Raw genomic sequence first — 72089 nt, 5'->3', positions numbered from 1 at the left:
TTACTCAAATCTTCTTGTAATAAAGGCCAACATACTATTTGCTTTCCTAATTGCTTTCTGTACCTGCATGTTAACTTTCAGCGATTTAAAAAATACGCTGCTTTACTATTTTTCCTGCCAAAGTGGATAACTTCACACTTCTCCACATTATATTCCATTTGCCATGTTTTTGCCCACTCACTTAGCCTGTCTATATTCCCTTGAAGTCTCCTTGCATCCTCCTCATAACTTACATTCCCACCTAGCTTTATATCATCAGCAAACTTGGATATATTACATTTGGTCCCCTCATCCAAATCATTGATATAGTTTGTAAATAGCTGAGGCCCAAGCACTGATCCTTGTGGTACCCCACTATTTACAGCCTGCCAACCTGAATATGACACGTTTATTCCTACTCTCTGTTTTCTGTCCGTTAACCAATCCTTAATCCATGCTAGTATATAACACTAATTTTGTTTAATAACCTCTTTTGTGGCACATTATCGAATACCTTCTGAAAATCCAAATACTCCACATCCATTGGTTCCCCTTTATCTATCTTGTTAGTTACAACCTCAAAAAACTCTAACAGATTTGTTAAACACGACTTCCCTTTCATAAATCCGTGTTGCCTCTGCCCAATCCTATTATTACTTTCTAAGGGGGTGAAATTGGCAGCCTTTGTGCCTCCCGTTAGCGCCCCGGGGCGCTAACAGGGTGCAAATGGCTTTGTGACCGGGCGCAATGTTGACATCGACTCCCGCCATATTCAGTTTTGTGGTGGCGCAACAGCATTGTGCCCCAATCTTCTTCGCCCGGACATTGTGACATCATCACTGTGCGCATCACCCCAGTAGCGCCCCGGACCCGAAATTGACTTCCGCCCTCTGCAGCAGCGGCGGTCGAAAACACCAACAGGCGTGCATCGGGCGGCTGGCTGCTTTGTGGGCGATGATTAAATGCAAGGTGGCAGAAGTAAGTTTAAAAAAAAGTACCTTTCTTCTTGCAGTTTTTTGCGCGGGTTCCTGCCTGCAACTGATCAGCCCAGCACTCTGCTTGAGAGCCGGGCTGATCACGTGGGATTGCAGCTGCCTTGGTGGTCGAGGTAGGTACTTTTAAAATTGCAGATCCTGCATCGATAACCCTTCCCTTTAAGGGAGGGAAGGAGCCATTGAATGCGGCAGTGCTGCACACCCAGTGTGCAGCGCTGCTGAAGTCTCTGCCCCACTCTCCGATGTTAGGGGTCTAAGAAGGAAGTCGACCATTTGATTTAGCGCTCCATTTCTCTCTTGGGGTGCTAAAACTTAATTTTGCGGTCGCCGGTGCTAATTAGCGCCGGGTGCTAAAGTTAACAGCCAGGCGATGTTAGCGCCCCAAAATGGTCGATACTGAATTTTCCCCCTAAGTGCCCTGTTACCACATCCTCAATAATAGATTCTAGCATTTTCCCTACTACTGATGTCAGGCTAACTGGTCTGTAGTTCCCGGTTTTCTCTCTCCCTCCTTTTTTAAATAGTCAGGTTACTTATGCTACCTTCCAATCCGTGGGAACAGTTCCAGAATCTATGGAATTTTGGAAGATGACAACCAATGCATCCACTATCTCTGAAGCCACCTCTTTTAAAACCCTAGGGTGGAGGCCATCAGATCATGGGGATTTATTGGCTTTCAGTCCCATTAATTTGTCCAGTACTATTTCCTTACTAATATTAATTTCTTTCAGTTCCTCATTGTCACTAGACCCTTGATTCTCCACTATTTCCGGAATGTTTTTTGCATCTTCTTCCATAAAGAAAGACACAAAGGGGGGAATTTTTTGGGGTGGGGGGGTCAGTGGGCGTGTTTGGTGGTGGGTTGGGTGGGAAAAAATATTTTTTGACAGCGGGTCGGGACCCTGCCTAAATCCGCCACCACGCGACTTTCCCAAATGTCGGGTTTGTCAGGGCTGAATAGACCCGACACGCAGCGGCGGGGGAGGCAATTCAGGTCATTATGATCTTGTTAACAGCCCATTAAAAAGCATTTTGAGCTCCCCTTACTATTTTAAGAGGTCGCCCATGTGGTCCTCACTGCTCGGGGATCACGTCAGGTAAGGAGGTCGGGAGTTGTATGACCAGGGGATCATCTCTTTACTTGTCAGCTGCAAATGTGCTATAAAAGCTCCCATCTCACACCTGTTCACTTTCCAAGCTCAGAAGCTGTTGCTTACTGCATTTGGAAGACAGATTGAGCTTTATGGAGGTTGCAAATGTTTGGAGCAAACTCTCTATCCAGTGTCACCTCATTGGGACAACCTCTCTCACCAGGACACAGGGCATCAGCACCCGACTACATTGTTGCCCAGGAGGCCAGGAATGGCCTTACCATGGCCAGATTTACTTTACTTGACGCTGAACACCCTGGCTGCCACGTGATGCACCAGGTTGGGACCACCCCACACCAACAACATAAAGCAGCCCTACAATGCCCAAGCCATTCCTTTCACACTCATCACCATTGTGGGGGGGTACCGTTATGTCTCACCTTTCACTGCAACTCACTAAGCCACTTTCAAAGGTGCATACAGATCTGTCCAAGAACGCAAATTGTTGAAAATAAAGGTTTCAATGTTTGACACCACAGTAACAGAAACTTTACATGAACATTGTATAAAACACCCAAGTGCCCACCCTTGTGTGTTGTTAGTTGGTATGATTGGACTAGGATGAGGGTGAGTGTGATGGGTAGCTAGTGAGATGGGGAAGTGATAATGTAAATAATGAGGGATGGGTGGATGTGCAAGGTAAGTTGGTGTGAATAAGGATATGCAGGAGTAGGGTAGGAAAGACAGAGTTATGGGGATGTGATGAGCAGCACAGCAGGATGAGGTTGAGTGTGGCTTTGCAGTAATGTTTTGTGATCTACGGAGAACATTGAAAGATTTGCGCCACTGCAGCCTGGTCCTCCTGACAACATCCTTGCTTGTGTCCTCCTGTGCAACGTGCATCCAGGCTGCGTTGGTCTCCTGGGGAGGTCTTTTCACCGATTGGAAGGGAAGAGAACCTCCCTGCATGCTGCAACTCCCTCCATAAGCATATGGAGGGAGTCATGGGAGAGCCTGGGTGCAGCCGTGCACCTCTGTGCAGTGCTTGTCAGTGTTTGCAGCACCTCAATGCTGTAGAACACTGACAGCACAACAGTCAAAATCAATTTACGCATGGTCCCTTTAAGGAAACCGGATGATGATGCGTCATCAAATGACATCATCATGCCCGCTTTCTTCAAATGGCCGGCAAATACGCTGGGAGGGCTTAACAAGCTCAATCAACGTAAAATCATTCTACACAGTGGGTTGGAGCCTGCAGCAGGGTCGGAACCCGCCACCAACGTCGCCCGTCAGGGACCCACCGAGATAGGGAAAGCCATGGCCAAAGTATTTGTTTAATTTCTCTGCCACTTCCTTATTCTCCATTATAATTCCTCCTGTCTCAGCCTGTAAGGGACCCATGTTTACTTTCACTAATCTCTTCCTTTTTAAATACCTATAGAAGCTTTTACAGTCTGTTTTTATGTCTCTTGCTAATTTATCTCTTATTCTATATTCTGTTTCTATATCAATTTCTTGGTCTTCCTTTGCTGAATTCTAAAATCCTCCCAATCTGCAGGCTTACTACTCTTTTTGGCAACATTAGAGGCCTCTTCCTTTAATTTAATACTATCTTTAATTTCTCTTGTTAGCCACGGGTGAACCATTTTCCCGTGGTGTTTTTATGCCTTAAGGGAATGTATATTCGTTGCGAATTATGAATGATTTCTTTAAATGTTTGCCATTGCTTTTCTACTGTCATATCTTTTAATCTGGTTTCCCAACCTATCTTAGGCAACTCGCCTCTCATACCTACATAGTTTGCTTTGTTCAGATTTAGGATCCTAGTTTCGTACTTATCTAAATCACTCTCAAACTCAAAATATAATTCTATCATATTGTGATCACTGCTCCCCAGATTGATCCTTGGGATGAGAATGTTGTTCTATGAGAAGAAATTGAGTAGATGGGCCTATACTCTCTGGAGTTTAGAAGAATGAAAGGTAATCTCATTGAAACATATGGCCCAGAAATTCGGCTCTCCCCGGGTGAGTACGCACGGGGTACTCACCCGTAGGCTGAATGGAATTGCCGGTTTCCTGCATGCACTGCGCATGCGTGGGAAACCGGCACTTCCGATCCTCTGAACGAAGGGGTTCAGAGGTCGAACGCGCGCGCAGGAGAGGCTGCGCGTGCGCTTTGAACTTAGTTTTTTTTTACAGATTTTCCCGGGAGGGTAAGCCTGCAGGATTTACACATTTAAAAAGTAGGCGTAAGGCCTGCTTTTTGCAAGGTAAGTGTTCAATTAATTAAAATTAAAACATTTTTTCCACAGGTTTATTATTTTTAAATACTTTAAAGCAAGGTAAGTTTATTTGTAGCCCCGTTATAATATAAAATTATTTTTTTCAAAAATTTAAATTATTGTTTAAAATAGTTATTTAATGTAATTTATAGTTTATTTAAAAAGTGTGATTTAAAAAAAAATGTATTTGAAGGTTTACTGCTATTTTGGGCCTGTAATATTTATAAGTTTTGACAGGTCTACCTGTCAATCTTATGAATGGGCTTTTCCCTCCTCCGATTGGCTGCCCATGGCTCACGTGATCCCAGGGGACGCATCGCACTAACTACGCCCCTGGGACACGCAAGCACAGCGCGCCGGCAGCTGGGCCAGGCCCCGGAGCGGAATTCCACGGGGCCCTAGAGCTCAACTGCCGGCATGCTAGGTAAGTGCAGGTCGGGGGCTTACACCCGCGGGAAGCCCCCAACCCGAATTTCTGGGCCAATAGCCTTCAAGTAAATGCAGCAGATATCTCTTACACTTCAAAAAAAAGTACTTAATTGGCTTTAAAGTGCTTTGGGATGTCCTGAGGTCATGAACATAAGAACATAAGAACATAAGAAATAGGAGCAGGAGTAGGCCAATCGGCCCCTCGAGTCTGCTCCGCCATTCAATAAGATCATGGCTGATCTGATCCTAACCGCCAATCTACTATCACAGAACCATCTCCTGAATCTAACAGAATTAGACACACGAAATAAGAGCAGGATCAGGCTACACGGCCCCTGGGCCCGCTCCGCTACCCACAGGGCCATGACCGATCCGAACCTAGACTCATGTCCAAATTCCTGCCCGCTCCCCATAACCCTTTATTCCCTTTACTTCTAGGAAACTGTCTATTTCTGTTTTAAATTTATGTAATGATGTAGCTTCTACAGCTTTTTGGGGCAGCATATTCCATGGACCTACCACCCTCTGAGTGAAGTAGTTCCTCCTCATCTCAGTTTTGAAAGAGCAGCCCCTTATTCTAAGAAAAGCACTATAAAAATGAAAGTATTTCTTTCTTTCCATCATTCCACATATGTTTATGACCCTTGCCCATATCACTATCCCCTATACTTTCCTGCCCTGTGCTTCCCATATTATCGACTCCCATCTCTTGCTGTGGTTCTGCTTTCTCCTGAGTACTGAAACATACTCTGTATTAAATACTATTCAGTCTCGTGGTTTTACTTCTATCATCCTGTACCCAGTGCTCATCCAGCTGCCTGCTCCTGCATGGTTTCCAGCATATCTATTGTCACTTGTGCAGAAGTCATTGGTGGCCCGGATTTCACATCACGAGAGCCAACCACCTAATTACTGCTTACAAAACCCTTACCGAAACCCCACAGCATCTCCACCGCTGTCTGAGCGAAGACCATTGGGTGTCTATTCAGCCTATGAATCCCTGGATCAATGTTGTCAGCCCCACATGCTGGAACTCTCTCCCTAGGCCTGCCCCCTTTCTCTCCTCCTTCAAAAGCTCCTTTCTGATCTTGCCTTTGGTTATTGCCCCGACTCTTTCTCCCTCTATCTCGATATCTGGTTATTTTCACCTCTCATAAGAACATAAGAATTATGAGCAGAAGTAGGCCATATGGCCTCTCGAACCTGCACCGCCATTCAATAAGATCATGGCTGATCTTCAACCTCAACTCCACTTTCCTGCCCCATATCCCTTAATTCCTCTGGAGTTCAAAAATCTATCTATCTCAGCTTTGAATATATTCAATCACTGAGTATCCACAGCAGTTTGGGGCAGAGAATTCCAAAGATTAACAACCCCTCTGAGTGAAGAATTCCTCCTCTTCTCAGTCTTAAAAGGCCAGCTCCTTATCCTGAGACTACGCCCACTAGTTCTAGACTCTCTAGCCACTGGGAAACAATCTCTCAGCATCAACCCTGTCAATTCCGCTCAGAATCTTATGGGGAGATAGTGATATGGGCAAGGGTCATAAGCATATGTGGAATGATGGAAAGAAAGAAATACTTTCATTTTTATAGTGCTTTTCATGACCTCAGGACATCCCAAAGCACTTTTAAGCCAATTAAGTACTTTTTTTGAAGTGTAAGAGATATCTGCTGTATTTATTTAAAGGCTACCAGACATTTGAAGCACTGCTTCAGGATTCCAACTCTATATTCAATGATCATCCTGGTAGTTGCATGTGCCTTATTATACTGCACTCTGCTCTTTGCCCGTAATTGGTGCAAAGACATCTCGAACCATGGCCGAATGAGATTCTGAAAATCTTGAAGTCTTCCTGTGCCTTGCTTTAAAAGGATGGCGTTGTGTGTGATTCTGTGTTGGTGATCATATGTCAGCTGCACATTGATGGAGTAAAACCCCTTGTAATTCATGTGGGGCATTGCATTGTATGCCAGGGGCCTGAATGGCAGCATGCATGCAATGTGCTGCCCTAACCGGCTGATCCTATTGGTCCATTGGAACAAAAATTCAAACAGAATAGAGCATCTGTTAACTCCATGAGAGATCTGTGCTCAGCAAACTGCTTGACACTGCATACATTATCACCAATTGCTAGAATAACCCCAGGGCAAATAAATTCAGGGTCTGATGACTTTCACAGCCATTAGCAATGTCAAACTGATAAAAGTTTGGGGCCTAGAAATTGAGTAGCCTTAGCGCCGCATTTGAGGCGCTAGAGGGCCTAGCGCCGGAGTTATGGCCAGTTGGGAAATTGAGTGGGGCCCTTCCGTCGGCGTTAAGCCGGTAGCGCTGCGCCGGCACCGATGACGTCATCGGTGTGCGCAGCGTCCCGGTTGCCATGACGACGGGCCCCAGCGCCGAAATTCAGTTGCGGCCGCCTCGCCCGTGGCAGCCGCAACTAAGACTCTGGCAACCGAGTCTTCCCCGAGTTTGCGCCGGCGCATTAAGGTCGCGCGGCGGCCGGCCGCTTTCCCGTCGGCTGCCTGCCCGCACCTCCCTCCCCGGACTCCTCCACCCCCCCCCCCCCCCGCGGAACAGATGCATCTGGCCTGCAAGCCCGGCACTTGTCCGAGGTGCCGGGCTCATTTTTTCAATATTTGAACGGACAGCGGGCGGGTGCAGGCAGCTCCTCCTTAACTGAAGGAGGAGGCCTGCACTTCCCCAGCCTACCGCACCGCATCGGGTGCCGCAGCGCCGGATTAGCGCCGCAATTCGGCACTCAGCGCCCATTGGGAGGCGCTCACGCCCGCCAGTAGCGCCGGCAGCCGTCTGGGCGCGGCGCTACTGAATTTTTGGCGCGCGCAAGGGAATTAGCGCCGGCGTTAAATTTCCGGCGCTAAAGCCCTGGCGCGGCGTCAACTCAATTTCTAGGCCTGGGTCTCTAAATCTTCATTGAACATGTGACTGAGGTTTATTTAATCAGAAACAGTTTCACTTTGATGAACACTGTTCAAGAAAGGGGAGAGGAATAAATCAGGAAACAACAGGCCAGTCAGCCTAACATCGGTGGTGGGGAAGTTATTGGAAACCATTATCAGGGACAAAATAAACTTTCATTTGGAAAGGCATGGATTTATTAAAGGCAAATCGTGTCTGAACAACTTGATTAAATTCTTTGATGAGGTAACAGAGAAGGTTGAGTACAGTAGGTGTTGTATACATGGACTTTCGGAAGGCATTCGACAAAGTGCCACACAGGAGGCTTATTAAGAAGATGGAAGCCCATGAAATTAAGGGGAAAGTGGCAGTATAGATACAAAATTGGCTCAGTGACAGGAAGCAAAGGGTGGTGGTGGATGGATGTTTTTCAGACTGGGAGGTGGTTTAAAGCGGTGTTCCCCAAGGGTCAGACTTGGGTGTAGGGAGCAGCATTATAAAGTTTGCAGATGATACAAAACTTGGCAAAGTAGTATATAGTAATGAGGATAGTTATAGGCTTCAGGATGATATAGGCAGGATGGTGAAATGGGCAGAAGCATGGCAGATGGAGTTCAATGTGGAGAAGAGTGAAGTGATGCACTTTGGGAGGACTAATATGGAAAGACAGTCTACTATAAATGGCACAATTTTGAAAAGTGTAGATGAGCAGTGTAGACCTTGGTGTCCATATACACAAATCCTTAAAGGTGGCAGGGCAAGTTGATAAGGTGGTTAAAAAAGCAAATGGGTTACTTGGATTTATAAATAGAGGAATAGAATAATTGGCCCAGAAATTCGGCTCTCCCCGGGTGAGTACGCACAGGGTACTCATCCGTAGGCCGAATGGAATTGCCGGTTTCCTGCATGCACTGCACATGCGCGGGAAACCGGCACTTCCGATCCTCTGAACAAAGAGGTTCAGAGGTCGAACGCGCGCGCAGGGGAGGCTGCGCGTGCGTTTTGAACTTAGGTTTTTTTTTTACAGGTTTTCACGCGAGGTTAAGCCTGCAGGATTTACACATTTAAAAAGCAGGCGTAAGGCCTGCTTTTTGCAAGGTAAGTGGTCAATTAATTAAAATTAAAACATTTTTTCCACAGGTTTATTATTTTTAAATACTTTAAAGCAAGGTAAGTTTATTTTTAGCCCTGTTAGAAAATTTAAAAAATTTAAATTATTGTTTAAAATAGTTATTTAATGTAATTTATAGTTTATTTAAACAGTGTGATTTAAAAAAAAATTATTTGAAGGTTTACTGCTATTTTGGGCCTGTAGTATTTATAAGTTTTGACAGGTCTACCTGTCAATCTTATGAATGGGCTTTTCCCTCCTCCGATTGGCTGCCCATGGCTCACGTGATCCCACGGGACACATCGCACTAACTACGCCCCTGGGACACGCAAGCACAGCGCGCCGGCAGCTGGGCCAGGCCCCGGAGTGGAATTCCACGGGGACCTACAGCTCAACTGCCGGCGTGCAAGGTAAGTGCAGGTCGGGGGCTTACACCCGCGGGAAGCCCCCGACCTGAATTTCTGGGCCATTAGCAGAGATCATGCTAGAAATGTATAAATCACTTGTTAGGCCTCAGCAGGAATATTGCGGACAATTCTGGGCACCACACTTCAGGAAAGATGGAAAGGCCTTAGAAAGGGTACAGAGGAGGTTTACCAGGATGTTACCAGGGATGAGGGACATCAATTATGAGGAGAGGTTGGAAAAGTTAGGATTGTTCTCCTTGGAACAGAGAAGGTTAAGAGGTGAGCTTATAGAGGTTTTCAAGTTGATGAGAGGTTTTGGTAGAGTAAATAGGGAAAAATGATCCCCTTTGTTAATAACTAGAGGTAATAGATTCAAAATCATTGACAAAAGATCTAGAGGGGAGATGAGGAGAAATGTTTTCACTCAGAGAGTTGTAGGGATCTGGAATGCTCTACCTGAAAAGGTGGTGGAAGCTGATACCATAAATAATTTTAAAGGGGAATTGGACAGGTACTTGAGGATGAGGAACATGTGGGGTTATGGACAAAAAGCAGGGATGTGAGACTAAGCACGACTGCTCTTTCAAAGAGCCAGCACAGGCACGATGGGCCAAATGGTCTCCTTCTGTGCTGTAATAAGTCTATGATTCTATGAACATACATGTATTATGTGAGGCTAATAACAGCTAATCCCCTCTGACCTCCCACTCTCTGACCCTGAACGATCAGTCCTCAGCAAAGGCCTGAGCTTCATCCCCTTACGCCCCCACCTCAATTAATTTCGAGCTCGGCACAATGTTGAGCTCTTTTTCCGCCGCCTTCATCTCCGTGCCCACTTCTCTGGCCAGGAGTCTTCCCCCCGCACAACTGACCCTTTCTCCCGCTTGCAGAATTCCCATTCTACCTGGACCCCGCCCCCTGGCCTCTTACCCTCTCTAGATCTTTTCATCGCTAACTGCTGCCGTGACATCGGCCGTCTCCATTTCTCTGCTCCCCTCACTCACTCCAACCTACCTCCCTCTGAACTTGCAGCACTCCATTCTCTTAGATCCAACCCTGACATTGTCATTAAACCCGCTGACAAGGGTGGTGCTGTTGTTGTTTGGCGCACTGACCTCTACCTAGCGGAAGCTGAACGCCAACTCTCCAACACCTCCTCCTACCTCCCCCTGGACCATGACCCCACTACCGAACATCAAACCACCATTTCCAAGACTGTCACTGACCTCATCTCCTCTGGAGATCTTCCCCCCGCTGCCACCAACCTCATAGTTCCCCAACCCCGCACAGCCCGCTTCTACCTCCTTCCCAAGATCCACAAACAGGACTGCCCTGGTAGACCCATCGTTTCAGCCTGTTCTTGCCCCACGGAACTTATCACTTCCTATCTTGACTCCATCTTTCCTCCCCTTGTCCAGTCTCTTCCTACCTACATCCGCGACTCTTCGGACGCCCTCCGCCACTTTAACAGTTTCCAGTTTCCTGGCCCCAACCGCTTCCTTTTCACCATGGATGTACAATCCCTCTACACCTCCATCCCCCACCTGGATGGCCTGAGGGTGCTCCGCTTCTTCCTTGAAGAGAGGCCCGACCAGTCCCCATCCACCACTACCCTCCTCCGCCTGGCTGAACTTGTTCTCACATTGAACAACTTCTCCTTTAACTCCACTCATTTCCTCCAAATCAAAGGTGTTGCCATGGGTACCCGCATGGGTCCTAGCTATGCCTGCCTTTTCGTGGGCTATGTGGAACAATCTTTGTTCCAGTCCTACTCGGGTCCCCTCCCTCACCTCTTTTCCCGATACATTGATGACTGTATCGATGCCGTTTCCTGCTCTCGTCCCGAACTTGACAATTTCATTCACTTCGCCTCCAATTTCCACCCTTCCCTCACCTTCACATGGTCCATCTCTGACTCTTCCCTTCCCTTCCTCGACTTCTCCGTCTCCATCTCTGGGGATAGGTTATCGACCAATATTCACTACAAGCCCACTGACTCCCACAGCTACCTGGACTACACTTCCTCCCACCCCGCTTCCTGTAAGGACTCTATTCCATTCTTCCAGTTTCTCCGTCTCCGCTGTATCTGCTCCGACGATGCCACCTTCCACACCAGTGCTTCAGACATGTCTTCCTTTTTCCGCAACTGAGGATTCCCCTCTACCATGATTGACACTGCCCTCGACCGTGTCAGTTCTATCTCCCGCACTTCTGCCCTCACCCCTGCCCCTCCCTCCCGGAACCACGATAGGGTTCCCCTTGTCCTCACCTTTCATCCCACCAGCCTCCACATTCAATGGATCATCCTCCGGCATTTCCGCTACCTCCAAAGTGATCCCACCACCAAACGTATCTTCCCCTCCCCTCCCCTTTCAGCATTCCGCAGGGACCGCTCCCTCCGAGACACCCTAGTCCACTCCTCTATCACCCCAAACAGCCCTTCCCCTTCGCCTGGCACCTTCCCATGCAAGCGGAGGAGATGTAACACCTGCCCCTATACCTCCCCCCTTCCCACTGTCCAGGGCCCCAAACACCCCTTCCAGGTGAAACAGCGATTTACTTGTACTTCTCGCAATCTAGTATACTGTATTCGCTGCTCACGATGCGGTCTCCTCTACATTGGGGAGACCAAACACAGATTGGGTGACCGCTTTGTGGAACACCTCCGTTCAGTCCGTAAGGGTGATCCCGAGCTTCCGGTCGCCTGTCATTTTAATTCAACGCTCCATTCCCACTCGGACCTCACCGTCCTTGGCCTCTTGTATTGTTCCACGGAAGCTCAACGTAAACTCGAGGAACAGCACCTCATCTTCCGATTAGGCACTCTGCAGCCTTCCGGACTCAATATCGAGTTCAACAATTTCAGATCATAACCTCGGCCCCTATTTCATTTTTTCTTGTAATTTTTCCACTCCTTTCCCCCCCCCCCCCTTTCCTTTTGTTTCGCTCTCACACCTGGCAGCTATCCCTTGCCCTGCCAGTACACTTTACACCCAATCTCAGCCTATTACCATCTCGTCTAGCTTCTAACACCTTTCATTGTCTCTTTTTTACTTCTTTTGTTTCTTTTATTAAGTTTTGTCCGATCGCAGCCCTGCCTCCAATCCATCTTTTCTTTCCAGTTTTGAAGAAGGGTTCGACCCGAAACATCAACTCAAATTTCTGTCCACGGATGTTGCCTGACCTGCTGAGTTTTTCCAGCACTTTCTGTTGTTATTATAGCGTTATAGAGTTGGTCATCGCGTTTCAGTACCGCTGGCAGCGGGGTCCTTTATGTCGTTTAGAAGTCACATTCCGCTGAGCAAGGTAAGGACAGAGTGTTCAGCTAAGTGGGGCCTCCCACGGCAATGACATCACGATCTCCAGGCAAAGGAGATCGTGGCGCAAAATCTTACCATCACCGCAAACCTCTCACTGAAGTTCGCGGGAGTCATTCATCTCGCCGTGCCTGGGCGGTAAGTCGTTAGCGTCCTGTTATTGCTCACCGGGGGTGCTAATGGGAGATGCTAACCCACCGAATTACTCACGCTTTTTCTTTTCCTCAAAACAATCTACTGTTGTCTTTCTTTTGTTGAGCTTGCATTTATATAGCGCCTTTCATGACCTCAGGACGTCCCAAACCACTTTACAGACAATGAAGTACCTTTGAAGTGTAGTCACTGTTGTAATGTGGCTGCTGATTTGCACACAGCAAGCTCCCACAAACAGCAACGTGATGGTGACCAGATAATCTATTTTAGTGATGTTGGTTGAGGGATATTGTCCAGAACATGGGGAGAATTCTCCTGCTCTTCTTCAAATAGTGCCATGTCCACCTGAGAGGGCAGACGGGGCATCAGTTTAACATCTCATCCGAAAGTCGGCACCTCTGACAGTAAAGCACTCCCTCAGTACTGCACTGGACTGTCAACCTAGATTTTGTGCTCAAGTTTTTGGAGTGGGGTTTGAACCCATGACATTCTGACTCAGAGGTGAGAGTGTCACCACTGAGCCATGGCTGACACCAGTTAATATCCCTGAAGAAAAAATGCTTACATATATTTAATGAAGTTCAGTACAGTTTGTCACACAGTACGAACAAAGGAAACATTGGTACATGGGGTTTGTCAGCATATTGTGCACAAGCTGAGAACAGCGCACCATTTGGGGGGGTCAGGATAATTTGCTGACAGTCCTTGGGGTGTGGCTGGGTGAAGAGTACCAAGGGTTTTACAAATATGATGTTGGGCCTTGTAAGGTTGGGATGTTATCCTTTGCATAGTATTAGGAGTCATGATACTGGTCCTCAGGCTGCACCTGGGAGAAGCACTAGAATAGGACAAAGAAAGGCATGTGAAGAAGGAGGCCAATGGTACCAGTTGTGTTGTTTGTAATAAAAGAGAAAGTGCACTTATTTTGTGCAAGTTATTCATGGATTGTGTCAGGAATAACAAGGTTTAATAGAGGCAAAAAGGTCTAAAGTAATGTGAGGTTCCAAGATGTGTTTTGCATTGAGTGATTTAGACTTGACCTGAAGGCGGGGGTAATGGAGTAATGACAGCAGTGATGAAGAGAGACACTTAAACAGAGGAGAATGATTCATTCCTTATTTGAGTTCTGATGCCTCTCACAGCCATTACTGAGCAAGTCTTCAAATGCCAGTTCACCTGATAATCCCTTCTATGCTTCTCTGCCTGCAAAGCAACTGGAGCCACCACCATATGAATCTCCACATCTAAGCCAGCAAGCTACCCATATACAGAATACATGTTTGGCAAGATATTGCAGTGTCCCTCCTGATCATGGCAGCAATAGTGAGCCCCTGTAGTTCTCTCAGATACAACTCTTGTTGAGCCATGTGCATTGTTGCAGCACTCTTCAGCAGTTCTCGCAACTCGCAGAGGGAGCATGGTCTAGGGTAGCAGAGAATACAAGCCAGAGGTTACTTCAGATTCTTCCTTGAAGAGATCAGAGAGGACAGATTTCCTATGGATGAATGCATCATGGAAACTTCCAGCACCTGGCTCATGACTCCTGTCAGGAGCCTGGGTACAGACGTAAAGCACCATTACAATGAGAGCCAAACACAAGCCAGAGCCCCATTGAGCAAAATATTGGCATCCTCAAACAAAGGTTCCAGGGCCGGGACCGATCCAGTGGAGTCCTACAGCACAGCCCCAAGCGAGTCTCCAGATTTGCAGTGGTTTGCTGCATGGTACACAACTATGCCATTCAGAGGGGCCAAGCCTTTCAGCCGCCACAAGAGGGAGTAGTGCAGGGAGTGGTTGAAGTGAATAGTATAGGTGCATTTAAGGGGAGGCTAGATAAGCATATGAGTGAGAAGGGAATAGAGGGTTATGCTGATAGAGTTAGATGAGGGAAGACAGGAGGAGGCTCGAGCGGAGCATAAACGCCGGCATGGACTGGTTGAGTCGAATGGCCTGTTTCTGTGCCGTATATCCTATGTAATCCTATGTAAGATTCTTTTTTTATTCATTCCTGGGATGTGGGCATTGCTGGCAAGGCCAGCATTTATTGCCCATCCCTAATTGCCCTTGAGAAGGTGGTGGTGAGCTGCCTTCTTGAACCGGTGCAGTCCGTGTGGTGAAGGTACTCCCACAGTGCTGTTAGGGAGGCACTTCCAATTCAATTTTTATTTGCCATATGTAATCAGTACAAGTACAATTACAATGGAATGCTTACTCCCCGTAGGGACGCGTCAGCTATTCATACAGCGCCACGTTCAGAAAGTCAATACAATGGCTTCCAGTGGCAGTGGGAGCACGATGTCCCTCAGCCGCTCCGTCCTCCTCCTCTTCAGGAATGATGTGTGGCAAAACAACAAACTGTGACAAAATACAAATTAAACAAAATTCATTCGAAACATGGATCTTCATGTGAGAAATTTGACACTTATACGGAGAACGTAAATTTATTATTTAATTACTCATCATAATGAGTTTGAAGTCTTCAATGAGTGAACCCCATTTTGATCTTATAGCATATGCAGTCCACTTTGTTGCTGGTAGTTAGCGTAGAAGTCTATAAGCTTTTTAGGGATCCTTGGGGTGACAATCCAGGATTTTGACCCAGTGACAATGAAGGAACGTCGATATACTGCCAAGTCAGGATGGGGTGTAACTTGGAGGGGAACTTGGAGGTGATGGTGTTCACATGCACCTTCTGCCCTTGTCCTTCTAGGTGGTAGAGGTCACGGGTTTGGGAGGTGCTGCTGAAGAAACCTTGGCGAGTTGCTGCAGTGCATCTTGTAGATGGTACACACAGCAGCTACAGTGCACCAATAGTGGAGGGAGTGAATGTTTAAGGTGGTGGATGGGGTGCCAATCAAGCAGGCTGCTTTGTCCTGGCTGCTGATGAGCTTCTTGAGTGTTGTTGGAGCTGCATTCATCCGGGCAAGTGGACAGTATTCCATCACTCAGCACTCGACACTCGCTGCAGAATACCTAGCCTCTGACCTGCTCTTGCAGCCACAGTATTTATGTGGTTGATCCAGTTAAGTTTCTGGTCAATGGTGACCCCCAGGATGTTGATGGTGGGAGATTTGGTGATGGTAATATGCCGTTGAATGTCAAGGGGCGGTGGTTAGACTCTCGCTTGTTGGAGATAGTCATTGCCTGGCACTTGTGTGGCATGACTGTTACTTACCGCTTATCAGCCCAAGCCTGAATGTTGTCCAGATTTTGCTGCATGCGGGCATGGACGGCTTCATTATCTGAGTAATTGAAGATGAAGAAGGGGCGAGGAAGAAGAAGATGATGAACACCAAGGCTGAGCAGCGCAGCCAGCTGCCAGAGCTGTAAGGAAACAAATTATTGAGGCGAGTCTCTCTTAAGTAAACTCTCCCTCAGCACACTAAGTGTCCTACCTACCATCTGATCCATTCCTTCCACCCAACTCTGAATGCCCTCTAGCGCTATGACTTCATGGGACCTACTCTTGCATAACTATCAATAGGAAGACCAATGTCAATGCAAAAAACAATCTTTACTAACTTCATGTACATTGTGCATTTAATACATTTTCCTTCTCTTAATGTTGAACTGAAATCACACTAGTGCCTGGCCTCTGTGCTCATTGACCTATTCTAGTGCTCCCAGGAGGTGTTTCTCCTGTCGCAGGAGCCTGGGAGGTGAGAGGCTGTTGGCCATCTACTGAGGGCACTTGAGATGACCATGGTGGGCAATTTCGAACAGCTGTGGGCTTTGAGGGCCCGGCTGCAAATTGCTGTTTCTCACCGTTGGCTGGAGCAGTCTGGGCAAACTAGCTGTGTGGGACCAATAAAGACACTGGGTCAGAGCTTGGCAGGAGAGCAGGCATGCTGTGGGACCAATAACGACACTGGGTCAGAGCTTGGCAGGAGAGCAGGCATGCTGTCAGCTTGAGAAAGGACAATGTGAGCCTCTCCCATGGAGCCAATGCCACTGTCATGGCTCTACGTGAGAACAGAGTGAAGGAATGCAGTGATGCTCTGGGATGCCCCCATTCATGCTCTACACACTTCTATACATTCTCCTTCATGGATTGAAAGACTGAGGAGATGCTAGACCCCAGAGCCACGATGGTTGCAGTCTCAGCTCCCGGCAAAACTGTCACCAGGGGCTCCATCATCGTGGGCCCCACTGCAGTGCTCACAGAGCTGTCCACTCACTCCATGGTTGACTGCATGGTCTAAAGGCTTCACTGGATGACCTCACACAAGCCAGAGCTGGACTCCTCAAATCTCTGTGCTATTGTGCGCAAACACTCTGGCAGGTTGCCCCGTGCAGTTAAAAGATCCTGGTGTATAAGGATCAGTCTTTGAATGTAGGCTGTGCCCGCGCGATCTTAATCTGTGGCCTCTGCAGCCGGGTTAATATGTAAGCTCTCCTTCCAGCAAGCTGTTTCCTGGACCATCCTATTCCCCCTTCCCATGCTCCTGCTCGCTAACTGCACCAGTGCAGACCGCTCTAGCCTGTCCTCTCACGTACACGCAATGTCAGTATCTGAGCTGGTGCTTTCTAAAGCAAGGTTGAATGATGCTATATCATAATGAGTGCTGCCCTCTGCAGGCTTTTTAACCTTTGCGTGCTCTACATTTACTTCAACTGAAAGGGACAAGACGGATAAGCATTACTATTCAGTGCCATGGATTAGCAGAGACAGATGAGCGTCAAGGTACAATAGTAGTGCTGGTGTGTGAATGGTTGCAGAAGTGTGAGGAAGTGAAGGCAATAACAGTGAGGCGAGTAGGAAGTGCAGGCTGTGGTATTAGGAGCAGAAAAAGGTGGAGTGAAGTGTGTCGCAGTGAATGAAGGGAAATACTGGTAATCGGGAAGAGAAGGGTGGTGAGTGCTGGGGCTTCAGGTAGTTAGGAGTCTTACCTTAGCAATTCTGGTCAGGTCAGTAAACTTCTTACTGCATTGGGGCAAGGACCTGGTGCTGACCTTCTCTGCTACCTCTGCCCACTGCTGCTGAGCATCTTGTCAGGATACCTTCCTGCCATTTGGTGGGAAAAGGATGTCCCTCCTTCTCCACCTCCTCCATGACCTCCTCCACCAAAACCTCCAATGCCGCATCCGAGAAGTAGGTGACCCTTGTAGGTTCTCAATGACATACCATGTTGAGAAGTTGCTTTCTACCCCTTAATATCATCATACTGTTAAAAGGCAAACAGCAAAATGAGTGTGCGGGATTGATAGTAAACCCTTAACCTTTGTTTCTCTCCACCTTCATTATTTGCATCTCAGCACTTTACCAGCAGCAACAAATTGCCTATAGGCAAGAATAACAAAAACATTTACTAATAACAACATCATTCCTCAACAGCTGACACACTTCATCTTTTTTGTACTGGATCACAGAAAGAAACTGCTTTACAGCCAATGAAGTACTTTTTGAAGTGCAGTCACTGTTGTAGTGCAGAAAAAGTGGCAGCCAATTTGCACACAGCAAACTTCCACAAACAGCAATGAGATAATGACCAGATAATCTGTTTTTAAGTGTTGGTTGAGGGATAAATATTGGCCAGGATACCAGGGATAACTCCCCTGCTCTTCTTCGAAATAGTGCCATGGAATCTTTACATCTACCCAAGAGGATTAACATCGGTTTAACATCTCATGTGAAAGACGGCACCTCCGACAGTGCTGCACTCCCTCAGTACTGCACTGGAGTGTCAGCCTAAGTTTTTGTGCTCAAGTCTCTGGAGTGGGACCTGAACCCACGACCTTCTGACTCAGAGGTGAGGGTGCTACCAACTGAGCCATGGCTGACACCACAAGCAGAACATATTGCCAAGAGTCCAAAGTCTGAGTATATACAGAAGTACATAAAGTGTAAAACCTGGAAACAAGCCACTCGGCATTTACCCTCCATACGAGCAAATAGTTCGAATCACATTTACCCAACCCGTTCCATTATTGCTTTGTCCCCTTTTTCTAATGCAAATTACCAATCTAATCATGAATGTTGACATTGTTTCTGCCTAAACCACTAGCCCTGGAAGTGAATTCCACAGTCTCTCAACTCTGTGTGTGAAGAAGTTTCCCTTGCTCCCTGTCCTAAATCTCTTGCATTTAATCTTGTATCTATGGCTCCTCGCTCTTGATCCATCAATCGATGGAAACCGTCTGCTTCTATCTACCTTGTCCCATACTTTTGTAATTTTAAACAATTCTATCATATCTGTGATGAGTGTGAGAAGGATGAGCCTTAATAGAAAGGGCACAAAGTCAGAGTGGGCCTGAGACTGAACCACCTGCCTTTCAGGTCAGGAATGCACCTGTCTTGTTTGACGTTCTGTTCTCCTAATCTGTATATAACCGCAACTGGCTGTCTCAGTGATTATTCGCTATAAACTACAACCACACAACACTCTCTGCTGCATACACCTTGTAAGCATTACTTCAGGGGACTTCGCAGCAGGGAAGAAAAGTGCAAGACGTGAGGATAAGAGGAGCCCTTCCTTCCCATGGCAATCTGCTTGCTTTATTCTGTAGCCTTTACTATTCAAATAAAGTTGCTACCTTCTGACCTTTTCAATGGTTTCTATGGCTGACCTTCCGGCCTTTCTTTTCAATTTCTTTCCTCATGTAGACTGGTCACAAAAGGGCTCATGTGTTGTTCATTCAAGGAACATGGAATGGCAGGTAGCTAATGTTACCCCACTGTTCAAAAAGGGTGGTAGAGAGAAAACGGAGAATTACAGACCAGTAAGCCTGACATCGGTAGTGGGGAAAATGCTAGAGTCCATTATAAAGGATGTAATAGCAGAACACTTGGAAAAAAGTGACCGGATCGGACAAAGTCAACATGGCTTTACAAAAGGTAAATCATGCTTGACTAATCTACTGGAATTTTTTGAGGATGTAACTGGTAAAATAGATAAGGGAGAACCAGTGGATGTGGTGTATTTGGATTTTCAAAAGGCTTTCGATAAGGTCCCACATAAGAGATTAGCGTGTAAAATTAAGGCACATGGGATTGGGGGCAAGGTATTGACTTGGATAGAGAACTGGTTGGCAGACAGGAAGCAAAGAGTTGGAATAAACGGCTTTTTTTCTGAGTGGCAGGCAGTGACTAGTGGGGTACCGCAAGGATCGGTCCTAGGACCCCAGCTGTTCACAATATATATTAATGGTCTGGACGAGGGAATTGGATGTAATATCTCCAAATTTGCAGATGACACAAAGCTGGGCGGGAGGGTAAGCTGCGAGGAGGATGTCGGGAAACTCCAGTACGATTTGGACAGGTTGGGTGATTGGGCAGAAGCATGGCAGATGCACTATAATGTGGATAAATGTGAGGTTATCCACTTTGGTGGCAAAAACAGGAAGGCAGATTATTATTTGAATGGCAATAGATTGGGAGAAGGGGAAGTGCAACGAGACCTGGGCGTCCTTGTGCACCAGTCGCTGAAAGTAAGCATGCAGGTGCAGCAGGTGGTTAAGAAGGCAAATGGTATGTTGGCCTTCGTAGCGAGAGGGTTCGAGTACAGGAACAAGGATGTCTTGCTACAGTTGTACAGGGCCTTGGTGAGACCGCACCTTGAGTATTGTGTGCAGTTTTGGTGGCATTACCTGAGGAAGGACGTTCTTGCCATGGAGGGAGTGCAGCGAAGATTCACCAGGCTGATACCTAGGATGGCAGAAATGACGTATGAGGAGAGATTGGGTTGATTGGGCTTGTACTCGCTGGAGTTTAGAAGAATGAGAGGGGATCTCATCGAAACTTATAAAATTCTAACAGGACTAGACAGGCTAGATGCAGGAAGGATGTTCCCGATGGTCGGGGAGTCCAGAACCAGAGGTCACAGTCTAAGGATAAGGGGTAAGTGATGTGCCAAATAACTGCCCGAATCCGTGAAGTTAAGCTTAAGACTGAAGCCTTTTATTAAATAAGAATCATGGCAGAGTTAACAGAGTTCATCATCGACCGAGCCCTTGGTAGAACATACCAGAAGAGGGGCGGGGCCAGGGAGGAGCATTAGTGGTTCCCCCGGTGGAACATTCCAGACATTACAAGTACAAGTATCAGAACACAGTTATTTCATCACGTTCACCCCCTGCTATAGATTCAGTCTGTCAGGAGGTCTGATAATCCTCTGGGAATGACGTAACTCTTGCTGAGGCTCCTCCCAGAGTACTAACTCTGGTTCATTCGAATTCCCAGAATCATCAGTATTTTCCACACTGAGGGTTTGTGTCTCTGAAGGTCCAATACCACGATTGAAAACTCTACTCTCAGAGTCGAACTCTTTTCGAGCTCCAGCAGGTGCAAGATCTTTAATAGAGACCGTATCCTCTCGCCCATCCGAATATTGAATATACGCATACTGGGGATTAGCATGGAGGAGTTGTACTTCCTCCACCAGTGGATCAGTCTTGTGGCCTCTCACATGTCTGCGCAACAACACAGGGCCCGTGGTCGTCAACCATGTGGGTAACGATACTCCATTAGTAGCTTTTCTTGGAAAACTAAACATCCTTTCATGAGGGGTGGCATTCGTTGCTGTACACAAAAGAGACCTTATGGAATGCAGCACGTCTGGCAGGACATCCTGCCAGCGAGAGGTCGGCAGGCCTCGTGACTTCAGAGACAGTACGATAGCCTTCCACACTGTCGCATTTTCTTTCTCGACCTGCCCATTACCACGAGGGTTATAGCTGGTAGTTCTACTCGTTGCAATCCCCTTCGATAGCAAAAACTGTCATAATTCTTCACTCATAAAGGAAGAACCCCTATCACTATGTATATAGTTAGGCATGCCAAACAAGGAAAACAGTTGGCAGAGGCATTTAATTACAACAGCACTAGTCACATCCGGACAGGGGATAACAAAAGGGAACCGAGAGTACTCGTCTGTAATATTGAGAAAATAGACATTACGGTCGCTCGATGGAAGGGGACCTTTAAAATCGAGACTCAAACGCTCAAATGGTCGAGTTGCTTTAATAAGATCAGCTGGCTCGGGCGGCTTATAGAAGTGGGGTTTGCATTCAGCACAAACATGACAGGTTCTGGTCATTGTCTGGACCTCCTCAATAGAGTAGGGTAGATTGTGGGACTTAATGAAGTGGTTCATTCTGGTAACCCCAGGGTGGCAGAGTGCGTCGTGGAGACTTTGAAGCTTATCTGTACCTAGACTAGCACATACTCCTCGTGACAAAGCATCCGATGGCTCATTAAATACTCCAGGCCTGTACTGAATATCATAGTCATATGTTGACAGTTCTATTCGCCATCTTAAAATCTTATCATTTTTGATCTTGCCTCTCTGCTTAGTGTTGAACATAAAGGCCACAGATCGCTGGTCAGTAATGAGCGTAAAACGTTGGCCAGCGAGATAATGTCTCCAATACCTGACTGCTTCAATAGTTGCCTGTGCCTCCTTTTCCACTGAAGAATGTCGAACTTCTGGTCCTTGCAATGTACGAGAGAAGAAAGCTACTGGTCTACCAGCTTGGTTAAGAGTTGCTGCCAACGCAAAATCAGATGCATCACTTTCCACTTGAAATGGGATCTTCTCATCCACGGCACATACCACTGCCTTCTCAATGTCCCGTTTGATATTAAGGAAAGCCTCCTGAGCTTCCGCCGATAGCGGAAAAGACGTCGACTTAATAAGAGGTTGGACTTTATCTGAGTAGCTAGCCACCCACTGGGCATAGTACGAGAAGAATCCCAGACACCTTCTTAAAGCTTTTACAGTGTGAGGTAAAGGTAATTCCTTAAGTGGGCGTAATCTTTCAGGGTCTGGCCCGATTACCCCATTCTCCACAACGCAACCAAGAATACACAAACGTGTAGTATTGAAGGTACACTTGTTTTCGTTGTAGGTCAGGTTTAACCTCTTTGCAGTCTCTAGGAACTTCGCGAGATTTTGATCAAGCTCCCGTTGGTCACGCCCACAGATGGTAACATTGTCCAGGTACGGGAATGTTGCTTCCAACGCGTATTCATCCACCATACGATCCATCTCCCGTTGGAAGACGGATACCCCATTCGTCACTCCAAAGGGCACCCGAAGGAATTGGTACAGGCGCCCATTAGCTTCGAAGGTCGTATAAGGTCGGTCTTCTATTTTGATGGGGAGTTGATGGTAGGCAGACTTTAAATCAATGGTGGAGAACACGCGGTACTGAGCTATCTGGTTCACCATCTCAGAAATACGAGGCAAAGGATAGGCGTCTAATTGGCTATACAAGTTTATAGTCTGGCTATAATCGACCACAAGTCTTTTCTTCTCATTAGTTTTAACCACCACCACCTGGGCACGCCACGGGCTACCACTGTGTTCGATGATTCCCTCCCGTTGAAGCCTTTCCACTTCCTCTTTTATAAATGTTTTATCTTCTGAACTATACCATCGACTCTTAGTCGCTATAGGTCTACAATTAGGAGCAAGGTTTGCAAACAAAGAAGGCGGACTTACGTTTAAAGTAGAAAGGCCGCAGACTGTGAGCGGAGGCTGAGATCCACCATACTTAAGGGTAACGCTCTCATGCTGACACTGGAAGTCCAAGCCTAATATTAAGTTCACACACAACTGAGGTAATATGAGGAGTTTAAAGTCCTTATACTCCGTATCCTTAACGGTCAATGTGACTTTACAATATCCAGTTACCTCCGAAGTAAGGGATTTGGACGCCATCACAATTTCACTTCGAGTAGGATACACCTTCAATGAACAGGAGTTAACAAGGTTGGGGTGTATAAAACTTTCAGTACTGCCACAGTCTATCAAACACCCAGTAGGACGACCATTAATCTTAATGTCCATCATAGATTTTGACAAGGAACACGGTATGGTCTGGTCAACTGTAGCCGAGGCTAGAGTAAAACGATAGGCGGCAGCAGAGAAGACATCGGGTACAGGATTACCCTTACACACTTTACTAAAATGTCCCCATTTCTTACATTTAAAACAGGTAGCCTCTCTGGCTGGGCAACTTTGCCTGGGGTGTTTAGATTGGCCACAAAAATAACACTTAGACCCATGGGGCACAGCTGCAACAATAGGATTAAGTGGGGGCTCCATTGGTGTTATGGATGCCTCCATACTCGGAACACACGAGACTGAGAGAGATGCATGGGCTGATGCATACACTTCTGAATTCTTCTGGGCTACATCTAACGATCGAGCAGCAGCGACAACCGTTTTTAAAACTAACGAGTCGTTCTCGAGGAGTCTCTGTCTAATATAATTAGATAGGAGGCCAGATATGAAAGAATCGCGGATGGCTTCTTCCTGATACACTATGGCAGAGACAGCCTTGTAGTTGCAACCCTTAGCCAAAGCCTTAAGGTCCTGCAGGAAATCGTCCAGAGATTCCTCGGGTAATTGCCTGCGAGTAGACAGGAGATACCTGGCGTATACTTCATTAACCGACTTAAGGTACTGGGCTTTAAGAGCTGCGAGGGCCTCTTCATATGTAGTAATATCTTCAATTATAGAGTAAGTTTGATGACTTACCAAGTTGGTTAGAAGACCCAACTTGTTAACTGTCGGATCGGTCGATGGTGCGATGAAGTGTTCAAAACATCGGAGCCCATGCGTAAATTTCTTCGACGCATCTGCCGAATGGGGATCGATATCCAGACGCTCTGGTTTCAAAAATCGATCCATCTTCCAAAAGGTGTTATTTAATAAAATTGATGTGCCAAATAACTGCCCGAATCCGTGAAGTTAAGCTTAAGACTGAAGCCTTTTATTAAATAAGAATCATGGCAGAGTTAGCAGAGTTCATCATCGACCGAGCCCTTGGTAGAACATACCAGAAGAGGGGCGGGGCCAGGGAGGAGCATTAGTGGTTCCCCCCGGTGGAACATTCCAGACATTACAAGTACAAGTACAAATATCAGAACACAGTTATTTCATCACAGTAAGCCATTTAGGACAGAGATGAGGAGGAATTTCTTCACCCAGAGAGTGGTGAACCTGTGGAATTCTCTACCACAGAAGGCAGTTGAGGCCAATACATTAAATATATTCAAGAAGGAGTTGGATATATTTCTTAAGGCTAAAGGGATCAAGGGATATGGGGAGAAGGCAGGAACAGGGTATTGAGTTTGGTTGATCAGCCATGATCTCATTGAATGGCGGAGCAGGCTCGAGGGGCTGAATGGCCTACTCCTGCTCCTATCTTCTATGTTTCTATGTAACATGCTTCTGGCCGAAGCCCAATTTACTTCCCTCTTTCACAATCTTTACATTTCTCACTGAAAAAGTCAACAGGGACAATAGATTTTTGGGCTTTGACACAAGAACAGGTAGATCCAGATGCTGCACTGGCTACATTCAATTATGAAAGGATTTGATAGGGGAGACGTAGAGAAGATGTTTCCACTTGTGGGGGAGTCCAAAACTAGGAGCCATCAATATAAGATAATCCCTAATAAATCAAATAGGGAATTCAGGAGAAACTTCTTTACCCAGAGAGTGGTGAGAATGTGGAACTCACTACTACAGGGAGTGGTTGAAGCGAATAGTATAGATACATTTAAGGGGAAGCTAAATAAGTACATGAGGGAGAAAGGAATAGAAGGATATGCTGATAGGGTGAGATGAAGTAAGGCGAGAGGAGTCTTGTGTGGAGCATAAACAGTGGCATGGACCAGCTGGGCCGAATGGCCTGTTTCGGTGCTGTAAATTCTGCGTAAATCTATGTAATTATCGGTGTATCTGCAACGGGCTTCTGACAATAACAGGTAACTAGGCTCCATGAGTCAGCATCTGATTCCACCATCATATCTTTACCCACCTTTCACTGCAGCTGGTTTCAGCACTGTGACTATTACCCATACTGAGGTTCTCAATGATTTCTATTTTATTGTTTTCAGTATGTGCTCTTGGGATTTGGTCTCAGAGGCTCAGGAGACAAAACTTGCTTTCACCGACCCCTCATCTGAGTACTTTTCACCAAACGAGCTCTTGATCTTTTCCTTGGCTCTACTTTTTTTCTCCAGCTTTCATGTTTTGCTCTTTATAATGGGGCGCGAAGCTAGAGTTCTCCCAGTCCAGCCTCCACTGCTTCTCCATTTGAAGTCTCCTGTTTTCTTAATTTTCTCAAACCTGGGGTAGAGAGAGTCCTTCATACTTCAAAAGTCGAGCAGCGCACCATCCAACTTCAGGTGGTGGAATCCAATTCTTTCCAACCTGTCAAATCTTATCAGGTGTTTCTAAAACGTTATGATGTGCAGAGCAAAGGATCCTGAGGCCAAGTGCAGCGTCCGTGGGAAAGAGGCGCTCGCACAACACACCAAAACACAGCCGATAACGAGCGAGCCCATCACTCCAAACCCAGCCGATAACACGCGAGCCCAACACTCCAAACCCAGCCGATAACACGCAAGCCCAACACTCCAAACCCAGCCGATAACACGTAAGCCCAACACTCCAAACCCAGCCGATAACACGTGAGCCCAACACTGCAAACACAGCCGATAACACGTGAGCCCAACACTCCAAACCCAGCCGATAACACGCGAGCCCAACACTCCAAACCCAGCCGATAACACGTGAGCCCAACACTCCAAACCCAGCCGATAACACGTGAGCCCAACACTCCAAACCCAGCCGATAACACGTGAGCCCAACACTCCAAACCCAGCCGATAACACGTGAGCCCAACACTCCAAACCCAGCCGATAACACGCGAGCCCAACACTCCAAACCCAGCCGATAACACGTGAGCCCAACACTCCAAACCCAGCCGATAACACGTGAGCCCAACACTCCAAACCCAGCCGATAACACGTGAGCCCAACACTCCAAACACAGCCGATAACACGTGAGCCCATCATTCCAAGCCCAGCCGATAACACGCGAGCCAATCACTCCAAACCCAGCCGATAACGAGTGAGCCCAACACTCCAAACCCAGCCGATAACGAGCGAGCCCAAGACTCCAAACCCAACCGATAACACGTGGGCACATCACTCCAAACCCAACCGATAACATGTGGGCACATCACTCCAAACCCAGCCGATAACACACAAGCCCATCACTCCAAACCCAGCCAATAACGAGCGAGCCCATCACTCCGAACCCAACTGATAACGAGCGAGCCCATCACTCCAAACCCAGCCGATAACACGCGAGCCCATCACTCCAAACTCAGCCGATAACATGTGAGCCCATCACTCCAAACCCAACCGATAACATGCTAGCCCATCACTCCAAACCCACCCGATAACGGGTGTGCCCATCACTCCAAACCCAACCGTTAACATTCGAGGCCATCGCTTCCAACACAACCAATAACACGTGAGCCCAACACTCCAAACCCAATCGATAACACACCAGCCCATCACTCCAAATCCAACAGATAACACGCGAGCCCAACACCCCAAACCCAGCCGACAACGTGCGAGCCCATCATTCCAACCCAACCGATAACATGCGAGCCCAACACTCCAAACCCAACCGATAACACGCCAGCCCAACACCACAAATCCAGCCGACAACGCGCGAGCCCAACACCCCAAACTCAGCCGACAACCCGTCAGCCCATCAATACAAACCCAGTCGATACGAGCGGGCACATCCCTCTAAACCCAACCCACAACACACGAGGCCAACACTCCAAACCCAACTGATAACACATGAGCCCAGCTCTCCAAACCCAACCAATAACGCATTTGCCCATCTCTCCAAACACAACCGTTAATGTGCGAGACCAACACTCCAAATCCAGCCGATAACACGCGCGCCCATCACTCCAAACCTAGCCAACAACGCGCGAGCCCATCGCTCCAAACCCAACCGATAACGCATGTGCCCATCACTCCAAACCCAACCGTTAACATGCGAGGCCATCGCTTCAAATACAACCGATAACACGCGTGCCCATCACTCCGAACCCAACCGATAACACGTGAGTACAACACTCCAAACCCAACCGATATCGAGCGAGCCCATCACTCCAAACCTAGCCAATAACACATGAGCACATCACTCCAAACCCAACCGATAACGCGCGAGCCCATCACTCCAATCCCAACCAATAACACGCAAGCCCAACACTCCAAACCCAGCCGATAACACGCGAGCCCATCACTGCAAACCCAACAGATAACCCACGAGCCCATCACTCCAAGCCCATCCGATAAGGAGTGAGCCCATCACTCCAAACCCAGCTGATAACGAGCGAGCCCATCACTCCAAAACTAGCCGAGAACACGCGAGCCCATCACTCCAAACCCAGTCGATAACATGCAAGCTCTTCTCTCCAAACCCAGCCGATAACATGCGAGCTCAACACTACAAAACAAACCGATAACACGCGAGCCCATCACTCCAAACCCAGCCGATAACACGCGAGCCCAACACTCCAAACCCAGCCGATAACACGCGAGCCGAACACTCCAAACCCAGCCGCTAACACGCCACCCAACACTCCAAACACAACCAATAACGCGCAAACCCATCACGCCAAACCCAACAGTTAACGCGCGAGCCCAACACTCCAAACCCAGCCGATAACGCGTATGACCAACACTCCAAACCCAGCCGATTACGCGCAAGCCCATCACACCAAACCCAGCCGACAACATGCGAGCCCATCACTCCAAACCCAGCCGACAACATGCGAGCCCATCACTCCAAACCCAACTGATAACAGACGAGCCCATCACTCGAAACGCAACCGATAACACGCGAGCCCATCACACCAAACCCAGCCTATAACACGTAAGCCCATCACTCCAAACTCAGCTGATAACACGCAAGCCCATCACGCCAAAACTAGCCAATAACACGCGAGCCTAACACTACAAACCCAACTGATAACACGCGAGCCCATCACTCCAAACCCAGCCAATAACACGCGAGCCTAACACTACAAACCCAACCGATAACACACGAGCCCAACACTCCAAACCCAATCGATAACAAGCGAGCCCATCACTCCAAACCCAACCAATAACACGCGAGCCCAACACTCCAAACCCAATCGATAACACGTGAGCCCAACATGCCAAACCCAGCCGATAACACACGAGGCCATCACTCCAAACCCAACCGATAACACGCGAGGCCATCACTCCAAACCCTATCGATAACAAGCGAGCCCATCACTCCAAACCCAACCAATAACACGTGAGCCCAACATGCCAAACCCAGCCGATAGCACGCGAGCCCATCACTCCAAACCCAACCGATAACACACGCGCCCAGCACTCCAAACCCAACCGTTAACATTCGAGGCCATCGCTTCCAACACAACCAATAACACGCGAGCCCATCACTCCAAACCCAACCAATAACACGCGAGCCCAACACTCCAAACCCAGTCGATAACACACCAGCCCATCACTCCAAATCCAACAGATAACACGCGAGCCCAACACCCCAAACCCAGCCGACAACGCGCGAGCCCATCATTCCAGCCCAACCGATAACATGCGAGCCCGACACTCCAAACCCAACCGATAACCCGTCAGCCCATCACTACAAACCCAGTCGATACGAGTGGGCACATCCCTCTAAACCCAACCCACAATACACGAGGTCAACACTCCAAACCCAACTGATAACACATGAGCCCAGCTCTCCAAACCCAACCAATAACGCATTTGCCCATCTCTCTGAACACAACCGTTAACGTGCGAGACCAACACTCCAAATCCAACCGATAACACATGAGCCCAATACTCCAAACACGCCCAATAACGCGCGAGCCCATCACTCCAAAACCAGCCGATAACACGCGTGCCCATCATTCCAAACCTAGCCGACAACGCTAGTGCCCATCACTCCAAACCTAGCCAACAACGCGCGAGCCCATCGCTCCAAACCCAACCGATAACGCATGTGCCCATCACTCCAAACCCAACCGTTAACATGCGAGGCCATCGCTTCAAATACAACCGATAACACGCGAGCCCAACACTCCGAACCCAACCGATAACACGTGAGTACAACACTCCAAACCCAACCGATATCGAGCGAGCCCATCACTCCAAACCGAGCTAATAACACATGAGCACATCACTCCAAACCCAACCGATAACGCGCAAACCCATCACTCCAATCCCAGCCTATAACGCGCAAGCCCACCACTCCAAACCCAACCAATAACACGCAAGCCGAACACTCCAAACCCAGACGATAATGAGCGAGCCCATCACTGCAAACCCAACCGATAATACATGAGCCCATCACTCCAAATCCAGCCGATAATGAGCGAGCCCATCACTCCAAACCCAACCGATAACAAGCGAACCCATCACTCCAAGCCCAATCGATAAGGAGCGAGCCCATCACTCCAAACCCAGCCGATAACATGCGAGCCCATCACTCCAAACCTAGCCGATAACAAGCGAGCCCATCACTCCAAACCCAGCCGATAACACGCGAGGCCAGCACCTCAAACCCAACTGATAACACACGAGCCGAGCACTCCAAACCCAGCCGATTGAACGCGAGGCCATCACTCCAAACCCAATCGATAACACGCGAGCCCGTCACTCCAATCCGAACCGATAACGAGCGAGCCCAACACTCCAAACCCAGCCGATAGCACGCGAGCCCATCACTCAAAAGCCAGCTGATAACACGCAAGCCCATCACTCCAAACACGCCCAAATAACGCGCGAGCCCATCACTCCAAACCCCGCCGATAACTCGCGAGCCCATCACTCCAAACACAGCCGACAATGCGCGCGCCCATCACTCCAAACCCAACCGATAACACGCCAGCCCAACACCACAAATACAGCCGACAACGCGCGAGCCCAACACCCCAAACCCAGCCGACAACCCGTCAGCCCATCACTACAAACACAGTCGATACGAGCGGGCACATCCCTCTAAACCCAACCCACAACACACGAGGCCAACACTCCAAACCCAACTGATAACACATGAGCCCAGCTCTCCAAACACAACCAATAACGCATTTGCCCATCTCTCCAAACACAACCGTTAACGTGCGAGACCAACACTCCAAATCCAACCGATAACACATGAGCCCAACACTCCAAACACGCCCAATAACGCACGAGCCCATCACTCCAAACCCAGCCGATAACACGCGTGCCCATCACTCCAAACCTAACCGACAACGCGCGAGCCCATTGCTCCAAACCCAACCGATAACACGTGTGCCCATCACTCCAAACCCAACCGTTAACATGCGAGGCCATCGCTTCAAATACAACCGATAACACGCGAGCCCAACACTCCGAACCCAACCGATAACACGTGAGTACAACACTCCAAACCCAACCGATATTGAGCGAGCCCATCACTCCAAACCGAGAAAATAACACATGAGCACATCACTCCAAACCCAACCGATAACGCGCAAACCCATCACTCCAATCCCAGCCTATAACGCGCAAGCCCACCACTCCAAACCCAACCAATAACACGCAAGCCGAACACTCCAAACACAGCCGATAATGAGCGAGCCCATCACTGCAAACCCAACCGATAATACCTGAGCCCATCACTCCAAATCCAGCCGATAATGAGCGAGCCCAACACTCCAAACCCAGCCGATAACACGCGAGCCCATCACTCCAAACCTAGCCGATAACACGCGAGCCCATCACTCCAAACCCAACCAATAACAAGCGAGCCCATCACTCCAAACCCAACCGATAACAAGCGAGCCCATCACTCCAAACCCAACCGATAACAAGCGAGCCCATCACTCCAAACCCAACCGATAACAAGCGAGCCCACCACTCCAAACCCAACCAATAACACGCAAGCCGAACACTCCAAACACAGCCGATAATGAGCGAGCCCATCACTCCAAACCCAACCGATAACACGCGAGCCCATCACTCCAAACCTAGCCGATAACACGCGAGCCCATCACTCCAAACCTAGCCGATAACACGCGAGCCCATCACTCCAAACCCAACCGATAATAAGCGAGCCCATCACTCCAAACCCAACCGATAACACGCGAGCCCAAGACGCCAAACCCAAATGATAACACGCGAGCCCATCACTCCAAACCCAACAGATAACCCACGAGCCCATCACTCCAAGCCCAACCGATAAGGAGCGAGCCCATCACTCCAAACCCAGCCGATAACGCACGAGCCCAACACTCGAAAACCAGCCGATAACGCGCGAGACCAACACTCGAAACCCAGACAACAACGCGTGAGTCCATCACTCCAAAGCCAGCCGACAAAGAACGAGCCCATCACTCCAAACCCAGCCGATAACACGCGAGCCCAACACTCCAAACCCAGCCGATAACAGACGAGCCCATCAATCGAAACGCAACCGATAACACGCGAGCCCATCACTCCAAACCCAGCCGATAACAGACGAGCCCATCAATCGAAACGCAACCGATAACACGCGAGCCCATCACTCCAAACCCAACAGATAACCCACGAGCCCATCACTCCAAGCCCAACCGATAAGGAGCGAGCCCATCACTCCAAACCCAGCCGATAACGCACGAGCCCAACACTCGAAAACCAGCCGATAACGCACGAGCCCAACACTCGAAAACCAGCCGATAACGCGCGAGACCAACACTCGAAATCCAGACAACAACGCGTGAGTCCATCACTCCAAAGCCAGCCGACAAAGAACGAGCCCATCACTCCAAACCCAGCCGATAACACACGAGCCCAACACTCCAAACCCAGCCGATAACACACGAGCCCATCAATCGAAACGCAACCGATAACACGCGAGCCCATCACACCAAACCCAGCCAATAACACGTGAGCCTAACACTACAAACACAACCGATAACACACGAGCCCATCACTCCAAACTCAGCCGAAAACGCGCGAGCCCATCACTCCAAAACCTACCGATAACAAGCGAGCCCATCACTCCAAACCCAACCAATAACACGCGAGCCCATCACTCCAAAACCAATCGATAACACGCGAGCACATCACTCCAAACCCAGCCGATAGCACGCGAGGCCATCACTCCAAACCCAGCCGATAGCACGCGAGGCCATCACTCCAAACCCAACCGATAACACGTGAGGCCAACACCTCAAACCCAACTGATAACACACGAGCCCAGCACTCCAAACCCGGCCGATTGCACGCGAGCCCATCACTCCAAACCCGGCCGATAACACGCGAGGCCATCACTCCAAACCCGGCCGATAACACGCGAGGCCATCACTCCAAACCCGGCCGATAACACGCAAGGCCATCACTCCATACCCAATCGATAACACGCGAGCCCGTCACTCCAATCCGAACCGATAACGAGCGAGCCCAACACTCCAAACCCAACCGAAAACGAGTGAGCCCAACACTCCAAACCCAGCCGATAACGAGCGAGCCCAACACTCCAAACCCAGCCGATAACGAGCGAGCCCAACACTCCAAACCCAGCCGACAAAGTGCGCGCCCATCACTCCAAACCCAACCGATAACGCGTGTACCCATCACTCCAAATCCAACCGTTAACATGCGAGGCCATCGCTTCAAATACAATCGATAACACGCGAGCCCAACACTCCAAACCCAGCCGATAACAGACGAGCCCATCACTCGAAATGCAACCGATAACACGCGAGCCCATCACTCCAAACTCAGCCGAAAACGCGTGAGCCCATCACTCCAAACCCTACCGATAACAAGCGAGCCCAACATAACAAACCCAATCGAAAACACGTGAGCCCAACATTCCAAACCCAGCCGATAGCACGCGAGCCCATCACTCCAAACCCAGCCGATAACACGCGAGCCCATCACTCCAAACACAGCCGACAATGCGCGTGCCCATCACTCCAAACCCACCCGATAACGGGTGTGCCCATCACTCCAAACCCAACCATTAACATTCGAGGCCATCGCTTCAAACACAACCAATAACACGTGAGCCCAACACTCCGAACCCAATCGATAACACACCAGCCCATCACTCCAAATCCAACAGATAACACGCGAGCCCAACACCCCAAACCCAGCCGACAACGTGCGAGCCCATCATTCCATCCCAACCGATAACATGTGATCCCAACACTCCAAACCCAACCGATAACACGCCAGCCCAACACCACAAATCCAGCTGACAACGCGCGAGCCCAACACCCCAAACCCAGCCGACAACCCGTCAGCCCATCACTACAAACCCAGTCGATACGAGCGGGCACATCCCTCTAAACCCAACCCACAACACATGAGGCCAACACTCCAAACCCAACTGATAACACATGAGCCCAGCACTCCAAACCCAACCAATAACGCATTTGCCCATCTCTCCAAACACAACCGTTAACGTGCGAGACCAACACTCCAAATCCAACCGATAACACATGAGCCCAATACTCCAAACACGCCCAATAATGCGTGAGCCCATCACTCCAAAACCAGCCGATAACACGCGAGGCCATCGCTTCAAATACAACCGATAACACGCGAGCCCAACACTCCGAACCCAACCGATAACACGTGAGTACAACACTCCGAACCCAACCGATAACACGTGAGTACAACACTCCGAACCCAACCGATATCGAGCGAGCCCATCACTCCGAACCGAGCTAATAACACATGAGCACATCACTCCAAACCCAACCGATAACGCGCGAACCCATCACTCCAATCCCAGCCTATAACGCGCAAGCCCACCACTCCAAACCCAACCAATAACACGCAAGCCGAACACTCCAAGCCCAACCGATAATGAGCGAGCCCATCACTGCAAACCCAACCGATAATACATGAGCCCATCACTCCAAATCCAGCCGATAATGAGCGAGCCCAACACTCCAAACCCAGCCGATAACACGCGAGCCCATCACTCCAAGCCCAACCGATAAGGAGCGAGCCCATCACTCCAAACCCAGCCGATAACATGCGAGCCCATCACTCCAAACCTAGCCGATAACAAGCGAGCCCATCACTCCAAACCCAACCGATAACACGCGAGCCCATCACTCCAAACCCAACCGATAACACGCGAGCCCAAGACGCCAAACCCAAATGATAACACGCGAGCCCATCACTCCAAACCCAACAGATAACCCACGAGCCCATCACTCCAAGCCCAACCGATAAGGAGCGAGCCCAACACTCCAAACCCAGCCGATAACACGTGAGCCCAACATGCCAAACCCAGCCGATAACACACGAGGCCATCACTCCAAACCCAACCGATAACACGCGAGGCCATCACTCCAAACCCTATCGATAACAAGCGAGCCCATCACTCCAAACCCAACCAATAACACGTGAGCCCAACATGCCAAACCCAGCCGATAGCACGCGAGCCCATCACTCCAAACCCAACCGATAACATTCGAGGCCATCGCTTCCAACACAACCAATAACACGCGAGCCCATCACTCCAAACCCAACCAATAACACGCGAGCCCAACACTCCAAACCCAGTCGATAACACACCAGCCCATCACTCCAAATCCAACAGATAACACGCGAGCCCAACACCCCAAACCCAGCCGACAACGCGCGAGCCCATCATTCCAGCCCAACCGATAACATGCGAGCCCGACACTCCAAACCCAACCGATAACCCGTCAGCCCATCACTACAAACCCAGTCGATACGAGTGGGCACATCCCTCTAAACCCAACCCACAATACACGAGGTCAACACTCCAAACCCAACTGATAACACATGAGCCCAGCTCTCCAAACCCAACCAATAACGCATTTGCCCATCTCTCCGAACACAACCGTTAACGTGCGAGACCAACACTCCAAATCCAACCGATAACACATGAGCCCAATACTCCAAACACGCCCAATAACGCGCGAGCCCATCACTGCAAAACCAGCCGATAACACGCGTGCCCATCATTCCAAACCTAGCCGACAACGCTAGTGCCCATCACTCCAAACCTAGCCAACAACGCGCGAGCCCATCGCTCCAAACCCAACCGATAACGCATGTGCCCATCACTCCAAACCCAACCGTTAACATGCGAGGCCATCGCTTCAAATACAACCGATAACACGCGAGCCCAACACTCCGAACCCAACCGATAACACGTGAGTACAACACTCCAAACCCAACCGATATCGAGCGAGCCCATCACTCCAAACCGAGCTAATAACACATGAGCACATCACTCCAAACCCAACCGATAACGCGTGAACCCATCACTCCAATCCCAGCCTATAACGCGCAAGCCCACCACTCCAAACCCAACCAATAACACGCAAGCCGAACACTCCAAACCCAGCCGATAATGAGCGAGCCCATCACTGCAAACCCAACCGATAATACATGAGCCCATCACTCCAAATCCAGCCGATAATGAGCGAGCCCATCACTCCAAACCCAACCGATAACAAGCGAACCCATCACTCCAAGCCCAACCGATAAGGAGCGAGCCCATCACTCCAAACCCAGCCGATAACATGCGAGCCCATCACTCCAAACCTAGCCGATAACAAGCGAGCCCATCACTCCAAACCCAGCTGATAACACGCGAGGCCAGCACCTCAAACCCAACTGATAACACACGAGCCCAGCACTCCAAACCCAGCCGATTGAACGCGAGGCCATCACTCCAAACCCAATCGATAACACGCGAGCCCGTCACTCCAATCCGAACCGATAACGAGCGAGCCCAACACTCCAAACCCAGCCGATAGCACGCGAGCCCATCACTCAAAAGCCAGCTGATAACACGCAAGCCCATCACTCCAAACACGCCCAAATAACGCGCGAGCCCATCACTCCAAACCCCGCCGATAACTCGCGAGCCCATCACTCCAAACACAGCCGACAATGCGCGCGCCCATCACTCCAAACCCAACCGATAACACGCCAGCCCAACACCACAAACACAGCCGACAACGCGCGAGCCCAACACCCCAAACCCAGCCGACAACCCGTCAGCCCATCACTACAAACACAGTCGATACGAGCGGGCACATCCCTCTAAACCCAACCCACAACACACGAGGCCAACACTCCAAACCCAACTGATAACACATGAGCCCAGCTCTCCAAACACAACCAATAACGCATTTGCCCATCTCTCCAAACACAACCGTTAACGTGCGAGACCAACACTCCAAATCCAACCGATAACACATGAGCCCAACACTCCAAACACGCCCAATAACGCACGAGCCCATCACTCCAAACCCAGCCGATAACACGCGTGCTCATCACTCCAAACCTAACCGACAACGCGCGAGCCCATTGCTCCAAACCCAACCGATAACACGTGTGCCCATCACTCCAAACCCAACCGTTAACATGCGAGGCCATCGCTTCAAATACAACCGATAACACGCGAGCCCAACACTCCGAACCCAACCGATAACACGTGAGTACAACACTCCAAACCCAACCGATATTGAGCGAGCCCATCACTCCAAACCGAGAAAATAACACATGAGCACATCACTCCAAACCCAACCGATAACGCGCAAACCCATCACTCCAATCCCAGCCTATAACGCACAAGCCCACCACTCCAAACCCAACCAATAACACGCAAGCCGAACACTCCAAACACAGCCGATAATGAGCGAGCCCATCACTGCAAACCCAACCGATAATACCTGAGCCCATCACTCCAAATCCAGCCGATAATGAGCGAGCCCAACACTCCAAACCCAGCCGATAACACGCGAGCCCATCACTCCAAACCTAGCCGATAACACGCGAGCCCATCACTCCAAACCCAACCGATAACAAGCGAGCCCATCACTCCAAACCCAACCGATAACAAGCGAGCCCATCACTCCAAACCCAACCGATAACAAGCGAGCCCATCACTCCAAACCCAACCGATAACAAGCGAGCCCACCACTCCAAACCCAACCAATAACACGCAAGCCGAACACTCCAAACACAGCCGATAATGAGCGAGCCCATCACTGCAAACCCAACCGATAATACATGAGCCCATCACTCCAAATCCAGCCGATAATGAGCGAGCCCATCACTCCAAACCCAACCGATAACACGCGAGCCCATCACTCCAAACCTAGCCGATAACACGCGAGCCCATCACTCCAAACCTAGCCGATAAAACGCGAGCCCATCACTCCAAACCCAACCGATAACAAGCGAGCCCATCACTCCAAACCCAACCGATAACACGCGAGCCCAAGACGCCAAACCCAAATGATAACACGCGAGCCCATCACTCCAAACCCAACAGATAACCCACGAGCCCATCACTCCAAGCCCAACCGATAAGGAGCGAGCCCATCACTCCAAACCCAGCCGATAACGCACGAGCCCAACACTCGAAAACCAGCCGATAACGCGCGAGACCAACACTCGAAATCCAGACAACAACGCATGAGTCCATCACTCCAAAGCCAGCCGACAAAGAACGAGCCCATCACTCCAAACCCAGCCGATAACACGCGAGCCCAACACTCCAAACCCAGCCGATAACAGACGAGCCCATCAATCGAAACGCAACCGATAACACGCGAGCCCATCACTCCAAACCCAACAGATAACCCATGAGCCCATCACTCCAAGCCCAACCGATAAGGAGCGAGCCCATCACTCCAAACCCAGCCGATAACGCACGAGCCCAACACTCGAAAACCAGCCGATAACGCGCGAGACCAACACTCGAAATCCAGACAACAACGCGTGAGTCCATCACTCCAAAGCCAGCCGACAAAGAACGAGCCCATCACTCCAAACCCAGCCGATAACACACGAGCCCAACACTCCAAACCCAGCCGATAACACACGAGCCCATCAATCGAAACGCAACCGATAACACGCGAGCCCATCACACCAAACCCAGCCAATAACACGTGAGCCTAACACTACAAACCCAACCGATAACACACGAGCCCATCACTCCAAACTCAGCCGAAAACGCGCGAGCCCATCACTCCAAAACCTACCGATAACAAGCGAGCCCATCACTCCAAACCCAACCAATAACACGCGAGCCCATCACTCCAAAACCAATCGATAACACGCGAGCACATCACTCCAAACCCAGCCGATAGCACGCGAGGCCATCACTCCAAACCCAGCCGATAGCACGCGAGGCCATCACTCCAAACCCAACCGATAACACGTGAGGCCAACACCTCAAACCCAACTGATAACACACGAGCCCAGCACTCCAAACCCGGCCGATTGCACGCGAGCCCATCACTCCAAACCCGGCCGATAACACGCAAGGCCATCACTCCAAACCCGGCCGATAACACGCGAGGCCATCACTCCAAACCCGGCCGATAACACGCAAGGCCATCACTCCATACCCAATCGATAACACGCGAGCCCGTCACTCCAATCCGAACCGATAACGAGCGAGCCCAACACTCCAAATCCAACCGAAAACGAGTGAGCCCAACACTCCAAACCCAGCCGATAACGAGCGAGCCCAACACTCCAAACCCAGCCGATAACGAGCGAGCCCAACACTCCAAACCCAGCCGACAAAGTGCGCGCCCATCACTCCAAACCCAACCGATAACGCGTGTACCCATCACTCCAAATCCAACCGTTAACATGCGAGGCCATCGCTTCAAATACAATCGATAACACGCGAGCCCAACACTCCAAACCCAGCCGATAACAGACGAGCCCATCACTCGAAATGCAACCGATAACACGCGAGCCCATCACTCCAAACTCAGCCGAAAACGCGTGAGCCCATCACTCCAAACCCTACCGATAACAAGCGAGCCCAACATAACAAACCCAATCGAAAACACGTGAGCCCAACATTCCAAACCCAGCCGATAGCACGCGAGCCCATCACTCCAAACCCAGCCGATAACACGCGAGCCCATCACTCCAAACACAGCCGACAATGCGCGTGCCCATCACTCCAAACCCACCCGATAACGGGTGTGCCCATCACTCCAAACCCAACCGTTAACATTCGAGGCCATCGCTTCAAACACAACCAATAACACGCGAGCCCATCACTCCAAACCCAACCAATAACACGTGAGCCCAACACTCCGAACCCAATCGATAACACACCAGCCCATCACTCCAAATCCAACAGATAACACGCGAGCCCAACACCCCAAACCCAGCCGACAACGTGCGAGCCCATCATTCCAACCCAACCGATAACATGTGATCCCAACACTCCAAACCCAACCGATAACACGCCAGCCCAACACCACAAATCCAGCTGACAACGCGCGAGCCCAACACCCCAAACCCAGCCGACAACCCGTCAGCCCATCACTACAAACCCAGTCGATACGAGTGGGCACATCCCTCTAAACCCAACCCACAACACATGAGGCCAACACTCCAAACCCAACTGATAACACATGAGCCCAGCACTCCAAACCCAACCAATAACGCATTTGCCCATCTCTCCAAACACAACCGTTAACGTGCGAGACCAACACTCCAAATCCAACCGATAACACATGAGCCCAATACTCCAAACACGCCCAATAATGCGTGAGCCCATCACTCCAAAACCAGCCGATAACACGCGAGGCCATCGCTTCAAATACAACCGATAACACGCGAGCCCAACACTCCGAACCCAACCGATAACACGTGAGTACAACACTCCGAACCCAACCGATAACACGTGAGTACAACACTCCGAACCCAACCGATATCGAGCGAGCCCATCACTCCGAACCGAGCTAATAACACATGAGCACATCACTCCAAACCCAACCGATAACGCGCGAACCCATCACTCCAATCCCAGCCTATAACGCGCAAGCCCACCACTCCAAACCCAACCAATAACACGCAAGCCGAACACTCCAAGCCCAACCGATAATGAGCGAGCCCATCACTGCAAACCCAACCGATAATACATGAGCCCATCACTCCAAATCCAGCCGATAATGAGCGAGCCCAACACTCCAAACCCAGCCGATAACACGCGAGCCCATCACTCCAAGCCCAACCGATAAGGAGCGAGCCCATCACTCCAAACCCAGCCGATAACATGCGAGCCCATCACTCCAAACCTAGCCGATAACAAGCGAGCCCATCACTCCAAACCCAACCGATAACACGCGAGCCCATCACTCCAAACCCAACCGATAACACGCGAGCCCAAGACGCCAAACCCAAATGATAACACGCGAGCCCATCACTCCAAACCCAACAGATAACCCACGAGCCCATCACTCCAAGCCCAACCGATAAGGAGCGAGCCCAACACTCCAAACCCAGCCGATAACACGCGAGCCCATCACTCCAAACCTAGCCGATAACACGCGAGCCCATCACTCCAAACCCAACCGATAACAAGCGAGCCCATCACTCCAAACCCAACCGATAACAAGGGAGCCCATCACTCCAAACCCAACCGATAACAAGCGAGCCCATCACTCCAAACCCAACCGATAACAAGCGAGCCCATCACTCCAAACCCAACTGATAACACGCGAGCCCAAGACGCCAAACCCAAATGATAACACGCGAGCCCATCACTCCAAACACAACAGATAACCCACGAGCCCATCACTCCAAGCCCAACCGATAAGGAGCGAGCCCATCACTCCAAACCCAGCCGATAACGCACGAGCCCAACACTCGAAAACCAGCCGATAACGCGCGAGACCAACACTCGAAACCCAGACAACAACGCGTGAGTCCATCACTCCAAAGCCAGCCGACAAAGAACGAGCCCATCACTCCAAACCCAGCCGATAACACGCGAGCCCATCACTCCAAACCCAGCCGATAACAGACGAGCCCATCAATCGAAACGCAACCGATAACACGCGAGCCCATCACTCCAAACTCAGCCGAAAACGCGCGAGCCCATCACTCCAAAACCTACCGATAACAAGCGAGCCCATCACTCCAAACTCAGCTGATAACACGCAAGCCCATCATGCCAAAACTAGCCGATAATGAGCAAGCCTAACACTGCAATCGCAACCGATAACACGCGAGCCCAGCACTCCAAACCCAGCCAATAACACGTGAGCCTAACACTACAAACCCAACCAATAACACACGAGCCCATCACTCCAAACTCAGCCGAAAACGCGCGAGCCCATCACTCCAAAACCTACCGATAACAAGCGAGCCCATCACTCCAAACCCAGCCGATAACAGACGAGCCCATCACTCGAAATGCAACCGATAACACGCGAGCCCATCACTCCAAACTCAGCCGAAAACGCGTGAGCCCATCACTCCAAACCCTACCGATAACAAGCGAGCCCAACATAACAAACCCAATCGAAAACACGTGCGCCCAACATGCCAAACCCAGCCGATAGCACGCGAGCCCATCACTCCAAACCCAGCCGATAACACGCGAGCCCATCACTCCAAACACAGCCGACAATGCGCGTGCCAATCACTCCAAACCCACCCGATAATGGGTGTGCCCATCACTCCAAACCCAACCGTTAACATTCGAGGCCATCGCTTCAAACACAACCAATAACACGCGAGCCCATCACTCCAAACCCAACCAATAACACGTGAGCCCAACACTCTGAACCCAATCGATAACACACCAGCCCATCACTCCAAATCCAACAGATAACACGCGAGCCCAACACCCCAAACCCAGCCGACAACGTGCGAGCCCATCATTCCAACCCAACCGATAACATGTGATCCCAACACTCCAAACCCAACCGATAACACGCCAGCCCAACACCACAAATCCAGCTGACAACGCGCGAGCCCAACACCCCAAACCCAGCCGACAACCCGTCAGCCCATCACTACAAACCCAGTCGATACGAGCGGGCACATCCCTCTAAACCCAACCCACAACACATGAGGCCAACACTCCAAACCCAATTGATAACACATGAGCCCAGCACTCCAAATCCAACCAATAACGCATTTGCCCATCTCTCCAAACACAACCGTTAACGTGCGAGACCAACACTCCAAATCCAACCGATAACACATGAGCCCAATACTCCAAACACGCCCAATAATGCGTGAGCCCATCACTCCAAAACCAGCCGATAACACGCGAGGCCATCGCTTCAAATACAACCGATAACACGCGAGCCCAACACTCCGAACCCAACCGATAACACGTGAGTACAACACTCCGAACCCAACCGATAACACGTGAGTACAACACTCCAAACCCAACCGATATCGAGCGAGCCCATCACTCCGAACCGAGCTAATAACACATGAGCACATCACTCCAAACCCAACCGATAACGCGCGAACCCATCACTCCAATCCCAGCCTATAACGCGCAAGCCCACCACTCCAAACCCAACCAATAACACGCAAGCCGAACACTCCAAGCCCAACCGATAATGAGCGAGCCCATCACTGCAAACCCAACCGATAATACATGAGCCCATCACTCCAAATCCAGCCGATAATGAGCGAGCCCAACACTCCAAACCCAGCCGATAACACGCGAGCCCATCACTCCAAACCCAACCGATAAGGAGCGAGCCCATCACTCCAAACCCAGCCGATAACATGCGAGCCCATCACTCCAAACCTAGCCGATAACATGCGAGCCCATCACTCCAAACCTAGCCGATAACAAGCGAGCCCATCACTCCAAACCCAACCGATAACACGCGAGGCCAGCACCTCAAACCCAACTGATAACACACGAGCCCAGCACTCCAAACCCAGCCGATTGAACGCGAGGCCATCACTCCAAACCCAATCGATAACACGCGAGCCCGTCACTCCAATCCGAACCGATAACGAGCGAGCCCAACACTCCAAACCCAACTGAAAACGAGTGAGCCCAACACTCCAAACCCAGCCGATAGCACGCGAGCCCATCACTCAAAAGCCAGCTGAAAACACGCAAGCCCATCACTCCAAACACGCCCAAATAACGCGCGAGCCCATCACTCCAAACCCCGCCGATAACACGCGAGCCCATCACTCCAAACACAGCCGACAATGCGCGCGCCCATCACTCCAAACCCAACCGATAACACGCCAGCCCAACACCACAAATACAGCCGACAACGCGCGAGCCCAACACCCCAAACCCAGCCGACAACCCGTCAGCCCATCACTACAAACACAGTCGATACGAGCGGGCACATCCCTCTAAACCCAACCCACAACACACGAGGCCAACACTCCAAACCCAACTGATAACACATGAGCCCAGCTCTCCAAACCCAACCAATAACGCATTTGCCCATCTCTCCAAACACAACCGTTAACGTGCGAGACCAACACTCCAAATCCAACCGATAACACATGAGCCCAACACTCCAAACACGCCCAATAACGCACGAGCCCATCACTCCAAACCCAGCCGATAACACGCGTGCTCATCACTCCAAACCTAACCGACAATGCGCGAGCCCATTGCTCCAAACCCAACCGATAACACATGTGCCCATCACTCCAAACCCAACCGTTAACATGCGAGGCCATCGCTTCAAATACAAATACACGCGAGCCCAACACTCCGAACCCAACCGATAACACGTGAGTACAACACTCCAAACCCAACCGATATTGAGCGAGCCCATCACTCCAAACCGAGCCAATAACACATGAGCACATCACTCCAAACCCAACCGATAACGCGCAAACCCACACTCCAATCCCAGCCTATAACGCGCAAGCCCACCACTCCAAACCCAACCAATAACACGCAAGCCGAACACTCCAAACCCAGCCGATAATGAGCGAGCCCATCACTGCAAACCCAACCGATAATACATGAGCCCATCACTCCAAATCCAGCCGATAATGAGCGAGCCCAACACTCCAAACCCAGCCGATAACACGCGAGCCCATCACTCCAAACCTAGCCGATAACACGCGAGCCCATCACTCCAAACCCAACCGATAACAAGCGAGCCCATCACTCCAAACCCAACCGATAACAAGCGAGCCCATCACTCCAAACCCAACCGATAACAAGCGAGCCCATCACTCCAAACCCAACTGATAACACGCGAGCCCAAGACGCCAAACCCAAATGATAACACGCGAGCCCATCACTCCAAACCCAACAGATAACCCACGAGCCCATCACTCCAAGCCCAACCGATAAGGAGCGAGCCCATCACTCCAAACCCAGCCGATAACGCACGAGCCCAACACTCGAAAACCAGCCGATAACGCGCGAGACCAACACTCGAAACCCAGACAACAACGCGTGAGTCCATCACTCCAAAGCCAGCCGACAAAGAACGAGCCCATCACTCCAAACCCAGCCGATAACACGCGAGCCCATCACTCCAAACCCAGCCGATAACAGACGAGCCCATCAATCGAAACGCAACCGATAACACGCGAGCCCATCACTCCAAACTCAGCCGAAAACGCGCGAGCCCATCACTCCAAAACCTACCGATAACAAGCGAGCCCATCACTCCAAACTCAGCTGATAACACGCAAGCCCATCATGCCAAAACTAGCCGATAATGAGCAAGCCTAACACTGCAATCGCAACCGATAACACGCGAGCCCAGCACTCCAAACCCAGCCAATAACACGTGAGCCTAACACTACAAACCCAACCAATAACACACGAGCCCATCACTCCAAACTCAGCCGAAAACGCGCGAGCCCATCACTCCAAAACCTACCGATAACAAGCGAGCCCATCACTCCAAACCCAACCAATAACACGCGAGCCCAACACTCCAAAACCAATCGATAACACGTGAGCCCCAACATGCCAAACCCAGCCGATAGCACGCGAGGCCATCACTCCAAACCCAGCCGATAACACGCGAGGCCATCACTCCAAACCCGGCCGATAACACGCAAGGCCATCACTCCATACCCAATCGATAACACGCGAGCCCGTCACTCCAATCCGAACCGATAACGAGCGAGCCCAACACTCCAAACCCAGCCGATAACGAGCGAGCCCAACACTCCAAACCCAGCCGAAAAAGTGCGCGCCCATCACTCCAAACCCAACCGATAACGCGTGTACCCATCACTCCAAATCCAACCGTTAACATGCGAGGCCATCGCTTCAAATACAATCGATAACACGCGAGCCCAACACTCCAAACCCAGCCGATAACAGACGAGCCCATCACTCGAAATGCAACCGATAACACGTGAGCCCATCACTCCAAACTCAGCCGAAAACGCATGAGCCCATCACTCCAAACTCAGCCGAAAACGCGCGAGCCCATCACTCCAAAACCTACCGATAACAAGCGAGCCCATCACTCCAAACCCAACCAATAACACGCGAGCCCAACACTCCAAAACCAATCGATAACACGTGAGCCCAATATGCCAAACCCAGCCGATAGCACGCGAGGCCATCACTCCAAACCCAACCGATAACACGCGAGGCCAACACCTCAAACCCAACTGATAACACACGAGCCCAGCACTCCAAACCCAGCCGATTGCACGCGAGCCCATCACTCCAAACCCGGCCGATAACACGCGAGGCCATCACTCCAATCCGAACCGATAACGAGCGAGCCCAACACTCCAAACCCAGCCGATAGCACGCGAGCCCATCACTCAAAACCCAGCCGATAACACGGGAGCCCATCCTCCAAACCCAGCCGATAACACGCGAGCCCATCACTCCAAACACGCCCAATAACGCGCGAGCCCATCACTCCAAACCCAGCCGACAAAGTGCGCGCCCATCACTCCAAATCCAACCGTTAACATGCGAGGCCATCGCTTCAAATACAATCGATAACACGCGAGCCCATCACTCCAAACCCAGCCGATAACAGACGAGCCCATCACTCGAAATGCAACCGATAACACGCGAGCCCATCACTCCAAACTCAGCCGAAAACGCGTGAGCCCATCACTCCAAACTCAGCCGAAAACGCGTGAACCCATCACTCCAAACCCTACTGATAACAAGCGAGCCCAACATAACAAACCCAATCGAAAACACGTGAGCCCAACATTCCAAACCCAGCCGATAGCACGCGAGCCCATCACTCGAAACCCAGCCGATAACACGCAAGCCCACACTCCAAACACGCCCAAATAACGCGCGAGCCCATCACTCCAAACCCCGCCGATAACACGCGAGCCCATCACTCCAAACACAGCCGACAATGCGCATGCCCATCACTCCAAACCCAACCGATAACACGTCAGCCCAACACCACAAATCCAGCCGACAACGCGCGAGCCCAACACCCCAAACCCAGCCGACAACCCGTCAGCCCATCACTACAAACCCAGTCGATACGAGCGGGCACATCCCTCTAAACCCAACCCACAACACATGAGGCCAACACTCCAAACCCAACTGATAACACATGAGCCCAGCACTCCAAACCCAACCAATAACCCAATAACGCGTTTGCCCATCTCGCCAAACACAACCATTAACGTGCAAGGCCAACACTCCAAATCCAACTGATAACACATGAGCCCAACACTCCAAACACGCCCAATAACGCACGAGCCCATCACTCTAAACCCAACCGCTAACACGTGTGCCCATCACTCCAAACCCAACCGTTAACATGCGAGGCCATCGCTTCAAATACAACCGATAACACGCGAGCCCAACACTCCAAACCCAACCGATAACACGCGAGCCCAACACTCCAAACCCAACCGATAACACGCGAGCCCATCACTCCGAACCCAACCGATAACATGCGAGCCCAACACTGCAAACCGAACCGATAACACGTGAGCCCATCACTCCAAACCCAGCTGAAAATGAGCGAGCCAATCACTCCAAATCCAACCGATAATGAGCGAGCCCATCACTCCAACCCCAGCCGATAACACGCCAGCCCAACACCACAAATCCAGTCGACAACGCGCGAGCCCAACACCCCAAACCCAGCCGACAACCCGTCAGCCCATCACTACAAACCCAGTCGATAACGAGCGGGCACATCCCTCTAAACCCAACCCACAACACACGAGGCCAACACTCCAAACCCAACTGATAACACACGAGCCCAGCACTCCAAACACAACCAATAATATGCAAGCCGAACACTCCAAACCCAGCTGATAACGAGCGAGCCCATCACTCCAAATCCAACCGATAATACGCGAGCCCATCACTGCAAACGCAGCCGATAACACGTGAGCCCATTGCTCCAAACCGAGCCGATAACGAGCGAGCCCAACATTCCAAACCCAACCGATAACGAGCGAGCCCAGCACTCCAAACCCAGCCGACAATGCGTGAATCAATCACTCTAAACCCAACCGATAACACGCGAGCCCAACACGCCAAACCCAGCCGATAACACACGAGCCCAACACGCCAAACCCAAATGATAACACGTGAGCCCATCATTCCAAACCCAACCAATAACGCGCGAGCCCATCAGTCCAAACCCAGCTGATAATACGCGAGCCCATCACTCTAAACCAAACCGATAACACACGAGCCCAACACGCCAAACCCAGCCGATAACATGCGAGCCCATCACACCGAACCCAACCGATAACAAGCGAGCAAATCACTACAAACCCAACAGATAATGCACGAGCCCATCACTCCAAACCCAGCCAATAATACGCAAGCCCAACACTGAAAACACAACCGATAACACGTGAGCCCATCACTCCAAACCCAGCCGATAACGTGTGAGCCCATCACTCCAAACCCAGCTGATAATACACGAGACCATCACTCCAAACCAAACCGATAACATGCGAGCCCAACACTGCAAACCTAGCCGATAATGAGCAAGCATAACACGCCAAACCCAGCCGATAACATGCGAGCCCATCACTCCAAACCTAGCCGATAACGAGCAAGCCTAACATGCCAAACCCAGCCTATAACATGCGAGCACATCACTCCAAACCCAACCAATAACACTCGAGCCCAACACTCCAAACCAAGCCGATAACATGTGAGCCCATCTCTCCGAACCCAGACGATAATACGCGAGCCCAACACCACAAATCCAGCCGATAACGCGCGAGCCCAACACCCCAAACCCAGCCGACAACCCGTCAGCCCATCACTACAAACCCAGTCGATAACGAGCGGGCACATCCCTCTAAACCCAACCCACAACACACGAGGCCAACACTCCAAACCCAACTGATAACACACGAGCCCAGCACTCCAAACCCAACCAATAACGCGTTTGCCCATCTCTCCAAACCCAACCGTTAACGTGTGAGGCCAACTCTCCAAATCCAACCGATAACACATGAGCCCATCGCTCCAAACCCAGCCGATAACATGCGATGCCATCACTCCAAACCCAACCGATAACGAGCGAGCCCAACACTCCAAACCTAACCGATAACGAACGAGACCAACACTCCAAACTCAGCCGATAGCACGCGAGCCCATCACTCAAAACCAAGCCGATAACACGGGAGCCGAACTCTCCAAACACAGCTGATAACGAGCGAGCCCATCACTCCATATCCAACCGATAATACGCGAGCCCATCACTGCAAACCCAGCCAATAACATGCGAGCCCAACACTGAAAACCCAACTGATAACGAGCGAGCCCAACACTCCAAACCCAACCAATAACACTCGAGCCCAACACTCCAAACCCAGCCGATAACACACGAGCCCATCACTCCAAACCCAACTGATAACACGCGAGCCCAACACTCCAAACCCAGCCGAAAACACGCGAGTCCATCACTCCAAACCCAGCCGAAAACACGCGAGTACATCACTCCAAACCCAGCCGAAAACACGCGAGTCCATCACTCCAAACCCAGCCGAAAACACGCGAGTCCATCACTCCAAACCCAGCCGATAACATGCGAGCCCATCACTCCAAACCCAACCAATAACATGCGAGCCCATCACTCCAAACCCAGCTGATAACACACGAGCCCAACACTCCAAACCCAGCCGATAACACGCGAGCCCATCACTCCAAACCCAGCCGATAACACGCGAGCCCAACACCACATCCAGCCGATAACACGCGAGCCCATCACTCCAAACCCAGCCAATAACAAGGGAGCCCAACACTCCAAACCCAGCCGATAACCCGTGAGTGGCTGGAGAGAGCGGGGAAAAGTAAAGCTGCGAATGGAGAACCCGAGAGCATGAGTGGCGTGCAGGGTGTTGAAAGGTGCGTGTGAGCGCGTGGCAAGAAATGCGGGCAGGAGGCGAGGATCCCGGAAAACCCTGGCTTTAGAAAGTTATAACCAACTCACTCCTTACATCGATAGCAAAATACTGCGGATGTTGGAAATCCGAAATAACAATAGAAAATGCTGGAAAAACTCAGCAGGTCAGGCAACATCCGTGGACAGAAATTTGAGTTGACGTTTCGGGTCGAACCCTTCTTCAAAACTGGAAAGAAAAGATGGATCGGAGGCAGGGCTGCGATCGGACAAAAGAATAAAAGAAACAAAAGAAGTAAAAAAGAGACAATGAAAGGTGTTAGAAGCTAGACGAGATGGTAATAGGCTGAGATTGGGTGTAAAGTGTACTGGCAGGGCAAGGGATAGCTGCCAGGTGTGAGAGCGAAACAAAAGGAAAGGGGGGGGGGGGAAAGGAGTGGAAAAATTACAAGAAAAAATGAAATAGGGGCCGAGGTTATGATCTGAAATTGTTGAACTCGATATTGAGTTCAGAGTCCTGATATTGAGTTCAGGGCTGCAGAGTGCCTAATCGGAAGATGAGGTGCTGTTCCTCGAGTTTACGTTGAGCTTCCGTGGAACAATACAAGAGGCCAAGGACGGTGAGGTCCGAGTGGGAATGGAGGGTTGAATTAAAATGACAGGCAACCGGAAGCTTGGGGTCACCCTTACGGACTGAACGGAGGTGTTCCGCAAAGCGGTCACCCAATCTGCGTTTGGTCTCCCCAATGTAGAGGAGACCGCAGCGTGAGCAGCGAATACAGTATACTAGATTGCGAGAAGTACAAGTAAATCGCTGTTTCACCTTCTGTTTAAGGCGGCTTTGCTATGTCGCTGTCCACTAGAAGTTCAGCCACGCCACCAGAAAAGCTCTCTGTGACAAAGTCAGGCCTCGCTGTCCTCGCTGAAATGGAAAAGTGCACCTAAGTGTTTTAAAGAACTTGAATTCTGCACGATTCGGTTCTGGGCTTGTCTAATTTAATGGCAGCGTTATCATTTCAGTAAGGTAAAAGTCTATTAAAAGTTCAGCATAGTACAGAAGGATGTTGTAAAATGCCCTTAACATATGAATATATTTCTGTAGGGTTGCTGTTTGCAGAAGTACAATTGCGAAGTATTGACTCCTTATATAAATCAAGAAATAAATTATAATTAAAGCATTTTTGTATTGTATGCAAATAGAGCGCCAGTCTATTTCATTACACAACAGTGGGCAATTTCCAAACCTTTGGGGATACTTTGTGAAAACTTATTTTAAAAAAGTGTATTATGGCTCGTCATTTATAAAAGTAATATTTTGGAGTGTTTCCAATGCACTTGCACCCGTTATTTGGTGTATACATCAATATCTGAATCATTCTCTAATAACGTGACTGTTTTATGTGCTTCAATTACCACCAGGGTAGAAAATAACACACAGGCAGGGGGTCCTGCTGCTTAAACAAAACAGATGATAATTTCATGCCAGGTTTTCATGCCCTTTGATAATACACATTAAACACATAGATGTAAAGGGGCAATTAGGGAGCGGGAGTCCCTGGAGCAGGTATTCTTGCTCTACTTTGCTTCAGAGTCAGTTCAGGCCTTGATTTACAGTCCACAACTTTAAGTTGATGCAAAACCGAAATGGCTTTGTGTGAACGCTAACCTGAATATGAATGCACTACAAACGTCTGTAAGGATGGTAACCACAAGTGGATACAATATTCCACATTTGACCTCCCTAATTTTATTTTGTACCATCACAATTCTCTCCCAGGACATATTCTATGGTTTACATATAAACCCAACACACCAGAACCAAAACCTCGTGTGCTTGCTATCTCAGCGTTTACGCTTGTACCACTATGAGTTAATCTTGGCTGCCTGCCTACCGCAACCCCAACCCTGCTGGGAAATCAGGTCTCAGGCTGCCCAGGCCTGGGCGGAGGAGGGTGGAGTGAAGGTGGTTAGGTCGCTTCTCCAGAAATGGTATCACAGAAGGCAGTTGAGGCCAATTTATTAAATATATTCAAGAAGGAGTTAGATATATTTCTTAAAGCTAAAGGGGTCAAGGGGTATGGGGAGAAAGCAGGGACAGGGTGTAGTGTATGTAACTATTCTACCTTTAAGAGAACTACTGTATGTAACCGTCCACCTTTAAGAGAACTATTTTATGTGTGGCACTACTTTGCCTTGGCTGCTGTATACTGTAATACCAACGGTGACCACACCGGTATATAAGTGCGGTGTCAGGATTTATTGGGCAGATTCGCCCTGACCTTCGAATAGTAAAGTCCTGTTAAAGTTACTCTTGTAGTCTGTGTATTACTTCGCTATACAACCCACAGACTCTACAGTGGCGACGAGTTCGATCTTACCCTGCGTACAGCAATACGTCCGAAGCAGTTAACGAAGCGTCGAGAAGAGGCAACCGCCCTCGTCGTTCTGCTGAGAGAAAACTCGAGTCTGCACAGCAAGAAAGAAGGAAGACTTCAGACACGCAGCCTTCCATCAGCAACAGGCACGGATTGTCCCTTCTGCCACGGTGGTGCTTGAGCCGAGCAGCACGAGAAGCAAGTCGGCCATGGTGACTGTGAGTAAAGGGAAAATAAATAAAATCAACGAAGGAGAAGGGCGGTGAACTCGACCACGGTCGGGGGGGAAAGGAGCCGGACAGAAGTCGGGCCCAGAGGCGCTGAGACGGGGGCAGCGTGGAGCACGGAAGCCGCGGTACAAGCGGGCTGTGAGACGCAACGGCGTCGTGAGACAGCTGGACCGCGACCGGCGAAAAAAGCCGGCAGCGACCGGGGCCACGAAAAGCGGCGACCGGGATCGTAGGGCGCGGGAAGAGATAAAATAAATAAACCGCGGAGAACTCAGCCGCAGCCGGGGAGGGAAGCACCGGACTGCGAGAGGGCTGGGAGGCGCGATTGGGAGCCCGAGCGAGCGGGAGAGACAGAGCCCGAGCAAGGAAGGCCGAGCGAGAACCAGCCCAGCGGCTGAAACTGTTCGCCGCCAACGGGTTGTACCCAGCGCCGGTTGCCCTGCCGAGAGAAGGGAACGCGCTGAAGCCGACGCACAGGCTGCGAACCGCGAAAGCCAGCGGCCGTCGCCCGAGGGAAAGCTTACCCCTCCCGCCAGGGGAAGAAACGCGGGAAGCCGCCAGTAGGCGGGGAAGAAGACAGAAGCGGGAACCGCCATTTTGAAATTGGGCAGGGAAAGAAGATAAGCGCGGGAAACCGCCATCTTGGAAAAAGAAAAAAGAAAAAGTTAAAAAATATTGTTGTTGTTTCTCAGGAAGAGGCGAAGATGCCTAAGCGTAGTAACATCAACGGGTTCGATGCCGAGGTGGAAGATTGGCCCACGTATGTAGAACGCATCGAGATATATTGTACGGCCAATAAGTTAGCAAATTATGAAAAAGCTCTAACCTTACTAAACTTAATGGGTGCGAGAACATACGGGTTATTGAAGCATCTTCTATCACCAGCTAAACCGACAGATCAGTCTTTCGCTAATATTGTTGCTGTCCTGAAGGATCATTTTAACCCCGCACCGCTGATGTTAGCGGAACGATCTAAATTTTACGTGAGAATGCAACGAAAAGAGGAAAGCAACGCGGAGTACCTGGTTGAACTGCGGAGGCTAGCAAGATACTGCCAGTTTGGGGTAAATCTGCCAGAGACACTGAGAGACAAGTTCGTGTGCGGAATGTCGAAGGAAGGAACACAAAAACGACTGCTCGAAGAGAACGATCTTACACTTGATAAGGCTGTCCTTATTGCAGCATCGCACGAAGCCGCAGCGAGAGGCACGGCGGAAATGCAGCGGAAGACAGCGGTACTCAGAGTGGATCAAATGACTTCGAGTACAATGAAATGTTATCGTTGTGGGAAGACAACACACGACCAGAACCAATGCTGGGTTAAAAACCAGGAATGTAGGAAATGTGGCAAGCTTGGCCACATAGCTAAGGTATGCCGGGCAGGAAAGATGACCAGCAATAATAAGTCACCGCAGAAGAAGTACATAAAGGTACATGAGGTGACTGGGAAGAGTCCAGATAAACAGAATTCAGACGCAGACTCCAACAGCAAGGAACTGGGTAGTCTGAGGATTCACAATGTGAGTAAAGAAGCTGACCGACAAACTATCTGGATCACACTACAGATTGCAAAAGTCCAAGTGAAGATGGAAGTGGACACCGGATCAGTGCTGACGGTCATGAATAAGCATGATTACAAAAAGTTATTCAAACATATTCCCCCTACGGGATACGGAGATGGTATTGCAGACATACACGGGGCACAAAGTATACCCCATCGGAAAGATAGAAGTCAAGGTGAGATACAAGGACAAAGATCACCAAAGGATGGACATGTATGTGCTGCCCGAGGGAGGTCCACCACTTCTGGGACAGGAATGGATCAGGAAAATAAAGATAGACTGGCATTCGCTAAACACAATGACGGTAGATTCCGGAAAGGAAGAGGTCAAACCTGAACGGTTGTCCAGAATATTGGATGAAGCTAAAGAGGTATTCCAGCAAGGACTGGGAACACTGAGAGGAATTAAAGCAAAAATCAAGATTGCAGAACATGCAAGCCCAAAATTTTTCAAAGCCAGATCGGTACCTTACGCGATACGACCTGCTGTGGAGGCAGAACTGGAAGAGCTTGAACGTTCAGGGGTACTGTCTAAGGTGGACTGGAGTGAGTGGGCCACGCCCATTGTTCCCGTCATGAAGTCTTCATCAAGTAACAAGCCAGGGGGACTGGGAAAGGTCCGCATCTGCGGAGACTTCAAGATCACAGTTAATCCGATGCTTCACACGGTACAATACCCGCTTCCGCGGATTGAGGATATCTTTGCTTCATTGTCTGGCGGGCAACACTTCACCAAGATAGACCTGGCACAAGCATACTTACAAATGGAAGTCGAGGAAGAGTCGCGCCAGTATCTCACAATCAACACGCACAGAGGCTTGTATCGTTATAATAGACTGGTTTTTGGAGTAGCTTCGGCTCCAGCAATTTGGCAGAGGGCAATGGAGCAGGTCTTACAAGGTATTCCAAGCACGCAGTGTTACTTGGACAATATCCTGATTACGGGAGAAGACGAAGAGGAACACCTCACAAATTTGAAACGGGTGCTCACCAGGTTGAAGGAATATGGCCTTCGAATTAATCGCCAGAAATGTGAGTTCTTCCAGAAACGGATCTCGTACTGCGGTCATGTCATTGACCAAGAGGGGCTACACAAGTCGCCTGACAAAATAGAAGCTGTCGTGAAGGCCCCCGCTCCGGAGAACGTATCACAGTTGAGATCGTTTCTGGGGTTGATTAATTATTATCACAAGTTTTTGCCAAATTTATCCACGGTGTTGCATCCGCTGAATACTCTGTTGCGGAAAGAAGTGCCATGGAAGTGGAGCGAGTACTGTAAAAAGGCCTTTCGCAGAAGCAAGGCGTTGATTACCTCTGAGGAAGTGTTGGCTCATTTCAACCCAACGTTACCTCTTCGTCTAGCTTGTGATGCTTCCCCTTATGGAATTGGAGCAGTACTTTCACACAGGTTCCCAAATGGCTCGGAAAGGCCAGTCGCATTTGCGTCCCGATCATTGACCTCCGCTGAGCGAAATTACGCCCAGATAGATAGGGAGGCCCTCAGCCTTGTGTGGGGAGTAAAGAAATTCAATCATTACCTGCAGGGCAAGAAGTTCACATTACTGACAGACCACCAGCCGTTGGTGTCCATATTCAACCCTAACAAGGCCGTTTCCACTATGACAGCGCAAAGGTTACAGAGGTGGTCCGTGTTACTTGGGGCACACCAATATGACATCGAATACAAAAGCTCCAAACAGCATGGAAATGCTGATGGGTTATCGCGCCTACCGTTGCCGGTAGTTGAAGAGGCGGCTGCAGTGGACCCGGTAGAGATGTTCCACTCGTCCATAGTAGAATGTCTACCAGTGACAAATTCGATGATCGAGAATGAAACAAGGAATGACCCGACTCTCTCACGAGTCTACGATTTAACAGTGGAGGGATGGCCAGCACATGGCGAACCAACGCTGCCAGCATTTTCGCAAAGAAAAGAACAGCTGTCAGTGTGCCGAGGAACCTTGATGTGTGGATCGAGAGTGGTGATTCCACCCAAACTTCAGCATAAGGTGCTAAAGGAGCTTCACGAGGGGCATCTGGGTGGAGTGAAAATGAAGAACCTAGCAAGAGCGTTTGTGTGGTGGCCAGGTATTGATGGAGACATCGAAGAAATAACCAAGAGCTGTCTAGGATGCCAGAAGGTCCAAAACGCGCCACCACAAGCTCCTCTGCATCCATGGGAGTGGCCCTCATCTCCTTGGCAAAGGGTACACATTGACTTTGCTGGTCCATTTATGGACTCAATGTTTCTAATAGCTGTGGATGCACACTCCAAGTGGCCGGAGGTAATAAAGATGTCCTCCACCACCACGGAAAAAACCATCACAGTATTAAGGACCATGTTTGCCAGGAATGGGCTGCCAGAACAGGTCTGTTCTGATAATGGACCGCAATTTGTGTCCGAAGAATTCAGGAAATTCTTAAAAAGCAATGGGGTCAAGCACTACACGTCAGCCCCATACCATCCCGCCACCAATGGATTAGCTGAAAGGTTTGTCCAGACCTTCAAGAAGGCCATAAAGGCCATGGGTAATGAAAACATCAACTTACAACATAAAGTAGATAACTTCTTGTTGGCGTACAGGAATGCAACACATGCGGTCACAAATCAAACTCCCGCCATGATGTTTTTCAATAGAAGACTGAGATGCCGGCTGGATTTGATTAAGCCAAACGTCAGAAGGGACGTAGAGAACCGGCAATTCCAGGGCATGAATGAAAGGCCAACTAGATCTTTTCAGATAGGTCAACAAGTTTTGGCCCGGGACGACCGTACCGAGAAATGGCAGCCTGGAACTATTGTAAAAAGGCTAGGGCCGCTGCTGTATACAGTGGACATTGGTGACAGCATAATAAGGTGCCATGTTGACCAGATCATAGGGTCATCCACAAAGAGCCAACCTACTCCACAACCTTACACTGCTAATGTTGAAGCAGAGATACCCAGAACACCTACCTCCGATCTGGTGATACTGGAATCAGATGAACCTGACACTGTCCTTCAAGCCGACTCGACCTTACCAGAAGAACCTACTACCCCGCCGAAAACTACTACACCACTGAGGCGTTATCCGGATAGAGTCAGGAAACCTCCAGAGAGACTGAATCTGTGAACTGTTTTGCATAAAGTTGTATATATGTTATGATGTTATGTTAATGGGGAATAAGTATGTTGTAAGCTAAAAAGGGAGGATTGTAGTGTATGTAACTATTCTACCTTTAAGAGAACTACTGTATGTAACCGTCCACCTTTAAGAGAACTATTTTATGTGTGGCACTACTTTGCCTTGGCTGCTGTATACTGTAATACCAACGGTGACCACACCGGTATATAAGTGCGGTGTCAGGATTTATTGGGCAGATTCGCCCTGACCTTCGAATAGTAAAGTCCTGTTAAAGTTACTCTTGTAGTCTGTGTATTACTTCACTATACAACCCACAGACTTTACACAGGGCACTGAATTTGGATGATCAGCCATGATCTCATTAAATGGCGGAGTAGGCTCGAGGGGCTGAATGGCCTACTCCTGCTCCTATCTTCTATGTTTCTATATTTGGCCCCAGCAGTCTTCTGTATAAGGAGTTCACGGTTACATGATTAAGAGAAAGATGCAACTTATCATCTTTGGGGGTCCAGGCCAGAATCGTGGCCTGAACCACCTGCCTCCCCTTTGGGGCTTATTCCCATCCTACACAATGCCATTAAACCTTTTTTTCAATCCATGTTCCTGCCTCTAAACTTACGCCGGGTCAGTGTAAAGCCAAGGACGCAGGAATGCCCAGCAGAGGGAGATCGTGCCGAGCGCCACCCTCTGTCACAGTGGCCTTGTTTGGGGTGGGCGGAGGGGTTGAGGTGGATCCAGAACCTGCCGTATCCGAATTCCTGGCAGAGTTTGTGCCCATAGAAACACAGGAACAGGAGAAGGCCATTCTACTCCTCAGGCCCACGCTGTCATTCAGTTAGATCACGGCTGATCTGTATCTCAACTCCATTTGCTCGCCTTCGCTCTACATCCCTTGATACCTTTACCCAACATAAATTGATCAATCTCAGTCTTGAAAGCTTCAATTTGACCCTCATCATCCACAGCCTGATGGGGCAGAGAATACCAGGGGGGAACAATTGGGTGGCGCCCCTTTTGGGGCGTTAATGTAGCCCCCCCTCTCTGTCTAATATCGCCCAACCAATTTTCAACCCAAGTCATAAGGCTACCTCCAATTCCGTGCACTCTCATTTTTGCTAATCTTTTATTTGGAACCTTAGTGAATGCCTCTGGGTGTCCATATAGATAACACCTATAGATACTCCTTTGTCTACCTTATTAGTGACCTCTTCAAAAAATTAAACTAGATTAGTCAGACATGACTTACCTTTAACAAAGTTATACTGGCTCTCTCTGATTAGTTCATATTTTCTCAAGTGCTCAGTCACTCTATCCTTAATGACAATAAGTTCCTCCCCTTGATTTATTTTTAGTTTCCCTTCTATCACTGATATTTTATTCTCTTCCTCTACTGTGAAAACGGATACAAAGTATTTTTTTAATAAATCTGCCCTTACTTTGTTGTTTATTACCACGTCAGTCTTTAATGGGCACACATCTACCTTAGCCACTTTCTTACTCTTAATGGGATAGAGTTTCTGTTTGGGCACAATTGGCAAATTGGGCGCAAATTGCATTTAAAATTCCACTGGTTTGGTTACAGTTCAAGTTTCCGCTAAAATGTATTTGCATAATTACAAACATAAAATCTTCCATGAACCAGAGCACTCGGTCTGTGTAATAGAACATAATTGGTTATTTTTGTTTCTTTGCATTAAAAAAGATTCATTGCTTTATTTAAGAGTGATAACCTGGTAACAGTTTTATTAATACAGCTGAAAATGGGTTTATCACAAAAAGTAAGCATTTTTAATAAGTGTCTACCTCCACCTGCGAGTAACCTGATTTTAAAGTGCTGAATATTACTTAAACAAAACTATACTGAACCATTTACTAGTTTCATTGGTGTACACTAATCAGTTTCTTAGTAAATTGATATTTTTTAATATGTAAAAACTTTTAAAAGGCGCCTACTACTGCCTGTGTGCCTAAGAAAACAAATTCAATTCGAAGACCCTGCTCAAACGGCCGCAAATGGGCACTATCGGCGGAAACTCGCCATTCTCGTTATTTCGATTTGGGGGCGTGGCCAGTTTTGGGGGTGGGACCAGCTTCAGGCAAAATGATTTTTAAACCAGCGTTAAAGATCGCAGAAACGCAATTTACTTCTAACTTAACTTATGCTTGAGTTTGCGTTGGATCGGCCGACTTCACCCCGATTCTGCTGATAAAACTAACGGAAGCTCTACGCCAATATATTTATAAAATCTTTTACAATTAGCCTTTATATTACTTGCAAGTTTTTCTTGTATTCCTTTTTGCAGCTCTTAATATTTTCATTGTGTCCCTTTGTTTCTCCTATTTCTCATCTACATGCTGCCCCTCGGGGATATCATTCGAAAACACAACGTCAGGTTCCACATGTACGCTGCCGACACCCTGATCTCCTTCACCATCACCACTTCTCTCGATCCCTCCACTGCCTCTGATTTGTCAGACTGCTTGTCCAACATCCAGTATTGGATGAGCAGAAATTTTCTCCAATTAAATATTGGGAAGGCCGAAGCCATTGTCTTCGGTGCCCGCCACAAACTCCGTTCCCTAGCCACCGACTCCATCCTTCTCCCTGGCCACTGTCTGAGGCTGAACCAGACTGTTCACAATCTTGGTGTTGTATTTGACCCCGAGATGAGCTTCCGACCACATATCCTCGCCATCACTAAGACTGCCTATTTCCACCTCCGTAACATCACCCGTCTCTGCCCTTGCCTCATCTGCTGCTGCTGAAACTCTCAGCCATGCCTTTGTTACCTCGAGACTGGATTTTTCCAATGCACACCTGGCTGACCTCCCATCTTGCACCCTCCATAAACTTGAGCTCATCCAAAACTTTGCTGCCCGTATCCTAACTTTTACCTTTCACCAAGTCCCGTTCACCCATCACCCCCGTGTTCGCTGACCTACATTGGCTCCTGGTTAAGCAACGCCTCGATTTCAAAATTCTCATCCATGTTTTCAAATCCCTCCATGGCCTCACCCTTCCCTCTCTCTCTAACCTCCTCCAGTTTAATAACCCTCCGAGATATTTGCGCTCCTCCAATTCTGGCCTCTTGCGCATCCCCATTTTTAATCACTTCACCATTGGTGGCTGTGCCTTCAGCTGCCGAGGCCCTAAGCTCTGGGATTCCCGCCCTAAACCTCTCTACCTTTCTTAGGATGCTCCTTAAATATTCAAAGATACTTCTTTGAATAAGTTTTTGGTATCTGCCCTAATATCTCCTTATTTTTTTATTCATTCACGGGATATGGCAAGGCCAGCATTTATTGCCCATCCCTAATTGCCCTCAGAGAAGGAAGTGATAAGCCACCTTCTTAAACTGCTGCAGTCCGCGTGGTGAACTCTTTTTTCATAACAGTTTGGTTCAACTGAGTGGTTTGCTTGGCCATTTCAGAGGACAGTTAACTACATTGCTGTGGGTCTGGAGTCACATATAGGCCAGACCAGGTAAGGACAGCAGATTTCCTTCCCTGAAGGACATTAGTGAGATGGGTTTTCATGACAAACCATTACTAATACTAGCTTTTTTTATATTCCAGATTTGTTTAACTAACTGAATTTAAACCCCCCAGCTACCGTGATGGGAATTGAACTCATGTCTCTGGATTATTAATCCAGGCCTCTGGATTACTAGTCCAATAACATAACCACAATGCTAACATACCTTATGTGACTCGGTGTCAAATTTTGATTGATAACACTCCTGTGAAGCGCCTTAGGACGTTTTACTACATTAAAGGCGCTATATAAATGCAAGTTGTTGTTGTTGTTGCTGTTGTTTTCTATCTTTCTCCCAGTCCTCTGGATAACCACTTTTCTTGGCATTTGTGTAAGTCACTTCCTTCATACCACATCTTACCTCAAGTGTTGACCATGGTTGTTTGATTGTACAAGTGGAAATTTTGATCTTTATGGGGTATGTATTGGTCTTGTATTGTACTAAATACTTTGAATACCTCCCACTGTTTTTCTGTAGGTTTACCTGTTCACAGCTCAGCCCAGTTTAACGTGCTCAGCTTCCTTCAAAGTCAACTTTACATAAGTTTAAAACCTTGGTTAGTGTGTGATCTTTCTCCTTCTGAAACTTAGGCTGCGATGCTTCTTACCTTGTCGGGTCCGAGACGGGCGAGGTCGGTGGCAGGTCGTGGCCCCGCTGCTGACTCCATCCCGGCCTCCGACATGACTTTCCCCTGATTGGGCTAGTTAAACCCACTCAGCGTGTTTCCTGGTCCAGTTGAAGGAAGTGGGACTGATGACCATCATTAATGTCACGTCATCAGCTGGTTTCCTTAAAGGGACCATACACAAATTTACTTTGACATTTGTGCTGTCAGTGTTCTACAGCATTGAGGAGGTGCTGCTAACACTGACAAGTAGTGCACAGAGGTGCATGGCTGCACCCAGGCTCTCCCATGACTCCCTCCATATCCTTCCAATGGGCAGAAGAGACCTCCCTAGGAGACCAACGCAGCCCGGTTGCACATTGCACAGGAGGACACAAGCAGGGATGTCATCAGGAGGACCAGGCTGCTGTGTTGCAAACCTTTCAATGATCTCAGTAGATCACGAAACATTACTGTAAAGCCACACTCAACCTCATCCTGCTGTGCTATTCATCACATCCCCATCACTCTGCCGTCCCTACCATACTCCTGCACATCCTTACTCACACCAACTTACCTTGTACCCCCACCCATCCCTCTCTCTATCTACATTATCACTTCCCCATCTCACTAGCCACCCCTCACACTCACCCTCATCCTAGTCCAATTACAAACTAACACACAAGGGTAGGCACTTGTGTGTTTTAGTCAATGTTCAAGTGAAGTTTCTGCTAATGTGCTGTCAAACATTGAAATCTTCATTTTCAACACTTTGCTTTCTTGGACAGATTTGCGTGCACCTTTGGAAGTGGCTTAGAGAGTTGCAGTGAATGGTGAGACATAACGGTACCTCCCGCAATGGTCATGAGTGTGAAAGGAATGGCTTGCGCATTGTAGGGATGCTTTATGTTGTTGGTGTGGGGTGGTGCCAACCTGGCACATCATGTGGCAGCCAGGGTGTGCAGCATCAAATTAAGTAAATCTGGCCATGGTGAGGCCATCCCTGGCATCCTGGGCAGCAATGTGGTCAGGTGCTGATGCCCTGTGCAGCATTAGGTGATTGCGGAGAAGGTTGGTGTGGTTGTTGGTGCTGCTGGTGATCGTGGTCAGATTCTGAGGACCAAGGTGAGAGAGTATAAAGTGCACCCATGCTGATGGAATAGATGGCAGATGAAGTGGAGAGGACAGAAATAATCTATCAATGGTGGAAGAGGTAATGAGGTCAGACTGCATGGAGACTTGTGTAAAGACTTGCAGCATCCTCAATCTGTAGTGGAAATGCAGTTTAGAGATGCTAGTGCTTAACAGAAGATATCTGAATCAGCTGGGAGCATTGAGTTGACATTTGAAGCTGTCAAGTCATCAGCTGATTCAATGGTCACTGACCTCCCACCTCAGCTTCACTGACGAGGTCTAGGCACAGCAGGAAACTGGTGGGAGACCTGTGAAAGTTAAAAAGCTGTAGAAAAAAGCATTGTTAAGCCACTAATGATTTGAATTGAGTGCCCCGCCGCTGCCTGTCAGGTCTGCTCAATGCTGGCAGACCCAAAATCGGGAAATGCAGGTGTGCGCGTGCGTGTGAGGAAACCGCTGTCAATCAATTTAAATTTCACAGCTGACCCGCCAGCAATCGGGCCCGCTGAGCGCCGTCAAAATCGCAGCCTTAATGTCGAACTCATATTATGGTCACTGTTCGCAAGATGCTTACTTTACTGTCTGATTATTAATTAATTTTGGCTCATTACTCATTACTAAGTCTAGTATGGCCTGTTAACTGGTGCTAAAATATTTTGTTTCAGAAAACTGTCGTGGATACACTCTAGAAATTCATTGCCTGTATGACTTGCGGGGGGAGAAATTGGGTTGCTTTGCGCCTCTCGTTAGTGCCCCCGGGGGCACTAACGGGGCGCAAATGCCCTAGTGCCCAGGCGCAGTGCCACTAACGCCTCCCACGAAATTCAGCAGGTTAGTGGCAGCGGTAGCTGGTAGCGCCCCATCCGCTGCACCGGCGATGATGCCGTCATCGCCGTGCGCAGTGCCCCGTTTGCATCCCGGCTGCAAATTTCCCTTGCGCCCCATGACCTATCGCCGGGCGATGGGGCCGACAGGATCAGGGGGTGGTTATGCAACGGTGGTAGCAGGCGGCGGCGCTACTTCAAGGTGTCAGGCGGCCATTTTTATTTTAGCCAAATACCAGCACCTGCCCCGCTCCCCCTTGGTCCAGAGGGCCCAAGTGCACGCAGGGGAGGAGGCCTACAATGGCGTGGCGCTATGTGCTGCCGCACATGGCTCTGTTGCACGTAGCGCCGTGACATTGTGTAATAGCGCCCCAAGAAGGAGGTGGAGCGCTTTCCAGTAGTGCTCCACCTCCTTCTTGGGGTGCTGCCACTGAATTTACAGGGGAGGGGTGCTAGGCGACGCTACCCAATTTCCCCCCCCCCCCCGAGTTGTTTTGCATCTCTCAATCTGTGTGAAAATTTAAATCTCCCATTAGAACCGCTTTTCTGATGCTCTCTGATCTCTGTATCTATGTATCTATGCATCACTGCTGTCAGGGGTCCGCAGATAACTCCCACCAGGGTTAAATTATGAGGACAGGTTGTATAGACGAGGCCTGTATTCCTTTAAGCGGTGATCTAATTGAGGTGTTTATGATGATTAAAGGAACTGATAGGGTAGCTATAGAGAAACGATTTCCTCTGGTGGGGAATTCTAGAACAAGGGGGCACAACCTTAAAATTAGAGCTGGGCCATTCATGGGTGATGTCAGGAAGCACTTCTTCACACAATGGGTAGTGGAAATTTGGAACTCTCCCCAGAAAGCTGTTGAAGCTGAGGGTCAATTGAAAATTTCAACTCCGATTGATAGATTTTTGTTTGGCAAGGGTATTAAGGGTTAAGGAGCCATGGTGGAGTTAAGATACTGATCAGCCATGATCTAATTGAATAGTGGAACAGACTTGAGGGGCTGAATGGCCTACACCTGTTCCTATATTCCTATAAGTGTTGCATCCTTTGCTGTTTCTTAATTGTACATCTACATCCTGGCAGAACCTTGTTGGAATTATGGCAGGTGTATGCCAGAGTGGCCAAACAATTTCAGTCCCTCTGTGTTGGTCTGTGGATGAATCCAATTTCCAATCATTAAAAGTCTGACTATCTGTTCCTTAATAAATTTGATTTCATTGAAACATGATCCCAGAGATGTTTGTTTTAAAAAGAAGTCTCAGACCAGCTGATCATATGTTCACTGCTTGCTCAGTCACAATGGAATGTTTTCTCGTAATTCAATTTACTCACTGATATAACTTGCATTTTATATTCATATTTGCTGTTTTAGCCTCATTGTGCGTGACGTTACCTTTCTCAGCATCACTTATTCATTCAGTTGCTAAGTCATCCCTTTGAATTTTATTATTTTCTTCACATAACTTTGCACCTGCAAACTTAAAGCATTTTACCAAGATTATTTTTATTTATTATGAACAGCAGTGGCCTAGTCATCAGAGCTATCCAATTAGAACCACTGCAATTAATCACTACTCTACCTTTGTATTAGCTAGCCAATTCACTATCCAATTTGTAATCCCATTTTCATAGAGCTTTCCTTTTAGTCACGCATCTCTTACGAGAGCTCAAATCAAATGCTTTCAAAATCAAGACATTTAGTATCAAGAGTGCAGTCACTCACCAATTTTATTACATCTTCAAAGAATTCCAATTTTTTAAGCCTGATCTGTGTTTCATCAAAGTGCATTGGTTCAGAACTAATGCGGCTCAAAATTACAGCTGAATATAGGAAAAGGAGTAGGCAATTGAGCCCCTCGAGCCTGTTCCACCATTCTATGAGATCATGGCTGACCTGTACCTCAACTTCATTTATCCGCCTTAGCGCCATATCTCTTGATACCCTTACCTCACAAAAATCTATCAATCTCGGTCTTGAAAGCTCCGATTGTCCCAGCATCCTCAGCCTTTTGGGGGAGAGAATTCCAGATTTCTACTATCCTTTGTGTGAGGAAGGGTTGAATTTCTACCCTTACCTCCTTTTCAATGTTTCAACCGCCCCGCCATATGAAACTTGAACCCATCCTTTATCACTGTTACGCCCATCTTTTTTTAAGCAATTTTCTTGCCAAATTTCTTCCCTCTTCTCCTGAATATGTTGCCTTTAAATACCACCCCACCCCCCCGAACCTCACACCCACCCCTCCCATATGGTCAAAAATTCATGTGTGAGCCTTGAAAATGTGTGTCAATAAGCTATTTGACACAGGCTGGGGTTAGAACCTGATCTTGTTCTCACCCAATGTCCACCTATGCTTACTTCTATCAGGAACCACTGGATCAGGAGTTTTTCCCTTCTTTAGACACTAGGGGCTGGATTATGAAACTGGAGGCGTGTAGGAGGCGGGACTACAACTTTCGGGGTTGTAGTCCCGCCTCCATCGAGTTGTGGCCAACCCACTCGATTTTCACTTGATTGACCTTGTTGAGCCCGCCCAGCGGGCTCAGCAGGCCAATTAAGGGCCACCCAGCAACAGGTGACGTCACAGATTGACATTTCATCTGTTAAGAGCTTTTGACAGATGAAATATCAGCATTTGACAGCTCTTTGAAGCTGTCAAACACTGACAATCTGTACACTAAGTTAATTCCTTCCTCTCAGGCTGATTTAGAGATCTCTCCGGAACAGAAAGCAGAATGCTGCAACTTTTGACAGATCACGGCCATTCTGCTTTCTGTGCCGATGAGATGAGGGACTCCCGAGACCTGAAGGAAGGCTGTAAAGGTAAGTAAAGGTAATTAAACTTCTTTAAACACTTTACACACACCAAACACACTTACCTCTGCACTCATGTACCCATCACTCACCTGAACACCGGACATCTCGAACCCTCCAAGTCCTTCAGCCCGACGGCCCACCTCGCTAACTTGGCGTGGTTTGGAGCCGTCGGGAATCCCGCACTTCAGCAATAAAAATAGGGATTAGGCTAAAAACTGCCTGTTAACTACCTGTTAACAGGCAGTTAATTGGCACTAATCCCCTTCCTGCCTCGGGGAGGCGGGTCCCAGCGCGGGTCGGGTATCCGCCTCCTTTGAAACTGGCATGGAGGCGGGTTGGAGGCGGGATGGGTTCGTGCCCCCCGATTTTGAGATTTTAACCCCCCACACGCCTCCAATCCTGCCTCCACGGCCCAATGAAAATCCTGCCCTAGGAGTTGGGTCTGACATCTACCGGGTGTGTATGGTGCAGCTACTGACTGGATCAACTCATTCACCTATCAGGGAAGCCCCATGCCCACATTTTTATTCATTCATAAACCTCAAACTCTAGTACAAGGATTTGTACTGAGCACTCAGAGAGAAGGGATTTTGACTGCAGGTGCCATTGCTGTGCTGATTCTTTGCAAATTTATACATTTGTGCCAAAGGGAACAGTGAAGAAAAGAATCGCAGAAGCTAAGGATCCCACGGCACTATTAGAAGAAACGTAAGGATACTGTCCCCATGTCCTGGCCAACGTTCCTCCCTCAACCAACACCACCAAAAGAAGAGAACATCTGGCCAATCGTTCATTTGTGGGACCTTGCTGTGTGAAAATTGATTGCTGTGCTTGTCTGCAAAATGACAGGAACACTCAGGTTTATGGTTGCAGAAAATACAAGTGGAGGGAGGGAGGATCCCCCTTACTGGCACTCCAGGGAACCTTTCAGCGAGCCCAGCAGGAGGTGTCACAACACTGGGCTCCCGAAACTTCACGGGCTGCAATCCCGGCAGTTGTGCCAGAGTCGTGCCCAATGGTACCCACCAGCACTGACCCCTGCTGGAATTTATGGAGTCAGTGGGAGGGCACCTAATTTGCATGGGTTAAGTGGGCACAAAGCACCACTTCAGGTGCATCTTTGGCGTATGCCTACCCCATACACCCAGAAACCCAGCCATCTGCCTTCCCATTAGTGGTGGGAGGTAGGGGTTGTTGACCAGGCCTGTGACCCTGGCATTGCTCTGATATGCCCCTGAGCAAGGCAGCTAATCAGGATTTTTTTTTAAATGTCCATTTATGGGGATCCAGGCCATTTACCAGGCCTGAACCCCATCAGTGGTGTGCGCATGTACCTTTGTGGAGACTGGTACTTCTCAACTCACTGGAAATACTGGTTGCCACTGCAGTGCTGGGTCCTCTACCATAGCTGGGACTGGGAACTCCCAGCCTAGCGAGTCTCAGACCCTGGTCCTGCCCAATGCCTGCCATTTGTCTCGTAAGGGCCAGACAGAAGTTAAACCCCTTATGAGGCTCTCTGGAATATCCCAGAGTTGGCAGAGACCCAACGTAGCCAGGTCTCTGGTATTTCCCTGGGTTTTCCATCAGTCTCCTGCTGGATTTATGGTAGGAGACTGACGGAACCTCAAGGATCAGAGCCTGAGCCTTCAGCATCCAGAGGGATGATGTCAAATTGGAAAGAGGTTTCTATATCTAAAGAAATCCGTGAAGGTCAGGCTACCCAGGAGTACCTTACACCACGTTAGATGGGTTAAGTAAGTTCGTGTCTTGCTGCCCCATGCAAAACACACAGATGTCCTTGCAGCCCCTTCAATGCTTATTGGTGGTGCCCACAATGCAGCGCAATAATTCTTGCTGTAACTTATCAATGTAACTCTCGACAGACTGATATCTTAAAAGGGCTTCACACAGCAAACCCTTCTGATGAAACCGAGTTGCATAATGCGCGTTGATGTATTCACACCATACACTTGGGTGTCACTTTATGCATTTCTAACACTTGAATATCTCAACACTGTTGTGTCTGTACCTGTGCCGTTATACTTAAACACAATTAGTGCTCAGAACCCCGAGATTGCAAACATGGTGCTTCTTTATTCAAAAGAAAAGTTCCAGAGAAAGTACAGAACAAAAGAGAACAAACCCAAACATTCATCTGCTGTGACAGCGCCACTGCAGGTGGGAGGAGAACACATAATACATAACATATTCCTCCCCTCTTAAATGAAATGTCCACATTATTCCTCAACAGGTAAGTTACTTTCAATGCACTCAACTAACCAAGGGTAGAGGTAGACTGCCTCAAACCCTGACTTTACCCTGGGGTTTATTCTGCCCCAACCTTGTGGGTAAGTCGCTAAGCCTACAGATCCAAGCGTCTTGGAGGCCGCCGCTCTCTGACAGGATACCGGCGGTCATCACTGGCTTCCACAGCAGTAGGCATTGACACAGGCCTGGATGGAGAAAGTGCCTGTGTCAGTCGAAAGTCAGGAGTTTGCACAGGTGGAACAGTCTCTTTGACTTCCTGTGTTGGAGAAGAGCACTGTGGCGAAGGATGCTGGTTTGCGGTATCTTCCGGAAACAGTTCAGGCCGACCAGCCGTTGGAGCCTCTGTGGCTGTCTCTGCTCCTAGCAACAGTTGATCAGTGTGTCTTCTCCAGACGACATCCTCAGCAGTCTCAACCGTGTAAGACACAGGGCCCGTCTGCGCGATCACTGTAGCAGGAACCCATTTCGGTCCAGTGTTGTAGTTTCGAGCTAGGACATGCTCTCCAGGATGAAACCGTCTCTCCTTGGCTCTTTTCTCTCTTCTTTCAATTTGAGCTTGTTGTTGACATTGGACAACCTGCTCTGCCCTTGGAGGTTTGAGTAAGTCAAAACTTGTCCACAACTGCCTCTTCATCATGAGCGAAGCGGGGGAAGTTTTGGTTGTGGCATGCGGCTCATTCCTGTAGGACAACAGGAAGCTGTTCAGACGTTGGTGGATTGAGCCCTGACCTTGCGATGCCTTCATGGCGTGCTTCAAAGTTTGCACGAACCTTTCTGCCAGGCCGTTAGTAGAGGGATGGTAGGACGCAGACCTGATGTGTTGGACACCATTCACTTGCAGGAAGGTTGCAAACTCCTGTGACACAAATTGTTGACCGTTGTCACTTATGAGTTGTTCCGGTGAGCCATAACAGCTGAACATCTCACCAAGTTTCTCAATTGTTTCCTCTGCTGTGGTAGACCTCATCACAGCGACCTCCAGCCACTTGCTATGAGCGTCCACAACCACCATAAACATCTTCGCTTCGAAAGGACCGGCGAAGTCCACATGTACGCGCTGTCACACTTCTTCAGGCTAATCCCAGGGCTGTAGGGTTGCCAGCTGAGGAACATTCCGGACCCTTTGACATGGAGAACATGTTTTGGCTTTCTCCTCAATATTTCCATCGAGACCTTGCCATTTCCTTCATCTGAACCATCCCACTGTGGCCTGTATGAAGTTGTTGCAGTACAGGTTCCCTCAGAGGTGGCGGAATGATGACACGGCGCCCCCAGAGAAGACAACCTGCCTGGACGGAGAGCTCATTTCTTTTTGAAACGTAAGGTTTCAAACTAGGAGAATCTCCTGTAGCTCTCCCTCGAATGACATCATCCATTACCTCAGACAGGACTGGATCATTGCGGGTGTGCCTTCGCACCTGAGCTGCAGTGACAGGTGCTCCCTCCACTTGTCTGAAGTAGAAGATGTCTATCTGACGAGGTTTTGGGGGAGTAACAGGCAAGGGCAGCCTCGAGAGACCGTCTGCGTTGCCGTGCAAGTCTGATTTGCGATATTTGATGTCGTATGTGTGTCCCGACAACAGTAAAGCCCACCTTTGCATCCTGCTTGCAGCAAGAGACAGAAGTCCGGTGTGGGGCACGAAGATTGAAGTCAATGGACGGTGGTCCGTCAGGAGTGTGAACCTTCTCCCAAACAGGTACTGATGAAATTTTCGAATTCCAAAAACGATTCCCAAGGCCTCACGCTCAATCTGTGCATAGTTACTCTCGGCCTTGTTCAAGGTGCGTGATGCGAAGGCGATAAGTTTCTCTTCACCAGAAGGCATGATGTGGGATATGACTGCTCCCACACCATATGGTGATGCATCGCATGCTAGCTGCACGGGTAGCTTTGGGTCGAAGTGTGTCAGGACCTCCGACTTCAGCAATGCTTTCTTTGCTTGGGCGAAAGCTTCGTTGCACAGTTCAGTCCATTTCCATGTTTTGCCTTGACATAGCAACTGATGTAGCGGCTTCAGCAATGTTGCTAAGTCTGGAATAAACTTTCCATAGTAGTTAAGTAGCCCCAGGAATGAATGTAACTGGCTCACATTCTGGGGTGCTGGGGCCTCCACGATCGCTTTGAGCTTTCACGGTGCCTTGTGCAGGCCGGTAGCGTCAATCACATGCCCCAGGTACTCAACTGAAGACTGAAAGAATTCACATTTGTCCTTATGAACTCTGAGTCCGTACTTTTTCAGTCGCTGTAGTGTCGCATCCAAGTTCAGAAGATGATCCTCATTTGTCCCAGTGACAAGGATGTCGTCCAGGTAGTACTGGACTCCTGGCAGTCCACTCAAAATCTTAATAGAGCAGGGGCCGACGTAATTCCAAACGAAAGGTGGCAGTACCTGTATAGCCCCTTCTGTGTCACAATTGTCAGCAGCTCCTTTGATTTGTCATCGACATGCATTTGTAGGTAAGCCTGGCATAAGTCGATTTTGCTGAACTTTTGCCCTCCAGCCAGGCCCGTAAAGAGATCACCAATGAGGGGAAGAGGGTACTGTTCCGCAGAGAGCACCGGGTTAATAGTCACTTTAAAATCCCCGCAGATTCGAACAGATCCATCCTTTTTCAGGACAGGAACAATGGGTGTGGCCCATTTGCTCACGCTCACAGGCTCCAGGACTCCATTCTCGACTAAGGCCTCCAAGTTAGCCTCAACTTTTGGCCTAATTGCATAGGGTACAGGTTGGGCTTTGTGAAACTTCGGCTTGCTGTCAGGTTTAATGTCCAGTCTCACGCTGATCTATTTCATGCTCCCAAGTTCACCATTGAAGAGTTCTGCATGTTTGTTTAAAACTGCAGTCAGACCTGACTCCCCTTTTGACATCATGCGGACTGCAGGCCAGTCCAGCGTGATTTTCTCTAACCACGCACGTCCCAGTAGAGATGGGTAATTTCCCTTTACCACATATAGTGGCAGTTTCACAGTCTGTCCATTCAATTTAACTGTCACCTCAATGGCGCCTCTCATGGCCACATGTTCGCCGGTATACGTCTTTAGCACAATGTTTGTTGGCTGAAGGGTAAGGTGCTTTAGCATTTTGTTGTAGACAGTGTCTGAAACAAGGGACACAGCCGCGCCTGTGTCCACCTCCATCCGCACTGATTGTCGCTCCACCAGTGGTGACACCCAGTAGCCATTTGGACCACCTGCAACCGTCATTATGTGCACCTCTTCCTCCTCAGAGGTGTCGCTCCCCTGTTTTGCTTGTTCCATCATGCTGCACTGAATGAACACTCTTTTTCTTTTCTTGTCCAAATACAGACATTTTGTTTTCATGCTTCCCAGCTCTGTCTTTTTTTACTTCTACAGGCACGCTCAATGTGACCCTTTTTGCCACAGTTTTGGCATTCCAGCTCCATACACCAGCAGTCATTAGCGTGATGGCCCGTTTTTCCACAACGGTAACATGTGCCGTTCTGCGCACCTTTAGGCTCAGACGACACCTTGTGAACTCTCCCTGTTGAACTAAACTGGTGAGCCTCCTTTTCCGCCATCTCCATGGAGACACTAACTTCAATGGCCTTTTCAAGAGTAAGGTTGTCCTCAGCAAGAAGGCGCTTCTGTGTGGCTGCACTTTGCAGACCACACACAAGTCTGTCTCTAATGGTGTCTTTCAGCACCTCCTTGAACTCGCAGTGTTCGGACAACCTTTTCAAAGCAGCAATAAACATTGTCACTGTTTCCCCCTCCTCTTGATTCCGTTTGTCAAATCTAAATCTCTCAGCAATAACCAGAGGTTTCGGTGAAAAATGTGCTTCAAGAATTTCCACTAGTTGTTTATATGTTTTAGTTCCTGGCTTAACTGGCTGTACAAGGCTGCGCAGTAAATTGAATGTCTTTGCTCCCATTATACTCAAAAAGGTAGGCACGACCTTATCGATTGCCACCGCATTCGCCAAAACAAAATAGTGAAAACGTTCCGTATAAGCGCTCCATTGCTCAACATTTTCATCAAAGTCACCGATGTTTCCGAATATAGCAGCC

The 72089-nt window shown here is 49.2% G+C and overlaps 1 pseudogene; it reads right to left on the bottom strand.

Annotated features, from left to right (window-relative positions):
- Positions 1-24853: 24853 nt before the first annotated feature.
- LOC147107427 (PHD finger protein 23A-like) lies at positions 24854-61065 on the bottom strand (annotated as a pseudogene).
- Between the last annotated feature and the right edge of the window lie 11024 nt (positions 61066-72089).

The sequence above is a fragment of the Somniosus microcephalus genome, chromosome 14 (assembly GCF_052327205.1).
Source record: "Somniosus microcephalus isolate GS21.2 chromosome 14, FLI_Smic_1.0, whole genome shotgun sequence".
NCBI lineage: Eukaryota > Metazoa > Chordata > Chondrichthyes > Squaliformes > Somniosidae > Somniosus > Somniosus microcephalus.
The sequence above is the reverse complement of the archived record's forward strand: the minus strand, read 5'-3'. Positions and strand labels throughout refer to the sequence as shown.